This window comes from Ranitomeya variabilis, chromosome 3 (assembly GCF_051348905.1).
Source record: "Ranitomeya variabilis isolate aRanVar5 chromosome 3, aRanVar5.hap1, whole genome shotgun sequence".
NCBI lineage: Eukaryota > Metazoa > Chordata > Amphibia > Anura > Dendrobatidae > Ranitomeya > Ranitomeya variabilis.
The window spans coordinates 755,027,646-755,099,734 of record NC_135234.1 but is presented as its reverse complement, the minus strand read 5'-3'; the positions used below and the strand labels follow the sequence as shown (position 1 = coordinate 755,099,734).

At 46.3% G+C, this 72,089-nt stretch overlaps 1 protein-coding gene across 1 annotated transcript; it reads right to left on the bottom strand.

Annotated features, from left to right (window-relative positions):
- Positions 1-33,414: 33,414 nt before the first annotated feature.
- PCF11 (PCF11 cleavage and polyadenylation factor subunit) lies at positions 33,415-51,751 on the bottom strand. Its single transcript, XM_077298657.1, has 16 exons — positions 51,415-51,751; positions 46,936-47,061; positions 44,418-44,603; positions 44,064-44,264; positions 42,736-43,781; positions 42,472-42,655; positions 41,748-42,141; positions 40,113-41,650; positions 37,912-38,014; positions 37,244-37,360; positions 36,919-37,027; positions 36,643-36,826; positions 36,361-36,516; positions 36,166-36,258; positions 34,160-34,195; positions 33,415-33,882 (listed from the first exon to the last, which is right to left on the bottom strand). Exons 1-16 carry the CDS (start codon positions 51,580-51,582, stop codon positions 33,664-33,666), a joined length of 4,860 nt encoding a protein of 1,619 aa, XP_077154772.1. The 5' UTR covers positions 51,583-51,751; the 3' UTR covers positions 33,415-33,663.
- Between the last annotated feature and the right edge of the window lie 20,338 nt (positions 51,752-72,089).

Below are 72,089 nucleotides of genomic sequence, written 5' to 3'. Positions count from 1 at the left end.
CGGATGTCATACAGAAGTAGGTCACCAGAGGACGGTGCAGTAACCATAGAAGACTACAGAGGACAGAGTATTACCGGATGTCATACAGAAGTAGGTCACCAGAGGACCCTGCAGTAACCATAGAAGACTACAGAGGACAGAGTATTACCGGATGTCATACAGAAGTAGGTCACCAGAGGACGCTGCAGTAACCATAGAAGACTACAGAGGACAGAGTATTACCGGATGTCATACAGAAGTAGGTCACCAGAGGGCGCTGCAGTAACCATAGAAGACTACAGAGGACAGAGTATTACCGGATGTCATACAGAAGTAGGTCACCAGAGGACGGTGCAGTAACCATAGAAGACTACAGTGGACAGAGTATTACCGGGTGTCATACAGAAGTAGGTCACCAGAGGACCCTGCAGTAACCATAGAAGACTACAGTGGACAGAGTATTACCGGGTGTCATACAGAAGTAGGTCACCAGAGGACGCTGCAGTAACCATAGAAGACTACAGAGGACAGAGTATTACCAGATGTCATACAGAAGTAGGTCACCAGAGGACCCTGCAGTAACCATAGAAGACTACAGTGGACGGAGTATTACCGGATGTCATACAGAAGTAGGTCACCAGAGGGCGCTGCAGTAACCATAGAAGACTACAGTGGGCAGAGTATTACCGGATGTCATACAGAAGTAGGTCACCAGAGGACGCTGCAGTAACCATAGAAGGCTACAGAGGACAGAGTATTACCGGATGTCATACAGAAGTAGGTCACCAGAGGACACTGCAGTAACCATAGAAGACTACAGTGGGCAGAGTATTACCGGATGTCATACAGAAGTAGGTCACCAGAGGACGGTGCAGTAACCATAGAAGGCTACAGTGGACAGAGTATTACCGGATGTCATACAGAAGTAGGTCACCAGAGGACCCTGCAGTAACCATAGAAGACTACAGAGGACGGAGTATTACCGGATGTCATACAGAAGTAGGTCACCAGAGGACGCTGCAGTAACCATAGAAGACTACAGTGGACAGAGTATTACCGGATGTCATACAGAAGTAGGTCACCAGAGGACGCTGCAGTAACCATAGAAGACTACAGAGGACAGAGTATTACCGGATGTCATACAGAAGTAGGTCACCAGAGGACGCTGCAGTAACCATAGAAGACTACAGAGGACAGAGTATTACCGGGTGTCATACAGAAGTAGGTCACCAGAGGACGCTGCAGTAACCATAGAAGACTACAGAGGACAGAGTATTACCGGGTGTCATACAGAAGTAGGTCACCAGAGGACGCTTCAGTAACCATAGAAGGCTACAGTGGGCAGAGTATTACCGGATGTCATACAGAATTAGGTTACCAGGGGACGCTGCTGCGGTGCAAATTATATAGGATGTCAAACTTAGAGGGTGCCACATTAGGATTGGTCATTACCGGATGCCGTACTAAATTGGTTACCAAAGGGCGCTGCCGTGGAGCAGGTTATTGCAGGATCATACTGGGTTATATTACCAAAGGGTGCTGCACAGGGACAGGCGATTATAGATTGTAACAGTGGGTTAGGTTATAAACTGGCCCTGAGAAGCACAGACCAGTATAGAATTCCACTGGGGTAGGCTCCATAGGCTAATGTATACATCTTTCTGAGTGTATCCCATTTGATATATAAAGCTATCTCAGTGTCTTCTTTCTGATGTATACAATAGTCTCTGTGTATCCTATATGATATATACATCAGTCTCAGTATATCATATTTGATATATATAGCAGTCTCAGTGTCTCCTTTGTGATGAATACAGCAGTCTCAGTGTCTCCTATGTGATGTATACAGTAGTCTCGGTGTATCCTATGTGATGTTCACCCTGCAGTATAAAGTATAAAGAGAAGTAGAGCACTCCAGAATCCGGCGGGTTTCAATCAGGATTCAACCCCTAAATATATGCAGAAAAGAATCTGGCACTCTGAAATCAAAGAAAATCTTGAAATTTATTTGGTACAATCCAGAAAGTTCAACACTGTGCATGTACTTGTGATGTGTCAGTCAGACCTTTCTCAAACATCTACAAAGTGGGCGGAGTGAGAGGATGTGCATGTTTAAGAAACGTCTGATTTACCGAAATGTGGCGCCCCAGGGTCCTGGTCGTCACAGTATCATTGCTTTCTTAACGGGAGGCAAGAAGGGATAACTGTCACCAGGTTAACACAAGCATGCAACACATTCGCACTCCAGGCCACCAGGGGGAGCTTTTGATCCTATTTACTAGGTGACTCCCTATATATATGGTAGTTTTGTAGGGAAAGGTGAGAACAGTTCTTTCCAGGAAACAGACTGGAGCAGTCTGAGGCAGAAGAGGGTTTACGGAGCTGTGTAGCCGCATTGCAGCAGTTCCTGGAAAGAGACTTACAGAAAGCTGAGTTGATCGCAGAGAGCGTGCAAGTGAGCAAAGCACAGGAGAGGATACCAGGGGGAGACCAGCCACGAGCAGGCTGCCTCCTTCTGAGGCACAGAGACCGGTAGCCGGAACACTGAGGTTGTAAGGGCCTCTACGACTTACAGCAGAGACTGGCATGACAGCTGATCTTCAAGTTACCTGTCCGCCTTAAAACCCAGGAGACACCTTTAGAGCCCGGGGCATGCTAGAGTCCCTATAAACAGACTCAAGTCACCAGTCATACGGGTTATGTCCTATCTTATACGGGGGACAGAGAGAGAGAACATCTGTGAGGACCTTATCTGAAGCCCTAGGCAGTAAGGGACTACAACACCACGGCGCTAGAGGAAGGCTTTGATTTCCACCTGGATAAGGGGACTCCTATCTTGCTTCCAAGCCGGCCGGACCCTGCCTGCCCTGTGATCTGGTGCCCTGGACTGGGGTTGCTGAAGTCTTCAGTAAACCAGGTAAAGAGACTGCAAACCTGTGTCCTCGTTCTTTACTGCACTCCTCACCATCTTCCATCTACACACCGGGAGCTCTGGGGATACACTTCACCTGTGGGAAGTTATACCATCTAGCTGCCATAACATCACCCCAGCGGACCCCTTAAAGCAGCGTCGGTCCCCACTGACCGAATACCACAGGTGGCGTCACAAACAAACTATTCCCTTTAAAGACCTTTCCCCTTTTACATGGGCACCCAGGGCCACGGACCGGGTCGCCATCGTGACATCCCCCTGTGAACACCGAACCAGGTACCGAGTACCCCACGGCCCTGGCGGGCGACTCAGAAACATCACAACTATATGCACAGCGTTGGATTTTCTGGATTGTACTAAATAAAATTTAAGATCTTTGCCAGATTGTTTTCTGCGTTTATACCGCAATTAAGTGTTTCCTATGTGATATATATACAGCAATCTCTGTGTCTCCTATGTGATATATCCAGCAGTCTCAGTGTATCCTATGCAATGTATACACAGCAGTCTCAGTGTCTCCTATGTTTTGCATACACAGTTTTGATGTGTCCTTTGTGGTGTATACAGAAAAGTACCAGGGCCCAATTCATCAACACTTTCATGTGAGAAATTTGGAGTAAAAGTTTTGAAAAGCAGAAAATGTTGGTGCAAGGCTGATTTTTTCACCAGTTTCTCCCTGCTCCAACAAAATCGGCACAGCTGGGGCAGCACAGAGGCGTGGTGGGGGCATGGTACCACAGTTTATCTGACTCGTGACTGGAGTGAGATTTATGGTGCAGCACACTTGTCAAATGGTCCAGATTCCTAAAGAAGTGAGCACTTTTTGATGAATCGGGCTCTCAGTGTATCCTATGTGATGTATTTACACCAGCCCCAATGTTTCCTATGTGATGTATAAACAGCAGTATTAGTGTATCCTATATGATGTATTTACAGCAGTCTCAGTGACCCCTAAGTGATGTATACAGCAGTATTAATGTATCTTATTTAATTTATATACAGCAATCGCAGTGTATCCCATGTGATGTATATAGAGCAATATTAATGTATCCTATGTGATGTGTATACAGCAGTCTCAATGTGTCATATGTGATGTATATAGCAGTATTAGTCTATCCCATGTGATGTATATAAAACTGTCTCAGTGTATCCTATGTGATGTATATACATCAGTCTCCTATGTGATGTATATACAGCAGTCTCAGTGTTTCCTATGTGATGTACTGTATATACAGCAGTCTGTGTCTCCTATGTGATGCATTTGCAGCGGTCTGTGTTTCCTATAGATATATACAGCAGTATTAATGTATCCTATGTGATGTATATACAACAGCCTCAGTGTATCCTATGTGATGTATACAGCAGTATTAGTGTATCCTATTTGATGTATACACACAGCAGCCTCAGGGTATGATATATGAGGAATACAGCAGTTTCAGTGTATATATATATATATATATATATATATATATATATATATATATATATATATATACACACACAGTATATATATATATATATTGTAGGGATTGGCTCAGGTGAGCAATGGTAGGGCCGCAGTAATGAGGCAACACACAGGCTTCCAGTCCAAACTTCAGTGGTTTATTGTCACTTTAAACAGTCCGAGACAGAAAGTAAGAGAAAAAAAAAAAAACATACTCCAGCTTGGAGAACCACTGGTCTCAGACTCACCCTTACACGGGACGGGCTTAACTAAGCAGCTGCCAGGTCAGCAGGTTCCGCCAGGTGCCATTCCCAGGGTTGCTAACAGTCATATCACCAACCTTTGTGACATGTGTGGGAGAGAAAACAGTTCAGGCTCCTTCCAGCCTAGTTCCATCCCCAGAATAACATGTGCCAAACAAAAGAAACTCCATTACATAGTCTATAGCCACACCCACAGGTGAGGTACCATCACATGGGCTGATCACGTGATCGTGACATTACTGCAGGTCCTCAACCTTAGGAAAATAACAGGCCAAAACTATCCTGCTGGGAGAAATATATCTTCCGTCCAGCACTACACCTTTTACTGCACCACATATCTCCCCCCTTTGTTCAACCCTATGGGGGTGGACACATGACATACAGTGAACTCTGGACAGGGCATCTGCATTCCCCTGTAGTCTGCCTGCCCGATGTTCTACTGAAAATTTAAAATTTTGCAGGGACAGAAACCATCTGGTAACTCATGCATTTCTTTCCTTAGCTTGACTCATCCATGTAAGAGGGGAATGATCTGTCACCAAGCGAAACTTTCTCCCCAGCAAATAATAGCGAAGAGACTCAAGTGCCCACTTAATGGCCAGTCACTCTCTCTCCACAATACTGTACCTGCTTTCAGCTGGGGTAAGCTTTCGGCTCAGAAAACTAACGGGATGCTCTTCTCCGTTAATTTCTTGAGACAACACGGCGCCAAGACCTACCTCAGAGGCATCGGTTTGCACGATGAACTCTCTTTTGAAATCAGGTGTAATCAGAACAGGTGTACCACACAGTACTGATTTTAACTTTACAAAGGCCTCTTCTAACTGATCATTCCATTGGACCATCACAGACTTCCTCCCTTTCAAGCAGTCTGTTAAACACGCGGACAATGTTGCAAAGTTGGGAACAAATCGCCTGTAATATCCCAGTAAGCCTAAAAAGGCTTTTACCTGCTTTGTTGTGAGGGGACGGGGCCAGTTCTGTATTGCCTCCACTTTGTTTATTTGAGGCTTAAGGACCCCTCTCCCAATGACATAACCCAAGTACCGAGCTTCCTCCAACCCTATGGAACACTTCTTGGGATTGGCTGTTAGCCCTGCTTGTCGGAGTGAATCAATCACCGCCTGTACCTTGGGTAAATGACTTTCCCAGTCTGCACTGTACACAATAATTTCATCCAGATAGGCTGAGGCATAACGGCAATGGGGACGGAGAACAATATCCATTAGCCGTTGGAACGTCGCCGGCGCGCCATGCAAACCAAAAGGTAACACCTTATACTGAGAGAGCCCTTCGGGCGTTACAAAGGCCGTTTTTTCCTTAGCTGCCTTTGTCAGGGGCACCTGCCAATACCCTTTTGTAAGGTCAAGGGTTGTAAAATACCGTGCCTGCCCAAACCGTTCTATCAATTCATCCACCCGTGGCATGGGGTAAGCATCAAATTTTGAAACTTCATTAAGTTTCCTGAAGTCAGTACAGAATCTTAGGGTCCCATCAGGATTAGGTATTAGGACTATTGGACTGGCCCAGTCACTTTGCGACTCTTCTATGACCCCTAATTGTAACATATTTTCCACCTCCCGGGATATGGCTTGTCGCCGAGCCTCAGGCACCCGATTTGGCTTTAATCGGACTTTGGCCTGTGGCTCCGTAACAATGTCATGTTGGATTATGGAGGTACGTCCAGGGAGTTCAGAAAAAACGTCCGTATTTCGGCTAACAAACTCCCGGACCTCCTGAACCTGTTTAGGAGACAACGTATCTGGTATTTTGACTGCAGACCAGGCTTCTTCTGACTCACTCAGAGGTAACGGAGCCTTCTCTACAGAAAATGCAGGCAGCGGGCTATCCCCCCACCCCCCCACCCCACCCCACCCAAGGTGGTCTCTGTCTTTCCACAATTTAAGCAAGTTAACATGATAAACCTGCTCTAGCTTCCTACGGCCAGGTTGGTGTACCTTATAGTCTACCGGTCCCGCCTTCTCCATAATCTCATAGGGCCCCTGCCACCTTGCTAGAAATTTGCTATCCACTGTGGGCACAAGTACCACCACGCGATCCCCAGGACTAAAGGTTCTTACCCGAGCCTCCCGGTTATAGACCCGACTGAGACTGTTGGGCTGCCTCCATATGTTCCCGTACCAATGGTAGGACTGACTCCATCCTTTCCTTCATTTTTGCAACATGCTCTATTACACTCTTGTGGGGGGTTGGTTGGTTCTCCCAAGCCTCCTTGGCTATATCAAGTAAGCCCCGGGGATGTCGGCCATACAATAATTCAAAGGGCGAGAACCCCGTAGATGCCTGTGGCACCTTCCGTACTGCAAACAACAAATATGAGAGTAAAAGATCCCAATCCTTCCCATCTTTAGAAACAGTTTTTTTTTAGCATGCTCTTTAGCGTTTTGTTGAATCTTTCTACCAGCCCATCTGGGGGTGATAAACTGAGGTGCGCAACTGTTTGACATTTAACAAGCGGCAGAGCTCTTTCATTATTTTTGACATAAAGGGGGTTCCTTGGTCTGTTAAAATCTCTTGCGGAATCCCCACCCTAGAAAACATACCCATGAGTTCTTTTGCTATGAGCTTAGCTGACGTATGGCGCAGCGGAACAGCCTCAGGATAGCGGGTGGCATGATCTAGAACTACTAGGATGTGTTGGTGCCCCCTTGCTGACTTATTGACAGGACCGACCAGATCCATTGCCACTCTTTCGAAAGGCACCTCTATAATAGGTAAAGGCACTAAAGGACTCCGAATGTGTGGCTGGGGACTGGTTACCTGGCACACAGGACAAGAATTACAATACCGTTTAACCTCTTCATGGACCCCCAACCAGTAAAACCGCTGCAAAATTCGGTCTAGGGTTTTCTTTTGGCCCAAATGCCCTCCGAGTACATGCGCATGCGCTAGGTCCATTACCAGTTTACGATAGGCCTGAGGTACCAATAATTGTTCTACCATTTCCCCACGTACTTTCTCAACTCGATACAACAGGTCTCGGTTTAGCTCAAAGCATGGCAATTTGGTGGCTGCCCCAGGTTGTTGGGGTTCCCCATTAATAAACAGAACATTTTCCCTGGCCCGAGTCAAAGTAGGGTCTCGGAGTTGCGCTGTACCAAAATTATCGCTCGATACATTTAAATCTACCAATTCAGGTCCTGGCGGTAAGTCTTCCACATCCCTGGCCAACACTTCTATGGGAGAATTTTCCCCCTCCTCCACCGAAGGGGAGGTCACCCCTACCGCCAACTCTTCTTCCTCTGGGCTACCAGGTTCATGCCCCAGTTCTGGAGAATGTAGCCTGGTTGTCACCGGTGTCGGCAGTTGTCCACTGGGTGAGACAACTGTGGGCCACAGTACAGAAAATAAAGGAAAATCTCTACCAAGTATCACTTCATAATGTAAGCTAACCACAACCTCCACCTCGTGGCACCGCCTCCCCGCTGGCGTGTTTATCACCACTAGGGCGGTGGGATAGTCTTTTAAGTCCCCATGTATACATAACACACTCGCTGGACTGAACCAGACTGGCTCGTACTAGGGTCACGAGACTCCCTGAGTCCAGTAGGGCCACAGCTGGGGTACCCTCCACATCCACCTTACACAAATGTCCCATATTAGATCCCTCCTGGATACCTGTAGCGCAAATCAGTTCGGCATAATGGGATTGGCGATACCCAAAGTTTGTCTCCATGGGCTCAGTCAGGTGGGGGCAATCAGCTCTCAAATGGCCAGGCTCCTGGCACCGCCAGCAGACTATGGGGCCTCTTTCTACTCCAGATAAGTCTTGAGTGGCCTTCCTGGGCTCTGCTTGTCGAGCTAGGGGTGGAGATTTAGGGAACCTTCCGGACACCTTCCGGGGAGTTCCTCCCTGGAGCTCTTTGGTGGCCCCATATCGCTCTATCAGATCCATCATCTGGAGCGCATTAGTAGGGGACGCCTGCCCGACCCATGATTGGAGGGAGCGGGGCAATCCCCTCCAAAATTTATCAGTCACTATGCGGTCCAGTATGGCCACGGGAGACAGAACCTCAGGCTGCAACCACTTCTGAAATAAGTGCAACAGGTCATAATATTGGGAGCGAGCTGGCTTGGAGGGGTTAAACTCCCACTGATGTACCCGCTGGGCCCAGACCAACACATTTACCCCAAGACGTGCCAGTATCTCACCCTTGACGACTGCGTAGTCCTCCCTCTGTTCAGGGGATAGATCTTGATAGGCCTGCAAACATCCTGGAGCCAGAAATGGAGCAATGACTTCTGCCCATTGGTCCCGGGGTAGTCTCTCCCGCTCAGCTACTCCCTCAAACATCTCCAAGTACGTCTCGACGTCATCAGATTTCTCCATTTTGGGGATCGCTGTACGAACCGCTTTCCGGACATCATGGATTCCCCGTGAAGTTTCTCTTGTCTGCGATGCCGTGATATGCTGTATCAACAGCTGGTTGGTTTCCTGCTGCTGCTGCTGCGTAGCCTGCTGCTGTTGTCGCATAGCATCCACAAGCACTTTTATTGTGGCCTCCATTTCTGCAGAGTTCCCCGACTGGGTCTGCGCCACTACTTTCACCCAGGACATAAGCTGGAGTAAAAATATGCAAAAATAGCCTGGCCTCACTGCGTATGCCCGCATTTGAGCACCAAATGTAGGGATTGGCTCAGGTGAGCAATGGTAGGGCCGCAGTAATGAGGCAACACACAGGCTTCCAGTCCAAACTTCAGTGGTTTATTGTCACTTTAAACAGTCCGAGACAGAAAGTAAGAGAAAAAAAAAAAAAAACATACTCCAGCTTGGAGAACCACTGGTCTCAGACTCACCCTTACACGGGACGGGCTTAACTAAGCAGCTGCCAGGTCAGCAGGTTCCGCCAGGTGCCATTCCCAGGGTTGCTAACAGTCATATCACGAACCTTTGTGACATGTGTGGGAGAGAAAACAGTTCAGGCTCCTTCCAGCCTAGTTCCATCCCCAGAATAACATGTGCCAAACAAAAGAAACTCCATTACATAGTCTATAGCCACACCCACAGGTGAGGTATCCATCACATGAGCTGATAACATGACCGTGACATCACTGCAGGTCCTCAACCTTAGGAAAATAACAGGCCAAAACTATCCTGCTGGGAGAAATATATCTTCCGTCCAGCACTACACCTTTTACTGCACCACAATATATATATATATTGCACAGTACCACTTCTAGTGTCCTGATGGCGGAGAGGCAATATTGGACTTGTTGAAGGTCAGTATTGCGGTGACTGATATTTTCTTTATTTGTTATAACCAATGGGAAAATACAAATTAATCTTGGACAAACTATTTAAAGGGTTTTTCTATCCCCTTTTTCTATCAGATAGGGTATAACTTCTCAATTGCTGGGGGTCTGACCGCTGGGGCCCTCACCGATTCCGAGAACTCTGCCTCTGCAGAGTCCTGTGTGAATGGAGATGTGGTTGGTCATTTACACGGACTCTTCACAGCCCTGGTTCTCAGAATTGGTGGGGGTCCCAGCTGATCCCCCAGTGATCTGGAGGTTATAGGGGATAACTTACAAACTTGAGACATCCCCTTTAAGACAGTACGGGGACAGAGCATGACCAAGTGCAGTAAAAAATGGGGTTTAGCTATTAAGGGTGCACAGGTAGCTGCTGCACCCGGGCCCTGGTGCCTTAAAGGATCTGATGCCCCTCCGTCACGTAAGGCGCTAGCATTATAAGTGGCTCATGGTGGGTGACAGGTTTTGCCCCCTCGAATGCCGCACTCCGGGATCTATGTCTATCAAGAGTTTAAGAATGCATCCGTGTGAGGATTGGGTATTGGTATAATGCAGCAAGCCCGAGGTTCTCGCTCTCCTCGGAGGAATGTCGTGGATTTTTGATGACTTGCTGCGCGGTGGAGCCACAAATCCTCCGGCAAACAAAAAAAAAAAGCTCCATAAAACAAACACTGATTAAATAAACAAGTGCATCAAAGCGGGATGGGAAGAAGGAAAGCGCTTCATAGCGCAAAGCCTCAGCAAACAGCTCTAGAGCTAGACGTATTCTGCCCCCCGGAGGTCATATGGAAAATTACAAGCAGAAATCAAGCACCAGATAAGGAGATCAGCAGGATCCTCGCTGCACGCGGTAATATCAAACAAGTGGTTTCCTGACGAATTTCATAGACATTTTTCAGGAAAAAAAAAATTTCAGATCTAGTCCTGCTCGCATAGCTGAGGATTTGTTACAACGTGTTAGTCAATGACATTACTTTCTGAGATGAACAGAAAATTAGTGCATTTCAATGGAGCAAAGGAAGCCATTAATTATGTTACACAGGGGCCCAAGAGGTAATGGGGCCCACTACCACCTCCAAAACTGCAAGGAGCTTCTGTCATAGTGTAATAGGGTGCAGGGTTGCGTATGTCACCACGGAACAGACAGACCAACTGTTGAAGGGGATTTATTAACAGGGGTAAAATTCTCCTCGCAGGGAGTAAACGGGGTTAATAGAGTCAAGTAAAACAGTAAACAGTTAAGCGGAATCAAAGGGTTAACGAGTGTTCTTGTAACTTATCAGCCCAGGGAGGTCCTGACTGGAGGGTCCTTTTCCAATGTGGATACAGTCACCAGCAGGGCTTGAGATCCTGAAGTCTCTTCTGGATCTCCTGGAAGGTCCGGGGTTAAGTCTCTCTGCAATCTGTTCTTCGCAAAGTGAAAGTGAAACCAGGAAATAGCACAGTCTCCGTCCTGCTGCAAGAGCCTCTGTGCACCAGGCTGACAGTGTCCCTGTATTAACGCTGTCACACACACTCTGGGTAGTTACTTATCACACTCAGGGATTCTTTGCTTGTCACTGCGGTCACCAGGGATTCTTTGCTTGTCACTGCGGTCACCAGGGCTGCACAGTCACTGTCTCTGATTCTGGAGGCTTCCAAATCTACACCCTCACATCCAGCCGTCACTCTGGTGGGTATCTCAGCCTCAGTGCCCTCACGGGGAGCACTACTTTTAGGGGAGCATGGCGTTGCAGCCTGCCCTCTCTTTGGCGCGCTGCTTTCTCTCTGCTCTCCCGCTCTTTTCTGACCACACCTCTCTTTTCCCAGCAGTCCCCTGGTCCCCTCTGTCCAGGGCAGAAAGTCTTCCCCCCAGCAACCCAGCTGTCTGACTAAGTGGTTCCAGGCAAGGAGCAGGGAAAGCAACCTCCTTACATTCCCCCTCTCTTAAAGCTCGCCATTCCACGGGCGAGGACTCTTCGTGCTTCTCTTTGTTCTTTGGAGGGGAGTCAGATACCTGCGATTCTCGCATCTTCTTCTGCCTTTCTTCTTCTACATACTCCCGGACTAAATGGTCTAGGAGCTGCTCATCAGTCAGGTTGAGATACGCCTTCTCTGCTTCATCAACTACTGCTGTCTTCTTCTTTTTCTTCTTCTTCTTCTTAGCTTTGCCGCTAGCAGATGTCTGCGTAGATGATTCTTCTTCCTCCTTGTCGTTATCGGAAACTTTAGGGACTTCTTGTTCGGGCTCCTCAGTTTGGGGGCTTAGTACAAGCAATTCTTCTCCATGGCTCCCCCTCTCTTTGACAGGAGCATTCTCGTCGAAGCTTGAGTCAGATGGATTAGGACCATGCAGGCCGGCCTCTTTGTCATCTGCGCCGGACTCTGCGGGCATCATTTCCCAGGGCTTCTCAGCCACACGCCCTGTCTCACACAGCTGCTCCATTTCCCTTGTCCGATCAGGAACTGGTGAGCTGACAGCCAACACATTCTTCACCTCAGGGGACGCCATCAGTGGTTCCTCCTTCTCATCGGCTCGGACGCTGAAAACGAGTGTCGCAGGAACACTTGGCACTTTCTCTCCTTCTTCAGGAACTCGTGCTGGACAGGGTAATAAAGCACTTTGGTGGTCTTCTCGAGTGAACGTCACTTTCTTTCCTCCGGACTGAGTCTCACCAACAAAACCTTCAGACCCAGGCGGTAGATCCACCAGGTTCGCCTTTACACGTTGGGACAGCACAGTCATTTCACCAGAGATGCTTGACACCTTCTCCACCTCTCCTTGACGTCCGACATTGTGGTACTGTCTTGTCCTAGGTGGAACTCTTCTCTTCCAGCCGTACCATTCCCTCCAGGGGGGACGTTCCTTCCAGTTAGCAGGACCCTCAGAGGGGTGAGCGGATCTCTGCCACCGCTCTTCTCGGGTAGGGCAATTTCTGGACATGTGTCCCACCTTTCTGCACGTCCAGCACTCACGTCTGCGTCTGTCTGGAGGGCGCTTCAGTCTGGATCGTCGACCTCGGCAGGGGACATCTTTCATCTGCAGTTGCTCTTCACCCCAGGATACGGAGTTACACTCTGGGGCCACCACCGAAGCCACCTTCATGCTGCGCACCTCTCCTCTATCTCTTTCTGGTGGCTTCCACACGTTACCTCGGGGTATGCCGCTGGTCCCCAAAACGGCAGTAAGGGCTTTCCCCAGACTCTCAATCTCCGCCCAGATTCTTCTTATCTTCAGCTGGGAATCTCGGGTCCACATCGCGTCCTCTTCATTTTGACTGGGTGCTCCGCAGTTGTAGCATCTAGGCAGTCTTCTTCGCCGAGCAGCACTAGTCTCACTTTGGGGGGCGGTCTCTCTTTCTCGCACCGGAGGGCTGTACTCTGCAGCAGGGATCTTCTTATATTCAGCCACCTCCTTCTTCAAGTCTTCTACCCATTGACGGGCTGTTACCTCCCTGCTCCATACCTTTCCCACTGGCACTACCACCCCTTGCTCTTGCTCGCGTGTGCGTGCCTCACTCCCGACCTCAGAGAAAGTCATGTCTGGCTTTACACGCATGCGCTCTCGCAGGGCCTGTTTCATCAATACATCTCGCAAGCCTGTCACCAGTTGGTCTCGCAGTACAACGTCAATTGGCCCCACACCTATGCCGTCCTTCCGTATAATGGCAGTCTGAAGCTCCTGCAGTGCGTTCATATATTGCGTCACGGTCTCCCCCTCTCTTTGTACCCGGCGGAACAGTCGTATACACAGCTCCCTTACGTCAGTGGGGTCCCCATGCGTCTCCTCAAGTATACGTAATACTTTGCCCAGGGTATCTCTCGCCTGGGGGGGTCTGAGCATAACAGAGTCCCGTGCATCCCCCTCTAGGGCCATCACAGCTATTTCCGGTGTCATAGGATGCATCCGCATCATCCCTTGGATGCGCTCCGTCCAACCCCACAACATGACATTACTCCCTGAAAATTTTGGCAAGTTAGCTAACATGGCTCCCAGGGAGATGCTAGACCTGGGGCCTCCCTCAACTGCTTGGTCTGCCCCTTCCGTGCTACCGTGTGACATCCTGCCGACTACGCCAAGTGTAATAGAGTGCAGGGTTGCGTATGTCACCACGGAACAGACAGACTAACTGTTGAAGGGGATTTATTAACAGGGGTAAAATTCTCCTCGCAGGGAGTAAACGGGGTTAATAGAGTCAAGTAAAACAGTAAACAGTTAAGCGGAATCAAAGGGTTAACGAGTGTTCTTGTAACTTATCAGCCCAGGGAGGTCCTGACTGGAGGGTCCTTTTCCAATGTGGATACAGTCACCAGCAGGGCTTGAGATCCTGAAGTCTCTTCTGGATCTCCTGGAAGGTCCGGGGTTAAGTCTCTCTGCAATCTGTTCTTCGCAAAGTGAAAGTGAAACCAGGAAATAGCACAGTCTCCGTCGTTGCTGCAAGAGCCTCTATGCACCAGGCTGACAGTGTCCCTGTATTAACGCTGTCACAAACACTCTGGGTAGTTACTTATCACACTCAGGGATTCTTTGCTTGTCACTGCGGTCACCAGGGATTCTTTGCTTGTCACTGCGGTCACCAGAGCTGCACAGTCACTGTCTCTGATTCTGGAGGCTTCCAAATCTACACCCTCACATCCAGCCGTCACTCTGGTGGGTATCTCAGCCTCAGTGCCCTCATGGGGAGCACTACTTTTAGGGGAGCGTGGCGTTGCAGCCTGCCCTCTCTTTGGCGCGCTGCCTTCTCTCTGCTCTCCCGCTCTTTTCTGACCACACCTCTCTTTTCCCAGCAGTCCCCTGGTCCCCTCTGTCCAGGGCAGAAAGTCTTCCCCCCAGCAACCCAGCTGTCTGACTAAGTGGTTCCAGGCAAGGAGCAGGGAAAGCAACCTCCTTACAATAGCAGAAATATTGGACTGCAAAGGGCCCATATACTGTTCTTGCACAGGGGGCCTTTTCTGTCTGTGTCTGACCCTGCATGGATTCTTAAAGGGAATTTGTAAACAGGTTTTTGCTATGTAATCTGAGAGCAGCACAATATAGGGGCAGAGACCCTGATTCCAGCGATGTGTCACTTACTAGTTTTGCTCTTTCAATACAATCAGTGTTTTATCAGCAGGAGATTATCACTACAAGATTAGTTATCTCGTGCCGCCTGGTCCAGCCAAGCCTTGAATACTTAGGAGACTTTATTAATGTTTGGGGCCACATTAACAATGTCCCCTGTTGTGAATTTGTTCTTGGGCTCCCTCTGGTGGCCTTTAACGATATGGCTTCTTGGCTGGGTTCAGCTGTTTGATTTCCTGCTAAGCGGGGCCTATTTAATTCAGCTGGACCTTCACTTGTTGCCTGCTGTCGGTGTATTCAGTCCTGATTTTGAGCTCTCCTGAATATTCCTTGTGACCAGTCTCCTGCTAGGAGAAGCTAAGTTTGCTTGTTCATTTTCTCATTATTTCCTTGAAAACGTTTCTCAGTATATGTTGAGTTCAGTCCAGCTTGCTTTATGTGATTTTTCACTTGCTGGTTAGTTCTGGGGTGCAGAGTGCGCCCCTCACATCGTGAGTCGGTGTGGGGGTTCTTGTATTCTCTGCGTGGCTTACTTTTGATAGTTTTTGTACTGACCGCACAGACACCTATCTATTTTCTGCCTATCTAGTGTTAGCGGGCCTCATTTGCTTAACCTGTTTCATCTCTACGTTTGTGTTTTCCCCTTAACTCACCGTTATTATTTGTGGGGGGCTATCTAAATCTTTGGGGATATTTCTCTGAGGCAAGTGAGGTCTTTGCTTTCTCTCTAGGGGTAGTCAGTTTCTCAGGCTGTGACGAGGCGTCTAGGTTTTCAGGTAACGCTCCACGGCTGCCTTTAGTGTGTTTGGATAGGATCAGGTTTGCGGTCAGTATAGCTTCCACATTCCCAGAACTTGTCCTTATATTCAGGTTATATGTGTCAGGTCAGTTTGAGATCCTACCACCGGATCATAACAGTACAGCAGGCCCACAAAGTGTTAATGCAGAAGAAGAGGGAGAAGAGAAATCCTAAGGTCATTTTTTTTTTTTTTTCAGAGTCTGTCTTCTAGTGTGGATCATCTCACTGCAAGGGTACAGGGCATTCAGGATTATGTAGTCCGCAGTCCTATGTCAGAGCCTAAGATACCTATTCCTGAGCTGTTCTCTGGAGATAGATCTAGGTTTTTGAACTTTAAGAATAATTGTAAGTTATTCCTTTCTCTGAGACCTCACTCATCTGGTGACTCTGTTCAGCAAGTTAAAATTGTTATTTCTTTGTTACGTGGTGACCCTCAAGATTGGGCATTCTCTCTGGCGCCAGGAGATCCTGCACTGCTAAATGTTGATGCGTTTTTTCTGGCGCTTGGAGTGCTTTATGAGGAACCAAATCTGGTAGACCAAGCAGAGAAGGTTTTGCTGGCTCTCTCTCAGGGTCAGGATGAAGCAGAGGTTTACTGCCAGAAGTTTAGGAAGTGGTCAGTGCTCACTCAGTGGAATGAGTGCGCCCTGGCGGCGATTTTCAGAAAGGGTCTTTCTGAAGCCCTTAAAGATGTTATGGTGGGGTTCCCCACGCCTGTGGGTCTGAATGAGTCAATGTCTTTGGCCATTCAGATTGATCGGCGTTTGCGGGAGCGCAAACCTGTGCACCATCTGGCGGTATTTTCTGAGCAGAAACCTGAGCCTATGCAATGCGACAGGATTCTGACCAGAGTTGAACGGCAAAACCACAGACGTCAGAACGGGTTGTGCTTTTACTGTGGTGATTCTGCTCATGTTATCTCAGATTGTTCTAAGCGCACAAAAAACTTCGCTAAGTCTGTCACCATTGGTACTGTACAACCTAAATTCATTTTGTCTGTTACTTTGATTTGCTCTCTGTCATCCTACTCAGTTATGGCTTTTGTGGATTCAGGTGCTGCCCTGAATTTGATGGATTTGTCATTTGCCAGGCGCTGTGGTTTTATCTTGGAGCCTTTACAAATCCCTATCGCACTAAAGGGAATTGATGCTACACCATTAGCCAAGAATAAACCTCTGTACTGGACTCAATTGACCATGTGCATGGCTCCTGCACATCAGGAGGTGATTCGCTTTCTGGTGCTACATAATTTGCATGATGTTGTCGTGTTGGGTCTGCCATGGCTGCAGGCTCATAATCCAGTCCTGGATTGGAAAGCAATGTCTGTGTCAAGTTGGGGTCCCTGAATTTTTGTCGGACTACCAGGATGTATTTGATGAGCCCAAATCCAGTGCCCTACCTCCTCATAGGGATTGTGATTGTGCCATAAATCTGATTCCTGGTAGTAAGTTCCCTAAGGGACGACTTTTTAATTTATCTGTACCAGAACATGCCGCTATGCGGAGTTATATAAAGGAGTCCTTGGAGAAGGGACATATTCGCCCGTCCTCATCCCCTTTGGGTGTGGGGTTCTTTTTTGTGGCCAAGAAGGATGGTTCTCTGAGACCCTGTATAGATTATCGCCTTCTAAATAACATCACGGTCAAATTTCAGTACCCCTTGCCACTGTTGTCCGATCTGTTTGCCCGGATTAGGGGGGCCAGTTGGTTCACCAAGATAGATCTTCGAGGAGCGTATAATCTTGTGCGCATAAAGCAGGGCGATGAATGGAAAACAGCATTTAATACGCCCGAAGGCCATTTTGAGTACTTGGTGATGCCTTTTGGGCTTTCTAATGCCCCCTCTGTGTTTCAGTCCTTCATGCACGACATCTTCCGAGAGTATCTGGATAGATTTATGATTGTGTACCTGGATGATATTTTGGTCTTTTCTGATGATTGGGAGTCTCATGTGAAGCAGGTCAGGATGGTATTTCAGGTCCTGCGTGCCAATGCCTTGTTTGTGAAGGGCTCTAAATGTCTCTTCAGAGTCCAGAAGGTTTCCTTTTTGGGCTTTATTTTTTCTCCTTCTACTATTGAGATGGATCCAGTCAAGGTCCAGGCTATTCATGACTGGACTCAAACTACATCTGTGAAGAGTCTTCAGAAGTTCTTGGGTTTTGCTAATTTTTACCGTCGCTTCATCACTAATTTTTCTAGTGTGGTTAAGCCTTTGACAGATTTGACCAAGAAGGGTTCTGATGTGACGAATTGGTCTCCTGCGGCCGTGGAGGCCTTTCAGGAGCTGAAACGTCGGTTTTCTTCGGCTCCTGTCTTGCGCCAGCCCGATGTCTCTCTTCCCTTTCAGGTCGAGGTTGATGCTTCTGAGATTGGAGCAGGGGCTGTCTTGTCGCAGAAAAGCTCTGATAGCTCTGTGATGAGACCATGTGCTTTCTTTTCAAGAAAGTTTTCGCCTGCCGAGCGGAATTATGATGTTGGTAATCGAGAGTTGTTGGCAATGAAGTGGGCATTTGAGGAGTGGCGACATTGCCCTGAGGGAGCCAAGCATCGTGTGGTGGTCTTGACGGATCACAAGAATTTGACTTATCTCGAGTCTGCCAAACGGTTGAATCCGAGACAGGCTCGATGGTCGCTGTTTTTCTCTCATTTCAATTTCGTGGTTTCATATCTTCCGGGTTCGAAAAACGTGAAGGCTGATGCCCTTTCTAGGAGTTTTGTACCTGACTCCCCGGAAGTTTCTGAACCGACTGGTGTCCTCAAAGAGGGGGTGATTTTGTCTGCCATATCTCCTGATCTGCGACGGGTGTTGCAGGAGTTTTAGGCCAATAGACCTGACCGTTGTCCACCGGAGAGACTGTTTGTTCCGGACAGATGGACCAGTAGAGTTATTTCCGAGGTGCATTCTTCGGTGTTGGTGGGTCATCCTGGGATTTTTGGTACCAGGGATTTGGTGGCGAGGTCCTTTTGGTGGCCTTCCTTGTCGCGGGATGTGCGTTCCTTTGTGCAGTCCTGTGGGATTTGTGCTCGGGCCAAGCCTTCCTGTTCTCGTGCCAGTGGATTGCTTTTGCCCTTGCCTGTCCCGAAGAGGCCTTGAACGCATATTTCTATGGATTTTATTTCGGTTCTTCCTGTCTCTCAGAGGATGTCTGTCATCTGGGTGGTTTGTGATCGTTTTTCTAAAATGGTCCATTTAGTACCCTTGCCTAAGCTGCCTTCCTCCTCCGATTTGGTGCCACTGTTTTTTCAGAATGTGATTCGTTTACATGGTATTCCGGAGAACATTGTGTCTGACAGAGGATCCCAGTTTTGTGTCCAGATTTTGGCGGTCCTTTTGTGCTAAGATGGGCATTGAATTGTCTTTTTCGTCGGCCTTCCATCCTCAGACGAATGGTCAAACCGAACGAACTAATCAGACCTTGGAAACTTATTTGAGATGTTTTGTTTCTGCTGATCAGGATGATTGGGTGACCTTTTTGCCATTGGCTGAGTTCGCCCTCAATAATCGGGCTAGTTCTGCTACTTTGGTTTCACCTTTCTTTTGCAATTCTGGTTTTCATCCTCGTTTTTCCTCGGGTCAGGTTGAGCCTTCTGACTCTCCTGGGGTGGATTCTGTGGTGGATAGGTTGCAGCAGATTTGGAACCATGTGGTGGACAATTTGACCTTGTCCCAAGAGAAGGCTCAGCGCTTTGCTAACCGCCGTCGCTGTGTGGGTCCCCGACTTCGTGTGGGGGATTTGGTATGGTTGTCTTCTCGTTATGTCCCGATGAAGGTTTCCTCTCCTAAGTTCAAGCCTCGTTTCATCGGTCCTTATAAGATTTTGGAAATCCTCAACCCTGTGTCATTTCGTTTGGACCTCCCTACATCGTTTGCCATTCATAATGTGTTCCATAGGTCATTGTTGCGGAGATATGTGGTGCCTGTGGTCCCTTCTGTTGATCCTCCTGCTCCGGTCTTGGTCGAGGGGGAGTTGGAGTATGTGGTGGAGAAGATCTTGGATTCTCGTATTTCGAGACGGAAGCTTCAGTACTTGGTTAAGTGGAAGGGCTATGGTCAGGAGGATAATTCCTGGGTTGTCGCCTCCGATGTCCATGCGGCCGATTTGGTTCGTGCCTTTCATTTGGCTCGTCCTGATCGGCCTGGGAGCCCTGGTGAGGGTTCGGTGACCCCTCCTTAAGGGGGGGGGTACTGTTGTGAATTTGTTCTTGGGCTCCCTCTGGTGGCCTTTAGCGATATGGCTTCTTGGCTGGGTTCAGCTGTTTGATTTCCTGCTAAGCGGGGCCTATTTAATTCAGCTGGACCTTCACTTGTTGCCTGCTGTCGGTGTATTCAGTCCTGATTTTGAGCTCTCCTGAATATTCCTTGTGACCAGTCTCCTGCTAGGAGAAGCTAAGTTTGCTTGTTCATTTTCTCATTATTTCCTTGAAAACGTTTCTCAGTATATGTTGAGTTCAGTCCAGCTTGCTTTATGTGATTTTTCGCTTGCTGGTTAGTTCTGGGGTGCAGAGTGCGCCCCTCACATCGTGAGTCGGTGTGGGGGTTCTTGTATTCTCTGCGTGGTTTATTTTTGATAGTTTTGTACTGACCGCACAGACACCTATCTATTTTCTGCCTATCTAGTGTTAGCGGGCCTCATTTGCTTAACCTGTTTCATCTCTACGTTTGTGTTTTCCCCTTAACTCACCGTTATTATTTGTGGGGGGCTATCTAAATCTTTGGGGATATTTCTCTGAGGCAAGTGAGGTCTTTGCTTTCTCTCTAGGGGTAGTCAGTTTCTCAGGCTGTGACGAGGCGTCTAGGTTTTCAGGTAACGCTCCACGGCTGCCTTTAGTGTGTGTGGATAGGATCAGGATTGCGGTCAGTATAGTTCCCACATCCCCAGAACTTGTCCGTAAATTCAGGTTATATGTGTCACGTCAGTTTGAGATCCTACCACCAGATCATAACAGTCCCCACTGTGGCCCCATACATTAACAATACCCCCTTATGGTTTCATACATTAATAATTTATGGGGCCCCGATTTTTGACATTCCAGCTGTGTAAAGAAACTGGGGAGCATACACGCAGTTCACTGTGCATTGTCAGGGATGAATATATCTATCTATCTATTATCTATCCATCTATCTATATATCTACTAGATGGTGGCCCGATTCTAACGCATCAGGTATTCTAGAATATGCATGTCCACGTAGTATATTGCCCAGTGACGTAGTATATTGCCCAGTCATGTAGTATATTGCCCAGTCACGTAGTATATTGCCCAGTCACGTAGTATATTGCCCAGTGACATAGTATATTGCCCAGTGACGTAGTGTATTGCCCAGTGACGTAGTATATTTCCCAGTGACGTAGTATATTGGCCAGTTACGTAGTATATTGCCCAGTGACATAGTATATTGCCCAGTCACGTAGTATATTGCCCAGTGACGTAGTATATTGCCCAGTTACGTAGTATATTGCCCAGTCACGTAGTATATTGCCCAGTGACGTAGCATATTGCCCAGTGATGTAGTATATTGCCCAGTGACATAGTATATTGCCCAGTGACGTAGTGTATTGCCCAGTGACGTAGTATATTGCCCAGTCACGTAGTATATTGCCCAGTCACGTAGTATATTGCCCAGTGACGTAGTATATTGCCCAGTCATGTAGTATATTGCCCAGTGACGTAGTATATTGCCCAGTCACGTAGTATATTGCCCAGCCACGTAGTATATTGCCCAGTGACGTAGTATATTGCCCAGTGACGTAGTATACAGCACAAAGCCACGTAGTATATTGCCCAGCCACGTAGTATATTGCCCAGCCACGTAGTATATTGCCCAGTGACGTAGTATATTGCCCAGTGACGTAGTATATTGCCCAGTGACATAGTATATTGCCCAGTGACGTAGTATACAGCACAGAGCCACGTAGTATATTGCCCAGTGACATAGTATATTGCCCAGTGACGTAGTATATTGCCCAGCCACGTAGTATATTGCCCAGTGACGTAGTATACTGCCCAGTGACGTAGTGTATTGCCCAGTGACGTAGTATATTGCCCAGTCACGTAGTATATTGCCCAGTGACGTAGTATATTGCCCAGTGACATAGTATATTGCCCAGTGACGTAGTATACTGCCCAGTGACGTAGTGTATTGCCCAGTGACGTAGTATATTGCCCAGCCACGTAGTATATTGCCCAGTGACGTAGTATACTGCCCAGTGACGTAGTGTATTGCCCAGTGACGTAGTATATTGCCCAGTCACGTAGTATATTGCCCAGTGACGTAGTATATTGCCCAGTCACGTAGTATATTGCCCAGTGACGTAGTATACAGCACAGAGCCACGTAGTATATTGCACAGCGACGTAGTATATTGCCCAGTCACGTAGTATATTGCCCAGTGACATAGTATATTTCCCAGTGACGTAGTATACTGCCCAGTGACGTAGTGTATTGCCCAGTGACGTAGTGTATTGCCCAGTGACGTAGTATATTGCCCAGTCACGTAGTATATTGCCCAGTGACGTAGTATATTGCCCAGTCACGTAGTATATTGCCCAGTTACGTAGTATGTTGCCCAGCCACATGTCACAGGTTAAAAAAATAAAAAATAAACATATACTCACCTTCCGAGGAGCCCCTTGTAGCTCTGTCACCTGTGTTCGGTTCAGGCGGCAGCTTCCGGTCCGAGGGTGTGATGACGTCGTGGTCACATGACCGTGACGTCATGGCAGGTTCTTCTCACGCACCAACCTTAGCACCGGAACCTGCCGCTTACATGGACCGGTCACCGGAGCGTCGGAAAGGCGGCGGAAGGTGAGTATATAATGATTTGTTATTTATTTATTTTTTTAATTATTTTTAACATTAGATGTTTTTACTATTGATGCTGCATAGGCTGCCTCAATAGTAAAAACTTGGTCACACTGGGTTAATAGCGGCGGTAACGGAGTGAGTTACCCGCAGCATAACGCGGTCCATTACCGCTGGCATTAACCCTGTGTGAGCGGTGACTGCGGGGAGTATGGAGCGGCCGCCCGGCACTGACTGCAGGGGAGTAGGGAGGGACTAATTGGACTGTGCCCGTCGCTGATTGGTCGCGGCAGCCATGACAGGCAGCTGGCAAGACCAATCAGTGAATGAATATCCGTGACGGAAGTTGCCGTCAGAAAGGCGGAAGTACCCCTTAGACAATTATATATATAGATCTATCTATTTATCTATCTATTATCTATCATCTATCTATCATCTATCTCTATCAAACTACATATCTATTATCTATCTATCTATCTATCTATCATCTATCTATTAATCTTTCTAATATCAATCTATTATCTATCTATTATCTATCTAGTATCTATCATATATCTAATATCTATTATCAATCTGTTATCTATCTATTATCTTTCTATTATCTATCATCTATTTATTGTCAATATAATATCTATTATCTATCTATCTATTATCAATCATCTATTATTTATCTATCTCCTATCTATATATCTCCTATCTAGCTATTTATCTATTATGTATTTATCTATTATCTATTTATCTATCGCCTACCATCTATTTAATATCTAGTAGCTATCTATTAACTACCTATCCTATATCTATCTGTTTATCTATCTATTATCTATCTATCTATTATCTATCTACTATCTATCTATCTATCTATCTATCTATCTATCTATCTATCTATCTCCTATATAGCTATTATCTATCTTATCTATTTATCTATCTATTATCTACTATATATTAGCTATTATCTGTCTATCTATTTATTATCTATTATCTATTTCATTCTAAGTGTTCTGGATGTGAATTTACTGTACTCAGCTGATGAAATGTCATAGTTCTATAGCACCTATAGACATTGGCAAATCCAATTTACATGGCAATACGCAGCATGGTACGATTTTTTCCCTCAATATAATTATAGCTCAGGATAAACTCAGATGAGTCGGCCTTATTGAATAACCAATATCACATGTTACCACCAGATAGTGACCGAATAATACCACATACAGGGGAGATATACCACAACATCGTGACCCGACTGCATATTACCACCACATAGTGACCGAATAATACCACATGCAAGGAACAAATACCACCACACCATGACCAGACCACTTAGGGATCGAATAATACCAGAGTGAAAAATACTGCCACACCAAGACCAGATCATATATTACAATATAGTGACCAAATATTACAATACTCATCATTAATAACAAAAAACACAATACAAACAACACTATTGCCACCATTTACATTATACACAGGAGCTCTGTAGTGTCAGTGTACAGCTAATACAGAGATCACCAGTGACATTATACACAGGAGCTCTGTATATAGCATATACTGTACAGGGATCACCAGTGACATTGTTGAGGGAGGATCTAAAGTGATCCTTCACAGTTAACCCAGTGATTTCCAAATTAATATACAAGGTGTTGCCGGCAACTGAAAATGACCAGACGGAGACGTGTGTCTCTGTTTGGGGGGGATCAAGCTGATCTCTCTAGCCCCCGTTTAATGAGTATGAGTTTTCATAGTCATAGAAATTATACTTCAACTAATCAGCATAAGAACACGCTCACAGTTCTTAGCCTATAAGAATGCAGGAACAATCTGTGCGTCAAAGCTTCATAGAACAATACACCCTCAGTCTCATGTTCTGTTTAGATTGCAACAATCAAGGTCTCATCAAGGTCTCATAACAGCTGTAAACTTTAGCCTACTAACAAAATTTATATCAAAACAACAAAATGGAGTCGAAAAGCACAAAATGGAGATTCTTAATTTCTTCCTTCACAACATTATACACAGGAACTCTGTATATAGTGTATAGTGTACAGGTAATACAGTGATCACCAGTGATACTATGCACAGGAGCTCTGTATATAGTGTCAGTGCACAGGTAATACAGTGATCACCAGTGACATTATACACAGGAGCTTTATATATAGTGTCAGTGTACAGGTAATACAGCGATCACCAGTGACATTATACACAGGAGCTTTATATATAGTGTCAGTGTACAGGTAATACAGCGATCACCAGTGACATTATACACAGGAGCTTTATATATAGTGTCAGTGTACAGGTAATACAGTGATCACCAGTGACATTATACACAGGAGCTGTGTATATAGTGTCAGTGCACGGGTAATACAGAGATCATCAGTGACATTATACACAAGCTCTATATATAGTGTCAGTGTACGTGTAATACAGAGATCATCAGTGACATTATACACAGGAGCTCTGTATATAGTGTCTGTGTACAGGTACTACAGTGATCACCAGTGTTATTATACACAGAAGCTCTGTATATAGTGTCAGAGTACAGGTAATACAGTGATCACTGGTGACATTATACACAGGAGCTCTGTATATAGTGTCAGCGTACAAGTAATACAGTGATCACCAGTGACATTATACACAGGAGCTCTGTATGTAGTGTAAGTATATAGGTAATACAGGCATGATCACCGGTGACATTATACACAGGAACTCTGTATAGTCTCAGTGTACAGGTAATACAGTGATCATTGGTGACATTATACACAGGAGCTCTGTATATAGTGTTAGTGTACAGGTAATACAGTGATCACCAGTGACATTATACACAGGAGCTCTGTATATAGTGTTAATGTGTGCAGGTAATACAGGGATGATCACCGGTGACATTATACACAGGAGCTCTGTATATAGTGTCAGTGTACAGTTAATGCAATGACTCACAGGTAGTATACTATAGGAAGTGTATATTAAATCCGCGCTGCCGCAATAATGATGAGGTTTCAGTTGATAGTAGTTAAAACAGTGGTTTATTCAACACGTTTCAGGGCTCCTATGGCCTTCTTCAGGAATTACCACATACAACATATGTTAATGGGCGGCACGGTGGCTCAGTGGTTAGCACTGCAGCCTTGCAGCGCTGGAGTCCTGGGTTCAAATCCCACCAAGGACAACATCTGCAAAGAGTATGTATGTTCTCTCCGTGTTTGCGTGGGTTTCCTCCCACATTCCAAAGACATACTGATAGGGATTCTAGATTGTGAGCCCCAATGGGGACAGCGATGATAATGTCTGTAAAGCGCTGTGGAATATGTTAGCGCTATATAAACATAAAGATTATTATAAAGATTATATCAACTGGAACCTCATCATTATTGTGGCAGCGTGGATTAAATCCACAATTCCTATAGTATACTGCTTCATATGGTTAGGTGACCGGACTGTGGATCTGCGGCAGCCGAAATCTTTACATGCCTGCTTTCAGTTTCACCAGGTGAGCGACTTTCTTGGCGATTCCTCTATTCTACCCTATTTGCACTTTGTGTCTCCTTTTTCCTTTCAAATATCAATGACTCACAGGTGACATATCTAGTTTAAGTCCTTCATCTTCACTTTTCAGCTTCATCTGGCACAGACCGCCATCACTTCTGCCAGTCAGGACTTGTCTTTGCAAAAAAATAAGTTATCAATAGCTAATCACTTCTAGAGCAAAATCCCCGACTTATACACTACACCAGGTGAAGAAAGGAAGCGACAGTGCCGCCCTGCACAGTAGCAGGACCTGTATTTTGTCCCCCCATGGAAAACAGTTATCTATAAAGAAAATTATATGAAAGTAGTAATGTCTCCTAATTTGCCACTACAGTAATTATGTCCCCCACTTGCCACCATAAACTAATGTATGTTCCTCATTTTGGCCTCCATTCAGTAATAAAGTCCCTCAATTTGGCCCCTTTAATTGTCTCCCATCCTGGGACCCTATGTTCACCATCCAGGCACCCCATGTTCTGGGCCCCCTAGGCCCCTTGTTACGGGCCTCATATATATATTCCCCTTGTCCTAAGGCCCATATATACTCCCCTAGTCCTGGGCCCCATATGCGTTCCCCTTGTCCTGGACCCCATATATAATCCCCTTGTCCTGGGCCCAATATACACTCCCCTTTTCCAGGGCCCCATATATACTTCCCTTTTACTCGGCCCCATATACACTACCCTTCTACTTGGCCCGCATTTCACCGCATCCACAGAAGGAAGGCTTACCTGCCTGCACTCCCGGTACCATGCGGCGTCCCCTTGATTCAGGTCCGGCGCGGTCGTGTTGAAATGGCCGCCAACCTATCACAGACTGGCGGCTGACTTCAGTGCACAATATCGCAGGCGGCTCACTATCATGCGACGGGCGCACTGACATCAGCAGCCGGCTGCCACGTTAACTATTGCGGTGCAGACTTTCTGCACTGCAATACATTTCAACTGAGTCTGCTTCCTTGAACGCACATTCAGTTGAAATCAGTGGGCCCCCCTACATCCTGGCTTAGCTCCTGAATCTATCCTGAGTCTGTACCCTTCCCCCACCCAGGGAAGAGGAGAGAAGTAGTGTTCCGTAATATAACAACCAGGCTAACAAGGTAATATAAACAGGCATAAGGAAAAATACCAATCATGCAAATATACTCCCATAAACAACAGAGATAAACACCGGGGAGTGGAGGATGGGGTTAAACCAAAGTAGGAGAAGGGGAATTATCACACACCCAAAACCAAGCAACAGTCACAGATAAATCCACCAAACGCCTTCTCCAATGATAACCAACAACAAACTTCAGCCATGCAGCATAAGCTAGCTCTGACAATGAGTACTAGCCAGGACCCAGTTTACATAGGAGATGGGAGTGGCTAACAGTGAACAGCTGAGAGTTTTAATGCAGGAAAGCTTCCAGGAGCTCTCAACTGAACAGACTAACCCCTGCACTGCTAAAAGAAACCTGCACCATTTAAAAAGAAGGTGAAGTGCTTAGCCCCTGCCACTAATTTGGTAAACACCCGAGGGTCTACTGATAAGCTGAAGGGAAAAGCCTTTTATTGGGAAAATTTTATTTCCCCTTTTATGGAGGCCGCTACCGAGGGACCTTTGAGTCTTTGTGAATAGGGACATGGTAATATGCATCGCTGAGATCCAGAACCTTCATGAAGCAGTTGGGAAACAATATTTTGATGGCTGACTTTATAGATTCCATCTTGAACTCCTGTGTTTTTAAATACCCGTTCAACTTTTTTAAAGTTTATAATTGTCCGGTATGACCCATCTGGTTTGTTTACCAGGAACAATGGGGAGTAGAATCCTTCCCTCCTTTCTCGAGGTGGAACCTCCTGGAGAACATCTTTGCTCACTAGGTCCAAAACCTTGCACTCCAGGGCCTCTTGTTCCTTTGGAGAGGATCGAAGGGGAGTCATGACAAAGTTCTGGGTATCCTCAGGCATGACCCGATTAGATTTAATATCCAGGGGCTGTTTGAAATTTGTTCCCAGGCTGGAAGGAAATGGGATAGTTTGCCCCCCACCTGGGAAAGTCCATCACTTTGAAGGCTTCTTATCACGAGAAGAGATTTCAAAGAGGAATCCCTTGTCTTTCTTCCGTCATCCTATCTACTCTGCTCTTTCGGGGGCCTTTCCTATTCCAAAAGGACCGTTTAAAGGTGGGAGTGGCCAGGTTAGGGAACCCCTTTTTCTTATCCCCTGCCTTCTGGTGGAGGTCACCCAATGTTCCTCCAAATAAAAACTTTCCTTCAGAGGGGATCGAGCATAATTTTAATTTGGTTTGCAGGTCTCCGGCCAGCATTTGATCCAAAGTGCCCTGCGGGCTGCATTTGAGAGCTCCAGACTTGGATTCTAGTCTAACCGAGTTGGCTGATGAATCTGCCAAAAAAAGCTGCTGCCCCCCCATATTAAGGGAATGGACTTTAGTACTTCATCTTTGGGCACCCCATCCTGGAGCTGTTTCTCTAGTTGATCCACCCAGATCATCAGGGATCTAGAGGTGCAGGTTGCTGCTATAGCAGGACTGAGATTATCCGCAATGTCTGAGTAGAATGGCTGTTGGAACGTCAGCTCCGCTTGCTTGTGGAATCATGTCTTTTAGGCTGCTGTTTCTGCTGCCTCTGGCGCAGCTGCTGCTGTGGTTCGCTATCCTCCATTCTACTGGGGACAGCTGGTTGCAGGGGGCGTCTCACCACGCCTTCCATATGGACCAGCAGTCCTCAAAACTACTTCTGGTTTCACCCCGGAAGTTCCTCCTCATCGCATGACTTCATCAGAACACCCGGAAGCCCTGCACTGGAATATGATGCAGCGGCTGTGCTTCTCAACCTGCAAGACCCATAAGTCCCAGAGGTGGTGGCTTCAGGACACCACACCAGCCGCGGCAGAGGCCTCCCCGCTGCCTGTACCGGTCTGGCCCATCTTCATCCTGATCTTCTATCTTCAGGTACATCTAACTGAAGGTTCCCCTACAGGGACAGGAAACCAACTAATAAGAGGAAGAGGTACCGCCCTTTAAGCTGTAGGCTTCCTGTCCCTGAAGGGCGGATCCCATCTCTCCGTGGTGTTGTCATGGGTGAAAGGAGGAAGAAATAAAAAAAAATTGTTTGTTGATAGGAACATAAAGTTCAAAGGGTTTTTGGTCCCACAATTGCAACTTATCACCTAAATGATAAAGGAGAAGTATCTGTTAGGATTCCCAGCTAAGAACGGGGTCATTTTGGAATGGATCGCCAGTTGTACGTACGTACCAACGCTGCACGTCTGAAACTGATGACACATTAGCACTGTACGCTGCCATCTTGATTACTCCAATAGACAATTACATGAGTTGCAGTACATGTGCATCACCATTTCTCAATGCAAATTGATTGCTCAAGATCCCAGTAGTCGGATACTCATCAATCCTGTGCAAGTTGAAATTGTGGGACAACCCCTTTAAGACACTGCAGACTCTAGTGCAGCAGTATAACCAAGGGCACTTCTCCCCTAAAATTAAGACAACATCTGCAGCCCGGCATGTGAAACACAAGCCTTCCTCCAACACTTCCACACCAGGATTCAAGAGGCATTGCTGATGTGCCAGGCTGTACACAAGATCTGGCAAAGGGCAGTCACAGTTGTGTCCGCCTCCCACCTGTATATATACGGGCTGCAATTGCGCATGCGCCGCTTACCGGCATAACACAGGTCAACAAAAAAAAAATTTTTTTTCTGGTGTCCAAAATATTTTAATGAATTTGGGGTATTTTTGGGGTGCTGATTCTGAATATGCTATCAGTTTTGCCAGATTGGCTCAAGTTTTTGAGATTTTTGGTATCTTATTTATAGCACTTGTTGGTAAATGCGACGCATCATCTCATTAATTTCTTTGGATTAGTACTTGAACTGAGCAGTTCTCAATATAGTTTTGTGTTAATTAGTGTTCTAAAAGTTTGTTCATAGCTTGATTTTTGCACTAACTTTATGTTGTTGTCTGTTTTCCAGTGAAAAGCATGAACTCATCAAGAAGAAGTTGTCTTAACGATCCAGACTCATTCTGTTACATTTGTGGTGAATACACACTGCCAAAACATAGAAGAAACATAACAGACTTCGTAAAAAAAGTGTATTTTGCCTATTTTGGGGTTTTGCTTGGGGACCAAGACAAGTTTTGGGCACCACACATAGTGTGCAAAGCATGTATCGAATTATTACGAAAATGGAGCAAAGGACAAAGAAAAAGCTTCAAATTTGGTGTTCCAATGGTGTGGAGAGAACAAAAAATCATCATGATGACTGTTATTTCTGTGCAGTGCAAGTGCAAGGATTCAATAAGCATAAGAAACGAAAATGGGAGTAACATGGAATCTGCAAGAAGGCCTGTCCCTCATTGTGAAGATGTGCCTGTACCTGTGTTTACCATAAATAACAGTCATCATGATGATTTTTTGGCTCTCTCCACACCATTGGAACACCAAATTTGAAGCTTTTTCTTTGTCCTTTGCTCCATTTTCGTAATAATTCGATACATGCTTTGCACACTATGTGTGGTGCCCAAAACTTGTCTTGGTCCCCAAGCATAACCCCAAAATAGGCAAAATACACTTTTTTTACGAAGTCTGTTATGTTTCTTCTAGGTTTTGGCAGTGTGTATTCACCACAAATGTAACAGAATGAGTCTGGATCGTTAAGACAACTTCTTCTTGATGAGTTCATGCTTTTCACTGGAAAACAGACAACAACATAAAGTTAGTGCAAAAATCAAGCTATGAACAAACTTTTAGAACACTAATTAACACAAAACTATATTGAGAACTGCTCAGTTCAAGTACTAATCCAAAGAAATTAATGAGATGATGCGTCGCATTTACCAACAAGTGCTATAAATAAGATACCAAAAATCTCAAAAACTTGAGCCAATCTGGCAAAACTGATGACATATTCAGAATCAGCACCCCAAAAATACCCTAAATTCGATGAAATATCTTTGGCACCAAAAATGCTGTTGACCAGTGTAATAGACAGGCACTATACTAACCCCTGTTGAGAAAGCTTACCGCGAAACGCGCGTCCGGGGCAATCGGGTGGAGTGTGGTCAGGTTCCCTCTGATTTATGGGTAAGTGTGCACAATTGATAGCGCAAATATGCGCTGTATGGTCACTATCTTGGGAATAGACTGATGTGTTATTGATGCTCTGTTGAGCAGTTTTCTGTTCCCTTGACCTATTGATATAGATCTATACTGTGTACATCGTTTAGGGATGATTTCCTGCTAAACCACATACCACCTGACGTACCGTCATGTTCTCCGTATTTCACTTTCCTGTTTGGTATATACTGCATACAGCAGATATACATATGTATTTGTGTTATTTAATAAACTTCTGTACTTCTTTTTAATCATGTTGTTTTGGACTGTTTTACTCCATTTTTTTTGTTTCACTCCCACCTGTATATGTTGGAAGCTCCAGAATAACCCCTCTAAAGCAAATCTATCAAAGGCTTTTACAATATAAACAGCATAAATTATATAGATTTCTTAAGCCTGATAAAGCTGGTGTATTTACTTTGATAGTCCATATCAGAATGGCATGATATTAAAAGTAGTTCAAATGTACTCAGCCTTCACCCACCTAGCCTGACAACTGCAGCTTATACTGAGCACTGCGAGATCTCTGCAGCAGCAGGGAAGTGGGACAGTGAGGAACTGTCAATTAGGCAGAAGCAGGGAGGGGGATAGTGAGGAGCCATCAGGCTGAGGGTAGAGATTCAGCAGAAGCAGGAAGGGGGATAGTGAGGAGCCATCAGGCTGAGGGTAGAGATTCAGCAGAAGCAGGAAGGGGGATAGTGAGTCAGCAGAAGCAGGGAGGGGGGTAGTGAGGAGCCATCAGGCTGAGGGTAGAGATTCAGCAGAAGCAGGAAGGGGGATAGTGAGGAGCCATCAGGCTGAGGGTAGAGATTCAGCAGAAGCAGGAAGGGGGATAGTGAGGAGCCATCAGGCTGAGGGTAGAGATTCAGCACAAGCAGGGAGGGGGATAGTGAGTCAGCAGAAGCAGGGAGGGGGATAGTGAGGAGCCATCAGGCTGAGGGTAGAGATTCAGCACAAGCAGGGAGGGGGATAGTGAGGATAGTGAGTCAGCAGAAGCAGGGAGGGGATAGTGAGGAGCTTTCAGGCTGTGAGGGTAGAGATTCAGCAGAAGCAGGGAGGAGGATAGTGAGGAGCCATCAGGCTATGAGGGTAGAGATTCAGCAGAAGCAGGGAGGATAGTGAGGAGCCATCAGGCTGTGAGAGTAGAGATTCAGCAGCAGCAGGGAGGAGGATAGTGAGGAGCATTCAGGATGTGAGGGTAGACATTAAGCAGAAGCAGGGAGGGGGATAGTGAGGAGCCATCAGGCTGTGAGGGTAGAGATTCAGCAGAAGCAGGGAGGGGGATAGTGAGGAGCATTCAGGATGTGAGGGTAGACATTAAGCAGAAGCAGGGAGGGGGATAGTGAGGAGCTATGAGGCTGTGAGGGTAGATATTCAGCAGAAGCAGGGAGGGGGATAGTGAGGAGCTATAAGGCTGGGGGAGCAGAAGTTTATCAGAAACAGCTGGAAGGAGGGGTGGTAGTGAGGAGCTGTCAATCAGGGAGAAAGGGTAGAGATTTAGCAGAAAAAGCAGCAGGGAGGATAAACACCAAAATGCAGTCACTCAATTGACAAACTTTCTTAAAGGATTACTCAGCTAATTCTGACATGAATTATCTAAAGTAATATACCAGCCCCAGCAGGTCTAAGATATATTTAGTAATATGTGCAATTTTGCTTAGTGAAATGTGGTGACAGATTTACTATTAAGAAATCAGTTGTATACTCCCTGTCCTCTATAGGACCCCACGTAGAATTTCCCCCATCCCCAAAACAAAAAACTGCAAGACAATCAATTTCATTCTAATCGTTTTTATTAGTAATTAAATGAGAACATATCATTTGTACTGAAAGCATTCAAGAACCTGAACACTGAAAATAAAGCGAACGGCCGGAGAGATCTAGCTTGGGTATACCTACACGCTTCTTGCCTGGTGCAGACTTTAGTCTTCTACTTAAATTAAAGTTTCCGTTCCCTCATTTACCTGTGCAGGTTTTTTTTTTTACTCGTCCAGTTTCCCAGTTATAAATAAAAGTTGCACTATAAACCAACAACACAGGGGAAAAAACAAACAAAAAAAACCACACTGCCTATAACTTAGCATAGAGAAAAAAAAAATACTGCAATTTACTAAACCCATCTAAGAAAAAAAATAATTACATTTCCAACCAAAATGAGAGCAAATGTTATTATTAGTTTTACCTCTGAATGGTGTGCATAAACATTACACTCCATGTATAGCAAAAATAATTTTATTTATAATTTACAGTCAGGTGAAAATCATACAATACCTCTTTTTTACAGTCTGCACATATTTACAGAATGGGCTATTTTCTTCTTCTTTTACACACATGAAACTGTGCAGGCAGCATAAGAAAAAAATCAAATACAAAAATGTATTCAGTAACCAAATAGGTATCCAGGGCCCGGGCCCCAGTTCTTAGACGGCATTTTTTCCTCTTCTCTCAGTAAACGGCGCAGACTTTTACACCGGCTCGGCCGCTTCGGTTTTGGTCTCCGTCAGGAGCGGTATGGATTGGGAGCACTGAGAAGATGAGTTGTCGGCAGTGGGCTCTTCCTTCACTCTGACTGTGGGGTCGGAAGTGTCGGCCACTTCCTCTTTAACAAGTCTCAACATCGCATTCAGTGGGTTTTCTAGAAGTGTTTTACTAGGGGACGGTGAGCAATCTAAAAAGGAGGATGTCTGAAAGAAGAGGGGGGGAATGAGTAAATGCTGAGAAGTAAAATCTTGTCATTGCAAAGATATAAAGACAAATGTATAGGCGGCTATATGGCAAGCTTTGGCCTTTCCCCCAAGAAAGTGTTACTAGGTGGCGCTGTTCAGAAAAGGATCGCTACCAGTTACCTTTATGGTGTTTTTTTTTTTCCTGCAGTATGGAAAGTTACTGTGAAAAAGCAAAAGTTACTTACAAGACTCAATACATCACGCCAGCACAATGGAGTCACTACACAGTACTTACATTTTTATAGTCTTCGTAGCAGGATGGATGGAAAATCTGAGAAAAGGAAACAAAAACATGTTAATCTAAAAGAAGAACCAGAAAAAAAAACCCTAGGTGCAAACTACTACTGATTAGATGGATATAGATATTAGATAAGATTAGATATTTCCCCATTTCCACAAACCATGACTGAATTGTTTATGTACATAGCCATGTGAGAACTTATTTTTGTGGCATGGCAAATATCAGTTTTGAATGACATTGTTCTCCCTGCCATAAATGGTGCTAAAAAGAAAAAAGTAAAAATATTTTTAGTGCCGTGAAGAAACACGATTCCACGGTATTCATAGTGACTTTTTTTGCAAAACCTGTCAATTTTTCTTTCGATAAACCTCATGCAAGTAGTTACTTATGACAATTGATCACTTTGGAGACCAGTCTCTTAAAAGAACTATAATAGGCTTGTGCACACGCTGCGGATTCCATTGTGGAATTTTCAGCAGCGGATTTGATAAATCCGCAGTGCAAAACTGCTGCGGTTTTTACTGCGGATTTATCGCGGTTTCTATTGCGGATTCCTCTCCAGGTTTTCACCTGCAGATTTCTATTGGAGCAGGTGTAAACCCGCAGCGGAATCCGCACAAAGAATTGACATGCTGTGTAATATAAACCGCTGCGTTTCCGGATGTTTTTTTCCGCAGCATGTGCACCGCGGATTTCGTTTCCCATAGGTTTACATTGTACTGTAAACTCATGGGAAACTGCTGCGGACAAGCACCTGCGGAAACGCTGCGGTTCCGCAGCAAAATCCGCATCGTGTGCACATACCCAAAAATGTATTACCAAAAAAAAAAAAAAAAAAAACGTGAAACGTGTAAACCCACCCCCCTTTTGATCTATTGAAAGTAAAATGAAATACACATTACGATTTTTGGCAGCCACAACATTGCAAAAAAAAAGCAATAAGGAAATCAAAACACTGTATCTAGTGCAAAATGGCATCAGTGAAAAGGTCAGCACAAACAAAAAAAAAAAAAAAAAAAATGCTACGGTTTTAAGAAAATGGCAAAAAAAAAAAAAAATCTTACAAAGTTTGAAATTTTTTCATATTCAAATCGAACCTGTCAGCCGGATTGTGCGCAGTAAACTACAGTGTCAGGTTGGAGCGGTTACACTGACTAAAATGTCAGGCAGCCGTTGGGGGCTTTATTTGGTGCTGTGGCCTCATCTTAATCCTTGTGGGCTTAAATGTCAGATCATTGAATCTTCAGTGACCTGTCTATTTTAAGTACTGCGCTTTCGAAGCTTATATTGTGGTCTGAACAAAAAAATAAATTAACTCCAGCAAAATGGCGGATTCCTTCATATTTTAATCAGTATAACGGCGCCAACCTGACAGTGTCTGTAGTTTACTTGGCAAATTCCTGCTGACGGGTTCACTTTAAAAAAAAAAAGAAAAGAAAGAATCGATACATTACATGTTTGGTATCAGCGTACTTGTACTGGAGAATCATACTGCCAGGTCAGTTTTACCATATAGTGAATATAGTCAATAAAAAAAAAAAAAAAAAAACCAAAAAAACCAAGATTGTGGAATTGCACTGTCACCGCACTTGGATTCCCCCCCCCCCCCCCCCCAGTTTCTGGTACACTGTATGGTAAAATCAATGTGTCACTCAAAAGTACAACTCATCCTGCAAAATAAAAAGACCTCATATAGCTATATTGATGGAAAAGTAATAAAAGTTATGGCTCTGGGAAGGGAGCAAAAACAAATTTAAAACGGAAAATCGCAAGGTGGTGAAGTGGTTAAGAAACGCTCTTAGTTCATTGACTAGTGGGCTTACATTACGCCTCCTTGGTAGCCTCAGTCACTAGACTCCTGCTGATTGGGGTCACCAGTGTCCATGTGGGTCATCTCATAGGAGCGAGCTATTCTCCCATTCAGGTGCGCAGAGCCGTAACGCTGCAGCCAACGCATACAGCGGCGATAGTAATGGACCTGCTATCAAAGCAGAGCTTACCTTTTCGCTGACACACATGGCGTTCTTCAGATGCCACTCCTCCTCCTCCTCATCCCAATACTGCTCAAACTGCTCTTTACAAATGTCACAAATCTGCAAGGAAAAAAGGAAAAAAAGGAAAATGGATGACTCCAGCCCTTTGTAAACCCAGGTGACATTAAGAAAATAAAATAAGTGGTCAATACAATCAGATACCTCATCCGCTCCGGCGGGCCCGGCCGGCACACTCTGAAATTCCTTCTCCTTCGCTGCCTCCTGAGTTTTTAATATAACCTCCTCGTGTACTTTTTCGAAGAAATGACTTTTCGCTCTTTCTTCCAAATCAGCAAATTCCTCAAATTCTATCCAATCCTAAAATGAAAAAACAAGTACGAAAAAAATTAAAAAAAATATAAAATGTTCGCTTTCAGTTTTGCAATAGATTTTCTGCAGCGTTTAAGAGCTTCACGAGCCTCGATGTATCAGATCAGTACTCACCTTTAGGCTGTAGTACCATCTGCGGTGCGTTATCTTCCTGCTGACATCCTTCTCCGTTCTGTTTTGTCGGTAATGCCAGTCCAAATGATCGGCATACACATCGGTCTGAGACTTGGTAAACCTCATCCCACACGAGTAGCACTGGATGCCGGTGTACAGGCGGACTATTGTACTCTCATAGCGGCTACAGGGAGACAACAGAGAGGGGGATTGTAAACTTGGGACATAACTTCACCTTTTACTTGAGGACAAATTTTGAGAGAACTTTTTACTCACTGTTTCAGATCTTCCATAGAAAAGCCAGTGAGGTCGGGAACATCCTGATCCTCCAATGGCTCCTCTTCTTCCTCCTCTTGAGTAGATTGAGTCGCTGCTTCTGTCGCTTCTAGAAAACAATGAGGATGAGAATGTTGCACGAGGTGCCGAGATTTCCCCACATGGACTCTAGGTCCATTATAACCATTTTAATAATGTCCAATCTGTGAACCATCCAATACCCGGAGACAAAATCCAGGGCCTGGCAAAGGTCACAACAAAATAAGCAGCTTTGATTAGGCGTGAACACACATGCTAGAGCCAATGTCCCATGACATTTACTTACGGGAAGAGGAGCTTTCAGTCTGAGACGCTTTTAGTATTCCCGTGGAAAGCAGCTTGGAAAATAGTTCGTTAACATCGAGCTGACCCAAGTGATTTTCTGGATTTGAAAATGTAGGTCCTAAAAAAAAAAAAAAAAAAAAAAGGCAAAACAATAAGCGATGGACACCGTGAAGAGTCTGTACTGCAGTGGTCACTACATCACAAGCAGGAGGATTACAAGAAGGTATCAGATGTCGCTTCTGATGGGAAAAACAGCAGGCTTCATGAAAACGCCAGAACACAGCCTATTTTAAAGGGATTTTCCTCATATAACATTGTGATTGGTGGTGGCTAGCCCATCCATTATTAAGAAAGTGAGGGGCTGAGATGTCGACTAACAGCTGCAGATCATTAAAAGGTTATTCCCAAAATAATTGGTTCCAAAGCCCTTAGCTGCCAAGATTGGTGGTCAAAACCCAGCAGTCAAATCCCGGATGATCAGTACTGTATTCCCTATCCAGTGGATAAGCTTCCATTAGAGGGTCAGCCCATACCAGGGAGTCTGACGGCAGATCCCAACATGGCAGTACTATATAAGATGGGAATACCCCTGCAACATCCAGACTACTGATACGTAAAAATCATCTCATCCCCTGAAATGTGAGGAAACCATATTTGGGGGGAACGTACCCGGCTGGTTGGGAGCAAACACTCCGGTGTTGGTCATTTGTGCTGAGGGTAGAGGTTCTTGGGTAAATGGTGGAGGTTGAGCCATAGTGTCCATAGGCTGAAACTAGAACAGAATGAAAAAAAGAAAGTTATTACAAGCAGCGCGCTTCCCTTGTAACATGTCATTTACTCCTCAGTCCTCGTCAGGTGTAAATTATAGGTAATTAACTCTTATTTCCAGTGCCGGGCATTTACAGGTCATCATAAAATCCCCCGATGAAAAGTGCCTGTATAATGTGAACTCGATCTGAGGTAGTGATGAGCGAACATACTCATGCTGGGATAAGGTGTTATCCTCCATGCTCGGGTGCTGACAGTGTCTTCGGCATGCTCGAAAAATATGTTCGAGTCCCAATGGCTATATGTCTTGTGGCTGTACGACAGCCGTAACACATGCAGGGATTGCCTATATTAGGCCGTAAGACTCGAACAAATTACTAGAGCACGCCCAAAATACCGAGTGTGTCCCCAAATGAAGCAGGAAACTTGGATAACACCTTATCAAGCACGTTTGCTTGTCACGACAGCAGAGTCAAAAGTAAAGAATCAAAGACGGATCAAATATGCAATCATCATATCAAAAGGCGTTTAAGGAGATTGTGATAGTAGAGGGCAAGACTGTGAACAACGGGATCTTTTTGGAACACAACTGTGGTTGGCGGGTATGGGAGTTACCGATCCACTTACTGTCTATGGCAGTGTTCCCCAACTCCGGTCCTCAAGAGCCACCAACAGGTCACGCTTTCAGGATTTCCTTAGTATTGCACAGGTGATAACTGCATCACCTTCGCAGGTAATAATTCCATCACCTGTGAAATACTAAGGAAATCCTGAAAACACGACCTGTTGGTGGCTCTTGAGGACTGGAGTTGGGGAACACTGGTCTACGGGATTGCTGATGTCAGCGATGGTCTGTTATTAGAGCAGTAAAGCATATGCCACACCACTTCGTTCAAACCCAAGATTTAGGACCCCCATTCTGACAACTGGTGGGGAAGGGGACCCCATTGTCGCATGTCCTGTCTAATGACTGTTACATACGGAGTGGATCGGTGTGAATTGTCTATGTCGAGTACTCTTGAGCTTTTCTAGGATTGCATATCTGTACGATTAGGGTACCGTCACACAGTACCATTTACATCGCTACGACGGCACGATTCGTGCCGTCGCAGCGTCGTATGATTATCGCTCCAGCGTCGTAGACTGCGGTCACACGGTGCAATCACGGCGCTGGAGCGATGCCGAAGTCCCCAGGTAACCAGGGTAAACATCGGGTTACTAAGCGCAGGGCCGCGCTTAGTAACCCGATGTTTACCGTGGTTACCAGCGTAAAAGTAAAAAAAAAAAAAACCGTACATGCTCACCATCTGATGTCCGTCAGGTCCCTTGCCGTCTGCTTCCTGCTCTGACTGAGATCCAGCCATACAGTGAGAGCAGAGCGCAGCGGCGACGTCACCGCTGTGATCTGCTCTCACTTTCCGGCCGGCAGACAGTCAGAGCAGGAAGCGGACGGCAAGGGACCTGATGGACATCAGATGGTGAGCATGTACGGTTTGGTTTTTTTTTTACTTTTACGCTGGTAACCACGGTAAACATCGGGTTACTAAGCGCGGCCCTGCGCTTAGTAACCCGATGTTTACCGTGGTTACCAGCGAACGCATCGCTGGATCACTGTCACACACAACGATCCAGCGATGACAGCGGGAGATCCAGCGACGAAAGAAAGTTTCAAACGATGTGCTACGACGTACGATTCTCAGCTGGGTGCCTGATCGCAGTAGCGTGTCAGACACTGCGAGATCGTAACGATATCGCTAGAACGTCACGAATCGTGCCGTCGTAGCGATAAAAATGCCACTGTGTGATGGTACCCTTAGGAAGGACGTAATCGATCCTAAAACTGCAGGGGTCATGTAACAATGAGGAGTTCAAACCTCACACACCAGACTGATCTCTTGTGGCTGGGACACTTTCACTTTATAAGATGACTACACACCTTTAATTTTACAATGAGCCAATAACATAAAATCGTACTAACAGTCGTGAAATGCTACCACCAGCCCGGAGATTTATACCAAGTCCTTATGTTTTGCTGGTGACCGTGCTACATTAACAGAACCTTCAGTTTTCTTCAAGTAAAAACACCAAAGTATATCACTCACCTGTGGATTAGGCTGAAGATTTCCGACAGGCATATTAAAGTGTCCAAATGCAGGCCCTTGTGGATTTTTATCATCAAAGTAAGGTCCAGCTGGTCTTGGAAGCTGATTAGGAAATCCCTGCACCCCAGGGGCAGGTGGACCAGAAAATCCAGGGCCCTGAGGCACATCGAACCTTTGTTCCGGTCTTTGAAATTGCCCAGGAAACACATTTTGACGCTCGAATGGAACATTCTGCCCAAACGGTGGAACATTTTGTCCGATGGATGTAGGTAAGTTATCAAACCGTGGCCCTGGATGTACGCCGGGCACATCAAATCGCGGCTGTGGATTCGGACACTCAAATCGTTTAGGCATCAGTCCATCAAATCGTGGCTGCATTTGCATTGGTCCATCAAATCTTGGAGGGGTCTGGTGCCCGGGTGGACCATCAAATCTTTGACAAGGCTGCCCAGGGATGACATCGAATCTTTGCACGTGGAGTGGTTGGTTCTCAAATCTATGGACTTGTGGATTATCAAACCTTGGTACGTTCTGTCCCATTGGTCTATCAAATCGCATTAAAGGTTGTGGACTTGGGTCAAACCTTGCACCTAGAGGGCCATCAAACCTTGGACCTGGTAGCCCATCAAACCTGGGACCATCAAACCTGGGACCATCAAACCTGGGACCATCAAACCTTGGCCTGGGAAGCCCATCAAACCTGGCATTTGGAGCAGTATCAAACCTTGGACCAGGAGGCCCATCAAAGTGCATAGGTTGACTGGTCATAGTGTCAAATCGCACTGGTTGATCAAACCGCACCGATGTGCATTGAGGACCCTCAAACCTCGGCTGTAGTAATGGTTGGGAAGGTACATCAAATCTTTGAGGCCCTAATCCACCGTCAAATCTCTGAGGTGCTAATCCACCATCAAACCTCTGAGGACCTTCGAACCTTTGATGGCCCTCAAAATTCTGTGGTCCGGTTCCATTATCAAACCTTTGTGGGCCTAACCCGCCTTCGAACCTTACAGCCCCCACAGGCTGCATGCCATCAAATCGTGATGGTGCCACTAGTGGACCATCAAAACCACCCGTTTGTCTACTCTGTGGTCCTTCAAATCTCTGTGGACCTTGTAGGACATCCATCATTTGGTTGCCAATTGGGGGATTAGGAACCATCTGGTTCTGTCCTTCAAATCTTTGAACGAGTTGGTTAACAGGTTGCACAGTCAAATTATCAAATCTTGGAGTGTCAACTAATTCGGTGTTGAAAAGAGGGTCCGCTCGGAGACATGATGTGTCCTCAAACAGCGTGCAGGGCTTTGCAGGAGAATCCAATCTTACATTGGTGTGATCTTCGAATCCTTTGCCGACAGGGCCAGATAATAGGGCTGGGGTCTCTATCAATGGTGTCCTCTCATCGAGCAGGCCAACATGTTGTATGCTGTCCTTTCCAATTCGTGCTTTATCGTCTGCAAAGGTCTGATCGGCTTCATTATATCGGGGTCTCTTGGGATAGGTTTCATTGTATGATGACCTCTGTTCTTCTCTTAAACCTTCAGCAATGGAAAAAAAAATGCAATATGAGGACAAAGGAACTAAAACGGGCCAGAAAAGCAACGCCGACCATGAAAAATGTCAGAGAAAACCCACCTGTAGAAAGCTCACTCTGATCATCGAGTCTCCTGTGAAAATCATGTACTAGCTCGTCCGTGTGAGGTCTTGTTTCCGGTGACATAGCCCTTTGGATCAATTCCTCAAGCTCGCTTTGTCTGGCGTCCACATCCATTTCATCCATATCGAGGAAGCCTTCCATGAAGGGCTGAACCTGTGTTCTTCGAAGCTTTGCTTTGTGCTCGTAATAATTCAACTCGGCATTGGACAGGAGCGGCTGCTTTCGTCCGCCACCCTTGGCATCATCTGTGGGACTATCCCATGCGCTGTATCTTTGCTTCTCTTCTTGGTATAGGAAGAGTTGGCGAATCTGATGAGCCACCACGAGGAACTCATCCTGAGTGATCTCCCCCAATGTCAGACGCTCGTTGGCCTGCAATATAGAAAAATAGTAAAAACTTAGCGTGACAAACTTAACTAGATGCGATCATTTATATCACGTTACCCACTAGGTGCAAGGAATTGCCAGAAAGTATGAACTAAAAACGTTCAGACCCCAAATGACAGGCAAAATTCTCCTAAACACACTGGTTTTCTTCTTAGGTTCTCCTTTATGACACCATACAATAACTTACATGAACACCACACTGCGCACACACAGTATGTCATATGCTGCCCCTTCTCCCCAAATTTCCCAGCTTTAATGCAGAATCTTACATCTACTCTCACTAGATATTCCACGTTTTTAATCTTAGCCATTTACCCTTTCCAGCAATTCGCCCTTGCTGGCACTTGTTAATTCCTTCGGGATTTTTAGATCGGCATCGACGCTGAGCCACGACTGTAGCTTTGGCGTCCGGGGTGAGAGAACGCTCTTGTTTGACCAGCTGTCTCGATGTCTTGCTGGTGTGCTTCTGTTACCCTGATGGTGATCTCTGCTTTGTGAGCTGCAATGAAGATGTGGGATTAGTCATGGAAGACACTTTTCCGCCCCATTATCTAGTAAGGCGACCTGTACATTACTTACGTCTTGCTGTCTTCCCAGCCGGGCCTCCATCTCTTGCTGGTTTTTGCTTCTTGCCAGTTCTCCACATTCTCTTTTGGCTCAGAGCTGGACCTGATCGACGTCTGAGTGTCTGGATCCTGCGATCTTTCCTCCGAGCTTTTCTTTGGCCTCCTGCTATCTCGGGCATCTATCTTTGGGATTCTTTTACTTCGCTCATCTCGTGTGCTAGGTGCAAACTCTTCCGAATGAGACTGTTTCCCGCCAGGTTGGCGCACTTTGCCAATTTTTAGGAGCGAAGGAATTGGGGACAGGCTTCTTTGCCTTCTTTTGACCGGCGATCTCCTCTCTCGCCTCTTGGGTGACAGCACTAGTGATCGAGTTTTTGGGGAGCGCGATCGTGATCTCTTCCTCCCGGGTGCTCTGCTTGGTTTTGTAGTGGGCTTGTCACCGTCATTCAGGCTCGGCTCACTTTTCTGTATGCCGTTTGCAATCTTGCTCCGGTTTCCTGACTGGCGATGATCAGACGATTTGTGATCCTCTTTTTTGTCAGTGCTTCGCCTTTTTTCCTTTATTTCTTCGGGTTTCTCATCGGCTTTGTCCCGGAGGTGCTTGCGTAGTCTTGGGTCTCGCTTACTCGTGTCAGAGTCGGTCGATTTCGAGTCCTTTGAATGCGATACTTTAGCTTTCATAGGAGAAGGTGACTTCGATTTACCTTTATGGTCTGTATATGCACTTTCCCTTTTGGGCAATTTATCGCTCGTCTTGCTCTTTTCTTGCTTTGTCGAGCTTACTTTCTCGGCAGCTGCAGGTTTCGCTGGTTTAGGCTCAGGGGGATGTAGGATTGCTTTGACTTCTTTTTTAGATCCTTGATCCTTAGAATGTGTTGAATGCTGACTATTTCGGTTAAGTCGAGGGTCTCTGGTTGGCACGGCAGGCTTCTCCACGGGCTGAGGAGGAACTGATGCTTTTCCTTTGTCACTATGAGTGGAGGTGGGCAGCGAGGCCTTCAGAGACAGGTGAGGAATCTCTGGCTTCGGAAGTACTGAGACAGAACTTGAACTGCTGGCCTAGATACAAAAAAACACAACTGTGAACATTTCCATACCTCCATTGCAGATTACACTACATCCCAAGCTGATCGGGCAGGACAGAAGTAGTCTTTTTAGATTCTAATAACCGTACATGCAGGTATTTCGAGTGTCGCCTGCATGAGGCCAAGCCTCCGTAACAGATATTGATATATACACTAAGTATTATATCCCCACACACAATTTATCATGTAATCTGTGCAACTGGATGCTGACCAAACTGGAATCCAGTGTCTAAGCTGGGTTAAACCCCTCACTCACCAGCTGCGCCTTTGTTTGCTCCAATTCCAGTTCCAGCTTCTTTTGCTGCAGTTCTAACAACTGTTTCTGCTTCATCAGCAGCTGTTGCCGAATGACCTGCTCCTGCGACAGCGCCGGCTTCTGCACCTCCACAGGTTTCACAGGTGGGACACGAGGTGCCGGTTTTGAAGTTGAGATGGCAGTTTTAGGGGCTTCATCAGACTATTGATTGAAAAAAAAAAAAATGTTTCAAAAATATATAGGATATGAGCAAAACACTACCAGTGGGATAGAAAAAAATTATTCTAATTTTTCTGGCAGACAAAAGGAAAAAAAACAAAAAACAAACAACGTAAATGCATTTCCTGGACTTACTTTGTTAAGGAATTTGGGGTTCACATGGATGCTGGGCGAATTGATATTTGGAGGTAAAGGTTTGATGGGCCACGCTGGGTCCACTTGCTGGACCCGTACATCGAGTGCATACAGTTTTTTGGAGGGAAATATTTCATCCCATGTGGACCTTAATTTGTATAAACTTTTCCTAGTGTTTTCATCCACCTAGAAACAAGAGAAACATTGTGTATTGACCGTGCACTGGACAAACCGCAGCAGATTCACTTTCAGGGCTCATTCAGACGGCTGTGGATCTCGGGCCGCAATGTATGGACAGGTTACGGCTTTCCCGAACCAAACCGTGACCACTCTGCATTAGTGGTCCGGGATCGGATCAATTTGCACAGGCGTCTGCATAAGCCCTTACACGTATTTTACTGTCTGGTACTGCATCGTTTTTGCCTGGTGTATTTCCACCTATTCTCCCAAATATGCGGTTTGCATTATTTTTTTATGTGTATTTTGGAGCAGAGTTTTACTCCTAAATCCTTTTATATAAAACCCCCTGTTAAAATCTACAAACATTTTACATAAGATGATTCAGGCTGAAAACTGTATATACTCTTGTTTCTGGCACCTCCGTTCCCGAGATATTGCCCCCCTCTTTCCTGCATGTAAACTATTCCTCTGCCAATCTGGCACGTTTATCAACTCTTCTGTGCCACGCCCAGTTGGCTAAAAGGACTAGATTTACATAAAAGGAAGAGGGATTAACATCTCAGGAATGGAGAGGCGCAGAAACTGAAAGAACATTCAGGAGAACATAGAAAAATATTTAGAATTGAGAGTCCTCAGTGGTTGATACCTTTTAATGGCTAACTGAAAAGATGGATTATTTTCAGTTAGCCATTAAAAGGAATCAACCACTGAGGACCCTCAATTCTAAATATTTTACTATCTACTGGCTAACACGGTACAAGGATATATCTTTTCTGTATCAGGATAATACAGGCAATTTACACCAGATTAAAGAAAATACATACATAATGATGGCAAATGCCAGAAGAAAAAAAAAACCCCGACAATGCCTGAAGAAAGATATAAATGGCTGGTCCCATGTTACAAAGTTACTGTCAAGTTCTAATTCACTCAAGGCTAGATTAGGATACTTCCTTCACCAACACTATAAGTGAGTTAGCCAGGTGGGCAGATGGGCGAACCCCTTAACACAGAAGGACCCGTCCGCTCTACTGCAAGGTTTATATTAGCAAATATCAGCACTTCCAAGGATTTTGCTCCTAAAACAGACCACTCAGGTGTTTGTTTTTTTTATTGCCCCATTTGTTAGCAATCAGTAATGTGTGTAAGGAGTGTGTTTTAATACTTACCATTCGCTGTCCTCTGCCGTTTCCTGCGCTGCTCCGCTCCTCTCCTTCACCTGTGACCACAGCTCTGGCTTGCCTCATCATCCAGCCTTGTTTTAGGCCTCAAACTTACATAGAGAAAGTGACGTCTAGTTCACACAAGTCACTCTGAGCCGACAGGTCACAACTGTGGTCACTTGATGCAGTGGACCGGAGTGAAGCTGGAAACGGCTGCAGACCGCAATTGGTCACCATTTTAATGCACTCAGTGATTGATAAAGGGCAAAAAAAAAAAAAAACGCTGTGGGGCTTTAACTCCCAAGTTTAAAGGAGTTGTCTGGTCTTTTGTATGCAGCCTACCAAATTGTCACAATGCCTGCAAATTGCATATTTGCGGTCTCCAGGCCAGCCGCTCTCATCGCAGACATCGAGAGAATATTGACTGCATGGTGTGGAATCAGACTTCGTAAAAGACTTGACAACCCCTTTAATGAGTATAGTTATAATTTACCTTGGCAATAAATGTCAGCTGATAGACCCCCTGTCCAATCCCAGCTTAAACTATAGGGACACACTTGTCAGGGAAGGCCCTAGCTGGAAAAGGAACCATTAACAAAATTACTACCCACAGATGGGTGCTCCTGAATATTGTCTGTTTAAATCACACTGAAAATGCAATTATCAATGTTGGCAGCTATAAAATGGAAACAGTAACACCCAGTTGCCTAATTACTCCTATATCTTTCCCCAAAAACAGATATTGGAAGCACAAGTATACACTAAAACAGACATCAGGAAAGCGGAAGGGTCCTCTAAAAAGGTTGTAAAAAATTAAATTACAACCCTCCCAGTAAATGGCGCCACTGTCGTCCATGAGCCATTCCTCATTGTAGCCTGGCTTCACCACAATATTAAACCACAGTCTCACAGACAAACAACAGAACTCAGTCGAGGGTCTCAAGAGAGGCCTGGATGTCTTCCTGGAGCGTAACAGACAACAGTGGGGCCGTTTCAGGGTTGGGGGGGCCACAATAACAGCATAGAAAATACATTTCATGATTACATTAAAGTGACCAGAACTACAAAACTCCCCACCGCTCTCCAGCCCCCCTACAACACAAGGTATGCAGTCCCCCCTTTATGTGACAAGAACAGAGGTAGAGTGAACATGAGAAAGAATAATGAATCTATACCTTTTCAAACACATTAACAAACGTGGAAACTATGTTTTTAGCAAACGCTGTTTGATAGTTTCCTCCGACATTTTTAACAATGGAGTCCATGAGATACATGACTGGAAGCTTCTCTGTACTAGGCGCCTAGATAAAAGAAAACTGGTAAGTTTAGTAGGACATAAACCATTACCCCATGTCAGATCCCATCTGTATACAAACCAAGGATTAGATATACGTTACGTCCCATACATTACTAGAGGACGGGAGGCTGGAGATTATACATTAGTGTTACCATCACGTCATTGCAGCCATTGCTTTCTATGACATCCATTTTTTTTTTCTAAATTATTATTTTGTGTTAACAGTTCAGTTATCAAGCAGCGCTTGTTTCAGGAAATCCATGGCCGGATAGCATTGCTCTCCACATTTGCGTGCGTCCATCTGGCAACAGCTGAAGATACACTTAGTAATAGCAGAGTAAAGCTGCATCTTCCAGAGCATAGTCCAGATGTGTACTCGTCCAATGTGATCGGTAGCTCTCCTCCCAGACATGTGTCACCTGTTACATCAGTCACATTAGTCACCAGGACGTGCTTAGCAGGTTCCTCCAGTCGTCCTGCTCCCACCAGAGGAACAGCAGCACAGTCCAGTCCACATTTAGGTTTATATCTGTGCGTCCATTGTTGTGTAAATGTGTTTTAATAGCAAGCAACTGATCCGAGAGGAAAGCAAGCAACGTAGAAAAAAGAAAAAAAAAAGGGGACTGCCCAGAATAAGAAAAAACATGGCTGCCCTTTTTGGCAAAAATCCGCACCATACCCGTTTACAGCCTGTGTATAAAGCAGAGAAAAGCAGCCATGTTTCTCTAATCATGTATGACCCCTTTAAAGGGCTTCACCTCCACCGCAGCAGGTAAATGACCTGGTCTCTCCCAGTCACATATTCCCTGAAACCGTCCACGAGACACCAGGTCATGTACACAGGTGGGGGCAGGATCTGCACTTTAACATCTGTGTTAATAACTATAAAGGGCAATCATTAACCCGCCCTTCCGTAGCACAAAAAAAATGAATGTAATCTACAAAAAGGAGAAAATATGGCCGAACCCTGAACGTGACATTACATAATGGCAGAAGGTTATCGACTAATGTCCAGTAACCTGACCCCCACCCAGATATATAATTTACCTACAAAGAGAAACCTTATGGCCTCAGTAACAGAAAATAATGTAAAGAGTCAGCATGGCAACAACTTGTCTCATATAACCATCTGGATAGCTAAAGAGAAGACCCCCCCTCCTGCCATTATCACACCAACTTCTGCCCCAGCCCCCGCCGGCAGCAGCAGGTATCTTGTGAATGGAACACACAGCGTACAATAGAAAACAATGGTAAATAAAAAAGACAAATACATATTTGATACATTTTATTTGCAGTTTGCAGCATACCAGTCACACACGGTAAAGCCATTTATTGAATAGATCGGTGAACTCATACTCAACATGTGGTTAAAGCATGTGGGGTGGGGGAGGGGAGGACCCTGGCAGCGCCGCTGACAGCTACAACGTGACTATCGATGACGCGGGCACCCAGAAGGCTGACTCACTACATATCATACAAAACCTTATCACTACCAGAGATGGGGGAGGGGGAATATACTTCAACTACAGGGAATATACCTCAGCTACCCGTAATACTACATGGCATAAACGTGTGGCCTCATCCAATGTCAGTCTACAGATCATTAAGGGGGAGTAGGGGGTCTACAGTTGTTTGCAAATAAGTTACTGTTTACTGCATAATGAAAAGTTCGGCATCTGATCTGATGCTTAACGTGGAAATTTCTAGCTCTCTGCTTGCTGTCAGTGAATAGGAACACAGGTTACATCTGGTAGCAAAAAAAAAAAATACATCACAGACCTAACCCAAACTACAGTTGTACCCCAGGGGAAAAAAAAGCCACCATACAGCCCAAAATATTGATCAGTAGGCGGTCCTGGTGGAGAGACTCGCTGAAAGGACAAGGCAGAAGTGCTCAACTAATACACAAGCTATCGCATGGTGGTGCAAAGGTTCAATAGAGACCGAAAGAGTGGGGGGTCCAAGTTCTGGGGGTCTTCTGCTTGGGGCCTCACCAATCAACAGGGCTTTAAAAGGGTGATGACATCAGAGGCTTTTTAAAAATTTAGTTACACTTAAAAGAGATTTTCCCAAGATCAAGTTATCCCTCCGCCACAGCGGTCCAGTCTCCAGTTATCAAGCGAAAGTATGAGGGGTGCACATATGTGGCCTCCGCCGAATTCATTGTCTATGGGACTGTTTGAGAAGGTGAAGCACAGCACTTGGCTACTGTCTCAAACGGGCAGCGTTAGGGACGGGTACCCCTTGTTGTGGTGGGATGGCTTTTACTTTTTATTTATCGAAATCATTTAAACTAATAACCCGATATTATTTACATGTACTCTCACTGTTTATTACAGGGCATCAGCTCATTTTGTTTTCAGCTCTGGTTTGGGTGGACCGCTGAACACATTGTCTATGGGACTGTTTGAGAAGGTGGAGCACAGCACTTGGCCACTCAAATGGGCAGTTAGGGTCGGGTACACCTTGTTTTGGTGGGATGGCTTTCACTTTATTATCTAAATCATTTAAATCTAGAACCCGAGGATGTTATCTACATCTACTCTCACTGCTTATTTACTTATTACAGGGTATTAGCTCATTTCGTTTTCAGCTTTGGTTCGGGTGGACAGCTCTGCCCTATTTAGGTCAGGGTACTACAGGGCCCATTCTCAGGATCGGAGCCGGTCCCTCGGGTCGGCCGATTTGGGGAAAACAAAAATAAAGCTTAGCAAACAGTTCTCAGAGTTTGTTACATTTGTATCCAGTCTGGATACTTCTCCAGGCAACAATGTGTCTGTCTGAGGATCATCTAGACAAGATACCATAGTAGCAAACTCAGCTGGGACAACTATTCGGTCAGGATAGGCTTTGGCCCTCCAGACTGTCCCCATCCTATGGCAGAAAGCAGAGAAGCTGAAAAGTATTGTACAACAAAATTACACCAAAAAGATGAAGAACTTTTCACTTTAGATTACGGGGTTGTCGGGCATTTACGTTCCCAAGAATTCCACAAACCAGTAGGAAGCAGATGGCAGTAACACGTAAATTTTAACACCCCTGTCCTCTACCTGCACTACAGCCAGTGTACAGCGAGGCTCTGGGGTGGCCAGTATGGATTCCTTAGGAGTCCGGTTACACACGTCTGACATTCAAGGCTCCAGTGCGGCCCGGCTGCCGTCTCCTGACCCGAACCCCACAGCCCTGTATGAGGCTGCAGACCAGGGAGCCTGGATACCAGGAGACCCCTCCGGATTCGGGCCTCGAATGTCAGGCACGGGCTGTACCCATTCATATTACCAGTTTTTGGCCTAGTTCCCTACAGATTTGGGGCACTGTAGACTCATTACTAAATGGCGGACGACCCCTGGGAGCTTATTTACAAAAAACTGGAGTGTCCCTTTTGAAAGGCGGTCGGATGCTTTCTGGTAAAAAGTTTCAAAAAAAGTCATCAGCAGTTTTGTTCTCTAAACCCCCCCTTCCCCTTGACGGTGGTCTTCTCTGGATCTCTCGCAGTCAAAATGGCGACTATCACGTGATTTACTCATGAGACCGCGGAAGATTCTGCTGCCTCATGGACAATTATAGCCCAGCTGTGTAGCCTGCTCCTTCCTCCCTCGGACACCAACATGGAGGCCTTTCAGCACTTACTGGACCCAAAACGTCTCGTGAGGCCAAAAGTACAAAAGTCACAAAGGCCTGGTAAATCATGTGACCTACATGCACCCCAGGAGGCGGTCACATGAGTAAATCACATGACTGCCGCCATTTTGACTGCACCAGACTCAGAGACCTCCATTGTCCTGTGCAGCAGGGAAAGGGGGTCATTAAAAAACTATATATATATATATATATATATATATATATATATATATATATATATATTCAGTTGATGACATTTTCAATAACCTTGCTAGTAAATGGCTGACCCCTTTAAGGGCAACATTTAAAGGGAATGTCTGTGAAGACCTTTAAGGCTTCCATGGAATAGGACCGTGCGGAGCGGCGGCCATTGCTGGGATGGGACATGGACGGCCTCTCCCTGTACTATGGCGAATACAAGCAGAAGATCTGACTCTACAGAGGTAAAAAAAGAAGCTAAGACCAAGGGGGGGTGGGATGTGGACCCTCTACCTGCCCCTCTAAAATGTGATCCCTTTAAGCCGCCATTTTGGAAGCCCCCCGTGAGCCAAGAAGGGAACATAAGGGGTCGATGCGGGGTCCTGACCTTAATATGGGGGCAGCGAGAGAAGGAGAGCGGAGGTAAAGATGGCCGACACGTCAGAAAGCGAGGCCGGGCGCCATATTGGATGGTGAAATCAGGGCAGGGACAGAGAAGGGGACACGGAAGAGAAGAAAATGCTTTAGTCATAAAAACCTTAGCGATTTGCGCTTCGATAAGAGTGACGATGTCCCGGGCGAACTGCACGTTCTCCTCGGCGAGGATGGTCAGCATGTTGATGTGCGGCTTGCTGTTGAAAGTCAGGTCCTCCAGGGAGGACTGGTAATCCCGGCAGGCGTCCTCTCGGGCTTCGTCGGCCGCCATGGATGACAGTAGTGAGGCAGTGTGTTCCCCACCCCGGGAGTCCCTACAATGAGGCGGGTGAGAGATCACAGCATGGTGCGACACAGAGACGGCGGCGGCCGCCGGGACTGCTCCGCTCCGCGACTGGCGACGTTTTCTAACAAAATGGCGTCGGTCACCGCCAGTCAGGAAAAAAAAAACTACCACAGGGCAGCGACAACCCTCACTGCCGCGTGTGATTGGTCGGAGGGAGACGTTACGCAACGAATAGGCGTTTACCGGGCACGCCCACTTTGGTGACATCACGCGTTATGGTTTAAGATTGGTTGCTATGAGAGTTTATTTTGCATAGTAACCGGATAGGGGGAAAGCGCTGAGTGCGGGCCTGGATATGTGTCAGCGCCTGCGCAGTCTCCTCCCGAAATGCAGACCTACAGGACCACCATAAACATTCATAGACCCCCCAACTGAATACAGACTCCAGACAGACCCCCTCTATGTAGTCAGACCTCAGGCCAGACCCCTAAATAAACGCAGACCTCAGGCCAGACCCCTAAATAAACGCAGACCTCAGGCCAGACCCCTAAATAAACACAGACCTCCTAAATAAACACAGACCTCAGACCAGACCCCTAAAGAAACACAGACCTCCTAAATAAACACAGACCTCAGACCAGACTCCTAAATAAACGCAGACCTCATGCCAGACCCCTAAATAAACGCAGACCTCAGACCAGACCCCTAAAGAAACACAGACCTCCTAAATAAACACAGACCTCAGACCAGACCCCTAAAGAAACACAGACCTCCTAAATAAACGCAGACCTCAGACCAGACTCCTAAATAAACGCAGACCTCATGCCAGACCCCTAAATAAACGCAGACCTCAGACCAGACCCCTAAATAAACGCAGCTCTGAGACCAGACCCCTAAATAAACGCAGACCTCAGATCAGACCCCTAAATAAACGCAGCTCTGAGACCGGACCCCTAAATAAACGCAGACCTCAGACCAGACCCCTAAATAAATGCAGACCTCATTCCAGACCCCTAAATAAACACAGACCTCAGACCAGACCCTTAAATAAACTCACACCTCAGACCAGACCCCTAAATAAACGCAGCTCTGAGACCAGACCCCTAAATAAACGCAGACCTCAGACCAGACCCCTAAATAAACGCAGACCTCATTCCAGACCCCTAAATAAACGCAGACCTCAGACCAGACTGCTAAATAAACGCAGACCTCAGACCAGACCCCTAAACACAGACCTCATTCCAGACCCCTAAATAAACGCAGACCTCAGGCCAGACCCCTAAATAAACGCATACCTCAGACCAGACCCCTAAATAAACGCAGACCTCAGAACAGACCCCTAAATAAATGCAGACCTCATTCCAGACCCCTAAATAAACACAGACCTCAGACCAGACCCTTAAATAAACTCACACCTCAGACCAGACCCCTAAATAAACGCAGCTCTGAGACCAGACCCCTAAATAAACGCAGACCTCAGACCAGACCCCTAAATAAACGCAGACCTCATTCCAGACCCCTAAATAAACGCAGACCTCAGACCAGACTGCTAAATAAACGCAGACCTCAGACCAGACCCCTAAACACAGACCTCATTCCAGACCCCTAAATAAACGCAGACCTCAGGCCAGACCCCTAAATAAACGCATACCTCAGACCAGACCCCTAAATAAACGCAGACCTCAGACCAGACTCCTAAATAAATGCAGACCTCAGACCAGACCCCTAAATAAACGCAGACATCAGACCTCTAAATAAACACAGACCTCAGGCCAGACCCCTAAATAAACACAGACCTCAGGCCAGACCCCTAAATAAACGCATACCTCAGACCAGACCCCTAAATAAACGCAGACCTCAGACCAGACCTCAAAATAAGCATAGACCTCAGACCAGACCTCTAAATAAACGCAGACCTCAGACCAGACCTCAAAATAAGCGCAGACCTCAGGCCAGACCCCTAAATAAACACAGACCTCAGACCAGACTCCTAAATAAATGCACAGGCCAGACCCCTAAATAAACGCATACCTCAGACCAGACCCCTAAATAAATGCAGACCTCCGACCAGACTCCTAAATAAACGCAGCTCTGAGACCAGACCCCTAAATAAACAGACCTCAGACCAGACCCCCTATATAAATACAGACCTCAGACCAGACTCCTAAATAAATGCAGATCTGAGACCAGATCCCTAAATAAATGTAGACCTCAGGCCAGATCCCTAAATAAACGCATACCTCAGACCAGACCCCTAAATAAACGCAGACCTCAGAGCAGACCCCCAAATAAACAGACCTCAGAGCAGACCCCCTAAATAAATGCAGACCTCAGACAAGAACCCTAAATGAACACAGACACTAGACCAGACCCCTAAATAAATGCAGACCTCAGACCAGACCCCTAAATAAATGCAAACCTCAGACCAGACCCCTAAATAAACTAAGACCAGACCCGTAAACCTCAGAGCAGACCCCATAAATAAACACAGACCTCAAACTAGACCCCTAAATAAATGCAGACCTCAGAGCAGACCCCATAAATAAACACAGACCTCAAACTAGACCCCTAAATAAATGCAGACCTCAGAGCAGACCCCATAAATAAACACAGACCTCAGACTAGACCCCTAAATAAATGCAGACCTCAGAGCAGACCACCTAAATAAATGCAGACCTCAGACAACAACCCTAAATGAACACAGACACCAGACCAGACCCCTAAATAAATGCAGACCTCAGACCAGACCTCTAAATAAAAGTAAACCTTGGACCAGACCCCTAAATAAACTCAGACCAGACCCCTAAATAAATGCAGATCTCAGAGCAGACCCCTAAATAAATGCAGACCTCTGACTAGACCCCCTAAATACAGACCTCAAACCAGACACCCTTTAAATAAACGCAAACTTCAGACCAGACCCGTAAATAAACACAGACCTCAGACCAGACCCCCTATAGCTGTTTTACTTTTCTTTTCACAGGCATTTTTTTCTCCCTGGTTCTTTTTCTTTTAGCACTACCCCCCCCCCCCCACACACACACATACACAGTTAAAAATAAAGTACTTGACACAAGCACCATATTTCATTAAAAAAAATGTCCCTCTCGTCACGTTCGTCCCAACAGTGCTATTCAGTGGAGGAGGCATATACTTTCCTTGCCTCAGACACTAATAGCGAGGGAGAGGAGCTCACATTTCTTTATTTCTCAGATTCTTCATCCTCTTCCTCATTTTCCTCCTCAGGTCCTGCGGAACCATCACGCAGACGTCCCAGGACCTCCCCGAAAATTACGAGCCACTCATTCCTGATTTTGTGGCAGAAACAGAAATCAGGTTTGACACCATCGGCCTCACAGAAATAGACTTTTTCAAAGCCTTTTTCTCTGAGGATTTTGTTAACCTCATGGTGGGCCAAACTAATCTATATGCTCGGCAATTTTTGGCGCAAAACCCCAGTTCATCATTTTCTAACTGGTTTCCTGTAGACGCAGTTGAAATGATGCAGTTTTTGGGCCTGGCCCTTCATATGGGGATCCTGAAGAAGCCAGAACTTCGGCAATATTGGAGTGTTGATATTTTATATAACACTCCACTGTTCCGAATGGTCATGGCCCAGATGCGTTTTGAGGCCATCCATAAATTCCTGCATTACACCGATAATGCACAGTGTCCACCAAGAGATGACCCCAACTTTGACCGTCTGTTCAAAGTTCAGCCGATCATCGAACACTTCAACAAAAAGTTTGCTGAAGTGTATGTGCCCCAAAGGGACATCTGCATGGATATGTCCTTGGTTCATTTTTAGAGAAGGCTCAGATTTCGTCAGTACCTGGGTGGCGCCTCAGGGTCCTGGTCGTCACAGTAGCATTGCTTTCCTCACGGGGAGAGTGATGTTACGTTTGGAAGCGATGAAGGACAACTCTTATCAGGTAACCACAATGTACACAACATGTTCACACTAGTGCAGGCCACAAGGGGGAGCTTTTGATCCTATTTCATAGGTGACTCCCCTATATATTGTGGTTTGGAGGGAAAGTGAGAGTAGTTCGTGCCAGGCAGCAGACTAGAGCAGTCTAAGGGTACCGTTACACTAAACGATTTACCAACGATCACGACCAGCGATACGACCTGGCCGTGATCGTTGGTAAGTCGTTGTGTGGTCGCTGGAGAGCTGTCACACAGACAGCTCTCCAGCGACCAACGATGCCGAAGTCCCCGGGTAACCAGGGTAAACATCGGGTTACTAAGCGCAGGGCCGCGCTTAGTAATCCGATGTTTACCCTGGTTACCATTGTAAATGTAAAAAAAACAAAAACACTACATACTCACATTCCGGTGACTGTCACGTCCCTCGCCGTCAGCTTCCCGCACTGACTGTGTCAGTGCCGGCCGTAAAGCACAGCACAGCGGTGACGTCACCGCTGTGCTCTGCTTTTACTTTACTGCCGGCGCTCACAGTCAGTGCGGGAAGCTGACGGCGAGGGACGTGACAGTCACCAGAATGTGAGTATGTAGTGTTTTTGTTTTTTTTACATTTACAATGGTAACCAGGGTAAACATCGGGTTACTAAGCGCGGCCCTGCGCTTAGTAACCCGATGTTTACCCTGGTTACAAGCGAACGCATCGCTGGATCGATGTCACACACGCTGATCCAGCGATGACAGCGGGTGATCCAGCGACGAAATAAAGTTTCAAACGATCTGCTACGACGTACGATTCTCAGCGGGGTCCCTGATCGCAGTAGCGTATCAGACACAGCGAGATCGTATGTATATCGCTGGAACGTCACGGATCGTGCCGTCGTAGCGACCAAAGTGCCACTGTGAGACGGTACCCTAAGGCAGGAAGAGAGCAGTCCACTGGACTGAAGGGGCCGTTAAGCCAGAAAGTGCTGAAGCTCCTGGACAGAGATTATACCAACAGCAGAACATCATTGAGTGAGTGTGCAGGAGAGCGAAGCACATGAGAGGAAATATCAGGGGAGACCAGCTACGAGCAGGCTGCCTCCCTCTGAGGCGCAGATAACCGGTAGCCGGAACACCGAGGTTGTAAGGACTCTACGACTTACATTAGAGACCGGCAGGACAGCTGAACTGCAAGTTACCTGTCCGCCTTAAAACCCAGGAGGCACGGTGACACCTACAGAGCCTGGGGCGTGCTAGAGTCCCTGTAAAAAGGCTCGTCACCAGTCATAAGGGTTATGTCCTATCCTATATGGGGGACAGAGAGAGAGAACATCTGCGAGGACCTTATATGAAGCCATAGGCAGTAAGGGACTACAACACCACCGCACTAGAGGAAGGCTTTTAACTCCCACCTGGTAAAGCGGGACTTTGGATTTGCTTCCAAGCCGGCCGGACCCTGCCTGCCCTGTGATCTGGTACCCTGGACTGTGGCTGCCTGAAGTCTTCAGTAAACCAGGTAAAGAGACTGCAAACCTGTGTCCTCCTTCTTTACTGCGCCATTCACCATCTTCCATCTCCACACCGGGAGCCCTGGGGACATACTTCACCTGTGGGAAGGTATACCATCTAGCTGCCATAACATCACCCCAGATGACCCCTTAAAGCAGCGTCGGTCCCCACTGACCGAATACCACAGGTGGAGTCACGAACATAAACTTTATTCAATTTCCCCTTTTACATGGGCGCCCAGGGCCACGGACTGGGTCGCCACCGTGACATCCCCCTGTGAACACCAGACCCGGTACCGGGTACCCCACGGCCTTGGCGGGAGACTCATCTTGGCGTCACGAACAGGATGGACTGACCCTGAGAATCGGGTCATGTGCGCCTAAAAGACTTGTGCTGAGAGACTGTACATTGTGAATTGCCGCCATTACTGCCGCCATTACAGCGCCACGAGGAGCGCCAGAGAAGGGTGTGACAGCATGGGAGGAGATTACCAGTGCGGCGCGAACAGTGATGAACGCCCCCTTTACATGTTATTACATGACGAGGATGTGCCCGTCTGCCGAAGAGGCCCGCCTCCTGATCTGCTATGGCGGGAACAAGGGGGAGAAGAAGCCCTGCCCCCGGAAGACAGAGCAGCAGCGTGCACGTGTGGCTGCAGACCCGGGGGAGAGGATGGCGACCAGTAGTCACCCGGAGCGTGGGGAAGCAGCCGAACAGAACCCGGACTCACCGTTGTGTTGTGGATTCTGTTTGTGGGCTCCCTCTGGTGGTTACTGCTGGTACTGGGTGACTTTGGTGGGTTGCGGCCTTTGGTTTCCACCTGTCCATCAGTGGCTGGGTGTTTCCTATTTTACCTGGCCTTTCTGTCATTCCCTTGCCGGCTATCAATGTATTCAGATGTGCTCTGTTTGGTTCCTGCCTACCTGCTCCCAGATCTTTCAGGATAAGCTAAGTGCTGATTTTCAGTTGTTTGGTTTTTTGTCCAGCTTGCTTATTATGTCTCTATGCTAGCTGGTAGCTCTAGTGGACTGAGGTTCTCCCCATGTGCCATGAGTTGGCACATGGGTTCTTGTAATCTCAGGATGGTTTTTTGATTAGGGTTTTTTTGCTGACCGCTCAGACCCCTTTTGTATCGTTCTGCTTTCTAGTTTACAGCGGGCCTCAATTTGCTGAACCTATATATATCATCTCTATGTGTGTGCCTTCCTCTCATTTCACCGTCAATACATGTGGGGGGCAACTATACCTTTTGGGGTTCATTCCTCTGGAGGCAAGTGAGGTCTTATTTTCTCTGCAGTACTAGTTAGCTCTTAGGCTGGTGCGTGGCGTCTAGAACCAACGTAGGCACGCTCCCTGGCTATCTCTAGTTGCGTTTGTCAGGCGTAGGGCAGCGGTCAGCCCAGGTTCCATCACCCTAGAGCTCGTCCGATATTTTGTATTACTTTGCTTGTCCCTTGCTATCCCTAGCCATTGGGATTCATGACAGTATAGCCGGCCCACAAAGTGTTAATTGTTTGGGCTGAAGCAGGAGAAAAAGAAGTGTTTAAGGGAAATTTTTTTTTTTTTGTTGTGTTTTATTTTTTTATTTTTTTTTATTTTTTTTTTCCTTCAGAGTTTTGCTGCCCAGCCCTTAATTGCTGTCTAGCTGCTTCTGACCTCCTCTTAACCCTTGAATGGCTCTGATATTAGCTGTTTAACATGGATGTCCAGAGTTTGGCTTCCAGCCTGAGTAATCTCGCGGCAAAAGTTCAAAACATACAGGATTTTGTTGTTCACACTCCCATGTCTGAACCTAGAATTCCTATTCCAGAGTTCTTTTCTGGAGATAGATCTACCTTCCTGAATTTCAGGAACAATTGTAAATTGTTTCTTTCTTTAAAATCTCGCTCCTCTGGAGACCCTGCTCAACAGGTCAAGATTGTAATATCTTTCCTGCGGGGCGACCCTCAGAATTGGGCATTTGCATTGGCACCAGGGGATCCTGCATTGCTCAATGTGGATGCGTTTTTTCTGGCATTGGGATTGCTCTATGAGGAACCTAACCTAGAGATTCAGGCTGAAAAGGCTTTGTTAGCCCTCTCTCAGGGGCATGATGAAGCGGAAATATATTGTCAAAAATTTCGGAAATGGTCGGTGCTTACTCAGTGGAATGAGTGCGCCCTGGCTGCAAACTTCAGAAATGGTCTTTCCGAGGCCATTAAGGATATTATGGTGGGGTTCCCTACGCCTACAGGTCTGAATGAGTCGATGGCTATGGCCATTCAGATTGATCGGCGTTTACGGGAGCGCAAACCTGTGAACCAGTTGGCGGTGTCTTCTGAACAGGCACCTGAGACTATGCAATGTGATAGAATTCAGTCCAGAAGTGAACGGCAAAATTATAGGCGGAAAAATGGATTGTGTTTTTATTGTGGTGATTCAGCTCATGTTATATCAGCATGCTCTAAACGCACTAAAAGGGTTGATAAATCTTTTGCCATTGGTACTCTGCAGCCTAAGTTCATTTTGTCTGTGACTCTGATTTTTTCACTGTCTTCCATTTCCGTCGATGCCTATGTGGATTCAGGCGCTGCCCTGAGTCTTATGGATTGGTCATTTGCTAAACGCTGCGGTTTTAGTCTGGAGCCTCTGGAAGTTCCTATCCCTCTGAAGGGAATTGACTCTACACCATTGGCTATGAATAAGCCGCAGTATTGGACACAAGTGACCATGCGCATGACTCCCGTTCATCAGGAGGTGATTCGCTTCCTTGTACTGTATAATTTACATGATGTACTAGTGCTTGGTCTGCCATGGTTACAAACTCATAATCCTGTCCTGGACTGGAAAACAATGTCTGTGTTAAGCTGGGGATGTCAGGGGGTTCATGATTATGCACCTCCGATTTCAATCGCTTCATCTACTCCTTCTGAGATCCCTGCGTTTTTGTCTGACTATAGGGATGTTTTTGAGGAGCCTAAGCTCAATTCGCTCCCTCCTCATAGAGAGTGTGACTGTGCTATAGAATTGATTCCTGGCAGTAAGTTCCCTAAGGGTCGTCTATTTAATCTGTCACTGCCAGAGCATACTGCTATGCGGAATTATATTAAGGAGTCCTTGGAAAAGGGACATATTCGTCCATCTTCGTCCCCTCTGGGAGCAGGTTTTTTTTTCGTGGCAAAAAAAGATGGTTCCCTGAGGCCTTGTATAGATTATCGCCTTCTGAATAAGATTACAGTCAAATATCAGTATCCACTGCCATTATTGACTGATTTGTTTGCTCGCATTAAGGGGTGTCATGATCTCCATGGCCAGAGAACTAGCATAAGCCTCTATAGGAACAAGCTCTTGGAAGATGTAACTGTACTGACCATGAACTAAACCTACCGCATCATCTAGAAGTAGCCAGGTAGCATGTCCTACTTTTTATCCCTATATGCCCAGCGCCGGCCGGAGAACTAAATAATGCTAGCAGAGGGAAATATAAGACCTGACTCACCTCTAGAGAAATGCCCAAAAGGAGACAGAAGCCCCCCACATATATTGGCGGTGATATAAGATGAAACAACAAACGCAGCAGGAAAATAGTTTTAGCAAATTTGAGGTCCGCTTTCTAGATAGCAGAAGACAGAAAGCATACTTTCATGGTCAGTAGAAAACCCTAACAAAACACATCCAGAAATTACTTTAGGACTCTGGCATTAACTCATAATACCAGAGTGGCAATTCCTGATCAACAAGAGCTTTCCAGACACAGTAACGAAACTGCAGCTGTGAACTGGAACCAAAATACAAAAACAAAACATGGACGAATGTCCAACTTATCTAGTAGATGTCTGGGAGCAGGAACAAGCACAGAGAGGCTTCTGATAACATTGTTGACCGGCAAGCATCTAACAGAGAAGCCAGGTTATATAGCGACACCCAGATCTAATCAGAACAGGTGAACAGGGAAGATGATGTCACAAGTTCAATTCCACCAGTAGCCACCGGGGGAGCCCAGAATCCAAATTCACAACAGTACCCCCCCCTCAAGGAGGGGGCACCGAACCCTCACCAGAACCACCAGGGCGATCAGGATGGGCCCTATGAAAGGCACGAACCAGATCAGAGGCATGAACATCAGATGCAGTGACCCAAGAATTATCCTCCTGGCCGTATCCCTTCCACTTGACCAGATACTGGAGTCTCCGTCTGGAAACACGGGAATCTAGGATTTTTTCCACAACGTACTCCAACTCACCCTCAACCAACACCGGAGCAGGAGGCTCAACGGAAGGCACAACCGGTGCCTCATACCTGCGCAATAACGACCGATGAAAAACGTTATGAATAGAAAAGGATGCAGGGAGGTCCAAACGGAAGGAAACAGGGTTAAGAATCTCCAATATTTTATACGGACCGATGAACCGAGGCTTAAACTTAGGAGATGAGACCCTCATAGGGACAAAACGAGAAGACAACCACACCAAATCTCCAACACAAAGCCGAGGACCAACACGACGGTGACGGTTGGCAAAAAGCTGAGTCTTCTCCTGGGACAACTTTAAATTGTCCATCACCTGCCCCCAGATATGATGCAATCTCTCCACCACCGCATCCACTCCAGGACAATCCGAGGATTCCATCTGACCGGAGGAAAATCGAGGATGGAACCCCGAATTACAGAAAAACGGGGAAACCAAGGTGGCAGAGCTGGCCCGATTATTGAGGGCGAACTCCGCCAATGGCAAAAAAGCAACCCAATCATCCTGGTCAGCAGACACAAAACACCTCAGATATGTCTCCAGGGTCTGATTAGTCCGCTCGGTCTGGCCATTAGTCTGAGGGTGAAAAGCAGACGAAAAAGACAAATCTATGCCCATCCTAGCACAAAATGCCCGCCAAAATCTAGACACAAATTGGGTTCCTCTGTCAGAAACGATATTCTCAGGAATACCATGCAAACGAACAACATTTTGAAAAAACAGGGGCACCAACTCGGAAGAAGAAGGCAATTTGGGCAGGGGAACCAAATGAACCATCTTAGAAAAACGGTCACACACCACCCAGATGACAGACATCTTCTGAGAAACAGGCAGATCTGAAATAAAATCCATCGAGATGTGTGTCCAAGGCCTCTTAGGAATAGGCAAGGGCAACAATAATCCACTAGCCCGAGAACAACAAGGCTTGGCCCGAGCACAAACGTCACAAGACTGCACAAAGCCTCGCACATCTCGTGACAGGGAAGGCCACCAGAAGGATCTTGCCACCAAATCCCTGGTACCAAAAATTCCAGGATGACCTGCCAACGCAGAAGAATGCACCTCAGAGATGACTTCACTGGTCCAATCATCAGGAACAAACAGCCTATCAGGCGGACAACGATCCGGTCTATCCGCCTGAAACTCCTGCAAGGCCCGCCGCAGGTCTGGAGAAACGGCTGACAAAATAACTCCATCCTTAAGGATACCTGTGGGCTCAGAGTTGCCGGGTGAATCAGGCTCAAAACTCCTAGAAAGGGCATCCGCCTTAACATTCTTAGAACCTGGTAGGTACGATACCACAAAATTAAACCGAGAAAAAAATAATGACCAGCGCGCCTGTCTAGGATTCAGGCGCCTGGCGGTCTCAAGATAAATCAAATTTTTGTGGTCAGTCAATACCACCACCTGATGTCTGGCCCCCTCGAGCCAATGGCGCCACTCCTCAAACGCCCACTTCATGGCCAAAAGCTCCCGATTCCCAACATCATAATTCCGCTCAGCGGGCGAAAATTTACGGGAAAAGAAGGCACAAGGCCTCATCACGGCGCAGTCAGAACTTTTCTGCGACAACACTGCCCCAGCTCCGATCTCAGAAGCGTCGACCTCAACCTGAAAAGGAAGAGTCACATCAGGCTGACGCAACACAGGGGCAGAAGAAAAACGGCGCTTAAGCTCCTGAAAGGCCTCCACAGCATCAGGGGACCAATTAGCAACATCAGCACCCTGTCTAGTCAAATCGGTCAATGGCTTAACGACATCCGAAAAACCAGAAATAAATCGACGATAAAAGTTGGCAAAGCCCAAAAATTTCTGAAGACTTTTAAGAGAAGAGGGCTGCGTCCAATCACAAATAGCTTGAACCTTGACAGGATCCATCTCAATGGAAGAGGGAGAAAAAATATATCCCAAAAAGGAAATTCTCTGAACCCCAAAAACGCACTTAGAACCCTTGACACACAGAGAATTAGACCGCAAAACCTGAAAAACCCTCTTAACTTGCCGGACATGAGAGTCCCAGTCATCCGAAAAAATCAGAATATCATCCAGATACACTATCATAAATTTATCCAAAAAATCGCGGAAAATATCATGCATAAAGGACTGGAAGACTGAAGGGGCATTAGAAAGACCAAAAGGCATCACTAAATACTCAAAGTGGCCCTCGGGCGTATTAAATGCGGTTTTCCACTCATCCCCCTGCCTGATCCGCACCAAATTATACGCCCCACGGAGATCAATCTTAGAGAACCACTTGGCCCCCTTTATGCGAGCAAACAAATCAGTCAGCAACGGCAATGGGTATTGATATTTAACCGTGATTTTATTCAAAAGCCGATAATCAATACATGGTCTCAAAGAGCCGTCTTTTTTTGACACAAAGAAAAAACCGGCTCCTAAGGGAGATGACGATGGACGAATATGTCCCTTTTCCAAGGACTCCTTTATATATTCTCGCATAGCAGCATGTTCAGGCACAGACAGATTAAATAAACGACCCTTTGGGTATTTACTACCCGGAATTAAATCTATAGCACAATCGCACTCACGGTGCGGAGGTAGTGAACCCAGCTTGGGTTCTTCAAAGACGTCACGATAATCAGACAGGAACTCAGGGATTTCAGAGGGAATAGATGATGAAATGGACACCAAAGGTACGTCCCCATGAGTCCCCTTACATCCCCAGTTCAACACAGACATAGCTCTCCAGTCAAGGACTGGGTTGTGAGACTGCAGCCATGGCAATCCCAGCACCAAATCCTCATGTAGATTATACAGCACTAGAAAACGAATAGTCTCCTGGTGATCCGGATTAATACACATAGTCACTTGTGTCCAGTATTGTGGTTTATTATTAGCCAATGGGGTGGAGTCAATCCCCTTCAGAGGAATAAGAGTTTCCAAAGGCTCTAAATCATACCCACAATGATTGGCAAAGGACCAATCCATAAGACTCAAAGCGGCGCCAGAGTCGATATAGGCGTCAGTAGTAATAGATGACAAAGAACAAATCAGGGTCACAGACAAAATAAATTTAGACTGTAAAGTGCCAATGGAAACAGATTTATCAAGCTTTTTAGTACGCTTAGAGCACGCTGATATAACATGAGTAGAATCCCCACAATAGAAACACAACCCATTTTTCCGTCTAAAATTCTGCCGCTCGCTTCTGGACAGAATTCTATCACACTGCATGCTTTCTGGCGTCTTCTCAGTGGACACCGCCAGATGGTGCACAGGTTTGCGCTCCCGCAGACGCCTATCGATCTGAATGGCCATTGTCATGGACTCATTCAGACCCGCAGGCACAGGGAACCCCACCATAACATCCTTAATGGCATCAGAGAGACCCTCTCTGAAAGTAGCCGCCAAGGCACACTCATTCCACTGAGTAAGCACAGACCATTTACGGAATCTTTGGCAGTAAATTTCAGCTTCATCTTGCCCCTGCGATAGGGACATCAAAGTTTTTTCTGCCTGAAGTTCCAAATGAGGTTCCTCATACAGCAAGCCCAAGGCCAAAAAAAACGCATCCACATTGCGCAACGCAGGATCCCCTGGTGCCAATGCAAAAGCCCAGTCTTGAGGGTCGCCGCGGAGCAAGGAAATCACAATCCCAACCTGCTGTGCAGAGTCTCCAGCAGAACGAGATTTCAGGGACAAAAATAGCTTACAATTATTTCTAAAATTCTGAAAGCTAGATCTATTCCCTGAGAAGAATTCCGGCAAAGGAATTCTCGGCTCAGATACCGGAGCATGAATAATAAAATCTTGCAAATTTTGTACTTTCGTGGTGAGATTATTCAAACCTGCAGTTACACTCTGAAGATCCATTATTAACAGGTGAACACAAAGCCATTCAAAGATTATAAGGAGAGAGAAAAAAAAGAAAGACTGCAGCATAGACAGACTGGCAAGTGATCCAATTACGAGCACAGAGGAAAAAAAAAAAAAAAAAAACTCTCAGCAGACTTCTTATTTCTCTCCTTTCTCAGCCAAGGATTTTAACCCTTTAGTAGGCCGGTCAAACTGTCATGATCTCCATGGCCAGAGAACTAGCATAAGCCTCTATAGGAACAAGCTCTTGGAAGATGTAACTGTACTGACCATGAACTAAACCTACCGCATCATCTAGAAGTAGCCAGGTAGCATGTCCTACTTTTTATCCCTATATGCCCAGCGCCGGCCGGAGAACTAAATAATGCTAGCAGAGGGAAATATAAGACCTGACTCACCTCTAGAGAAATGCCCAAAAGGAGACAGAAGCCCCCCACATATATTGGCGGTGATATGAGATGAAACAACAAACGCAGCAGGAAAATAGTTTTAGCAAATTTGAGGTCCGCTTTCTAGATAGCAGAAGACAGAAAGCATACTTTCATGGTCAGTAGAAAACCCTAACAAAACACATCCAGAAATTACTTTAGGACTCTGGCATTAACTCATAATACCAGAGTGGCAATTCCTGATCAACAAGAGCTTTCCAGACACAGTAACGAAACTGCAGCTGTGAACTGGAACCAAAATACAAAAACAAAACATGGACGAATGTCCAACTTATCTAGTAGATGTCTGGGAGCAGGAACAAGCACAGAGAGGCTTCTGATAACATTGTTGACCGGCAAGCATCTAACAGAGAAGCCAGGTTATATAGCGACACCCAGATCTAATCAGAACAGGTGAACAGGGAAGATGATGTCACAAGTTCAATTCCACCAGTAGCCACCGGGGGAGCCCAGAATCCAAATTCACAACAAAGGGGGCTAGGTGGTTCACTAAGATAGATCTTCGCGGTGCGTATAATCTGGTGCGGATAAAACAGGGTGACGAGTGGAAAACCGCATTTAATACGCCTGAGGGCCATTTTGAGTATTTGGTAATGCCTTTTGGACTCTCCAATGCTCCGTCAGTCTTTCAGTCCTTTATGCACAATATTTTCCGTGAATATCTGGATAAGTTTATGATTGTGTATTTGGATGATATTTTGGTGTTTTCTGATGACTGGGAGTCTCATGTTTTACAGGTCAGGAAGGTGTTTCAGGTTCTGCGGGCCAATTCTCTGTTTGTGAAGGGCTCAAAGTGTCTCTTCGGAGTCCAGAAGATTTCTTTTTTGGGGTACATTTTTTCTCCTTCTACTATTGAGATGGATCCCGTCAAGGTTCAGGCGATTTGTGACTGGACACAACCTACATCTGTTAAGAGCCTTCAGAAGTTCTTGGGGTTTGCTAATTTTTATCGTCGGTTCATTGCTAATTTTTCCAGTATTGTTAAACCTTTGACTGATTTGACTAAAAAGGGTGCTGATGTTGCTGATTGGTCTCCTGCGGCCGTGGAGGCCTTTCAGGAACTTAAGCGCCGGTTTTCTTCTGCTCCTGTGTTGTGTCAACCAGATGTTTCACTTCCTTTTCAGGTTGAGGTTGATGCTTCCGAGATTGGAGCGGGGGCGGTTTTGTCACAGAGAAGTTCTAATGGCTCGGTGATGAAGCCATGTGCATTCTTCTCTAGAAAATTCTCGCCCGCCGAGCGCAATTATGATGTGGGTAATCGGGAGCTTTTGGCCATGAAGTGGGCATTTGAGGAGTGGCGTCATTGGCTTGAGGGTGCTAAACATCGTGTGGTGGTCTTGACTGATCACAAGAATCTCATTTACCTTGAGTCTGCCAGGCGTTTGAATCCTAGACAGGCTCGTTGGTCGTTGTTTTTTTCTCGTTTCAATTTCGTGGTTTCATACCTGCCAGGTTCAAAGAATGTGAAGGCAGATGCTCTTTCCAGGAGTTTTGTGCCTGACTCTCCTGGAGACTCTGGGCCTACTGGTATCCTTAGAGATGGGGTAATATTGTCCGCCGTATCCCCAGACTTGCGACGTGCATTGCAGGAGTTTCAGGTGGATAAACCGGATCGTTGTCCACCAGAAAGACTGTTTGTTCCGGATGATTGGACCAGTAGAGTCATCTCCGAGGTCCATTCTTCTGTGTTGGCTGGTCATCCTGGAATATTTGGTACTAGAGACTTGGTGGCCAGGTCTTTTTGGTGGCCTTCCTTGTCTAGGGATGTGCGTACCTTTGTGCAGTCTTGTGAAGTGTGTGCTCGAGCTAAGCCTTGCTGTTCTCGGGCCAGTGGGTTGTTGTTATCCTTGCCCATCCCGAAGAGGCCTTGGACGCACATTTCCATGGATTTTATTTCTGATCTCCCGGTTTCACAGAAAATGTCCGTTATCTGGGTGGTGTGTGACCGCTTTTCTAAGATGGTTCTCTGGTTGGTGCCCTTGCCTAAGTTGCCTTCCTCCTCTGAGTTGGTTCCTTTATTTTTTCAGAACGTGGTTCGTTTGCATGGGATTCCGGAGAATATCGTTTCTGACAGGGGATCCCAGTTTGTGTCTAGATTTTGGCGGACGTTTTGTGCCAAGATGGGCATTGATTTGTCTTTCTCGTCTGCATTCCATCCTCAGACGAATGGCCAGACGGAGCGAACTAATCAGACCTTGGAAACTTATTTGAGGTGTTTTGTTTCTGCTGATCAAGATGACTGGGTTGCTTTTTTGCCGCTGGCCGAATTTGCTCTTAATAATCGGGCTAGTTCTGCCATGTTGGTCTCTCCTTTTTTTTGTAATTCGGGGTTTCATCCTCGTTTTTCCTCTGGTCAGGTGGAGTCTTCGGATTGTCCTGGAGTGGACATGGTGGTGGACAGGCTACATCAGATTTGGAATCAGGTGGTGGACAATTTGAAGTTATCTCAGGAGAAGACTCAGCAGTTTGCTAATCGCCGTCGCCGCGTGGGTCCCCGACTTCTTGTTGGGGACTTGGTGTGGTTGTCTTCTCGTTTTGTCCCTATGAAGGTCTCTTCTCCTAAGTTCAAGCCTCGGTTCATCGGTCCTTATAGGATCTCGGAGATTCTTAACCCTGTATCTTTTCGTTTGGATCTCCCAGCATCGTTTGCTATTCATAATGTGTTCCATCGGTCGTTGTTGCGGAGGTATGAGGTGCCCGTTGTTCCTTCGGTTGAGCCTCCTGCTCCGGTGCTGGTGGAGGGAGAATTGGAGTATGTTGTTGAGAAGATCTTGGATTCTCGTGTTTCCAGACGCAAACTCCAGTATTTGGTTAAGTGGAAGGGTTATGGTCAGGAGGATAATTCCTGGGTGGTCGCCTCCGATGTTCATGCGACTGATTTGGTCCGCGCCTTCCATAGAGCTCACCCTGGGGGTTCTCGTGAGGGTTCGGTGACCCCTCCTCAAGGGGGGGGTACTGTTGTGGATTCTGTTTGTGGGCTCCCTCTGGTGGTTACTGCTGGTACTGGGTGACTTTGGTGGGTTGCGGCCTTTGGTTTCCACCTGTCCATCAGTGGCTGGGTGTTTCCTATTTTACCTGGCCTTTCTGTCATTCCCTTGCCGGCTATCAATGTATTCAGATGTGCTCTGTTTGGTTCCTGCCTACCTGCTCCCAGATCTTTCAGGATAAGCTAAGTGCTGATTTTCAGTTGTTTGGTTTTTTGTCCAGCTTGCTTATTATGTCTCTATGCTAGCTGGTAGCTCTAGTGGACTGAGGTTCTCCCCATGTGCCATGAGTTGGCACATGGGTTCTTGTAATCTCAGGATGGTTTTTTGATTAGGGTTTTTTTGCTGACCGCTCAGACCCCTTTTGTATCGTTCTGCTTTCTAGTTTACAGCGGGCCTCAATTTGCTGAACCTATATATATCATCTCTATGTGTGTGCCTTCCTCTCATTTCACCGTCAATACATGTGGGGGGCAACTATACCTTTTGGGGTTCATTCCTCTGGAGGCAAGTGAGGTCTTATTTTCTCTGCAGTACTAGTTAGCTCTTAGGCTGGTGCGTGGCGTCTAGAACCAACGTAGGCACGCTCCCTGGCTATCTCTAGTTGCGTTTGTCAGGCGTAGGGCAGCGGTCAGCCCAGGTTCCATCACCCTAGAGCTCGTCCGATATTTTGTATTACTTTGCTTGTCCCTTGCTATCCCTAGCCATTGGGATTCATGACACCGTTGCCAGAGAATCCGGACTTCCTGGAAGCGCAGGTGGAGGAGCTGAGCCGCCAGCTCCTGGATGCCGAGCTGACTGCAGTGAAGAAATGGAAAGCAGCCCTGTGCAGGAAGATCGTGCTGGAGGAGCCGCAGCAGCAGCCAACGTCAGCAGCCTCACCAGCGGAAGCGGACCGACACCGGTGGAACCACATCAGACGCAGGTGTAGGAGACGACCCTGCCCCGGTGACCGACCCCGCTCCCGTGACTGCTCCTGCCCCAGCCAGTAACCATGCCCCAGCGACTGCTCCTGCCTCAGCTACCGACTCCCGCGACCGCCCCTTCTCCAGCTGAAGGCCCTGCTTTAGTGACTACTACCGCCGCTACCGACGAGACACTGGTAGGCCCACTCCCCGCTCCATCAGCCCCCCGACCTGGTTGGGGTCACTATAACGTCCCTTGGGATCAGGAATCCGGGATGGAGAGGCACCTGAGCGCTCCAATAACACCCATCGGCACCCCACTGGAGGTGAGCACAGAGGGGGTAGTCTTCCAATGGGACAATCCGGGAGCAGTAATGATCGGCTTCCCTGGGGAGGCCCAGCCAGAGGGTTCCCATATGGAAGTTCTCACTTGGTGGAGTACAGCCAGCATCTAGAGCAAAAATTGAGGACGATGAGGAGTACCAGGCCAGGCGCAGAGCTTTTAGTGAAACGGATTTACACGCTAAGGCTCAGGCCTGCAAAGCCCGACAAACAAATCAGGCCCCGCTAAGGCAGGGCACAGTGGTAACCTTCAAGCTAAGGGGAGGCTGGGGGTTTATTAAAGAGCCAGGCCTGTATGCTGAGGTCTTTGTCAACAGACGAGATGTAGAATTGCACCTCTGGGAAGGACACCCGGACCGGGATCTGTATCCAGGGGATATTGTGACATACACCAGACATTTTGGTGAAAAAGGATGGTGCGCCTTAAATGTGACAAAGCTCAGAGACACTGCCCCAAAGCTGACCAAACCAAAGGCACCAACAGCACCACCTAGTGCCAAAGTAGCCACCACCATTACCTCTCCAACTGTGCCACCAGCATCCCAAGCCACCACAAAAACGACTGTGTGCACTATAACCACGACTGAAACAACAGCAGCGGCGACCTCCCCAATCATCACGCGCACCCAGGCTACGCAAACCCTTATTGCAGGACATGATTTGACTGTGCACCAAGACCAAACCCATGACATTTATCTGGCACCAGGTGTAACTTTGGATCCAGATCTTCCCAGGCCAGGAAGTATTCAGCGCCAAGTCTTACCTTGGAGACGGCCAAAGTAAATAAAAAGAAAGAATGTGACTGTAAATAGTTGGAGGTTAATCCATCCTTGCTGAAAGTTTAAAATGACTGCTACAATTTAAAAGTTTTGATAAACCTGAGCAGGTTTCCATTTAACCCCTTCACCCCCGAAGCTTTTCCCGTTTTTTCGTTTTCGTTTTTCACTCCCCTCCTTCCCAGAGCCATAACTTTTTTATTTTTCTGTCAATATGGCCATGTGAGGGCTTATTTATTGCAGGATGAGATGTACTTTTGAACGATACCATTGGTTTTACCATGCCGTGTAACAGAAAATGGGAAAAAAAAATCCAAGTGCGATGAAATTGCAAAAAAAGTGCAATCTCACACTTGTTTTTTGTTTGGCTTTTTTGCTAGGTTCACCAAATGCTAAAACTAACCTGCCATGATTCTCCAGGTCATTACGAGTTCATGGACACCAAACATGTCTAGGTTCTCTTTTATCTAAGTGGTAAAAATAGTTTACAAAGTTTGCTAAAAGAAAAAAAAAAATTGCGCCATTTTCCGATACCCATAGCGTCTCCATTTTTCATGATCTGGGGTTGGGTGGGGGCTTATTTTTTGCGTGCGGAGCTGGCGTTTTTAATGATACCATATTGGTGCAGATACGATCTTTTGATCGCCCGTTATTGCATTTTAATGCAATGTTGAGACGACCAAAAAAACGTAATTTTGGCGTTTTGATTTTTTTTCTCGCTATGCCATTTAGCGATCAGGTTAATCCTTTGTTTTTATTGATAGATCGGGCGATTCTGAACACGGCGATATCAAATATGTGTAGGTTTGATTTTTTTTTAATGTTTTATTTTGATTGGGGCGAAAGGGGGGTGATTTGAACTTTTATATATTTTTATTTTTTTTATATTTTTAAACACTTTTTTTTTCATTTTGGTATGCTTCAATAGCCTCCACAGGAGGCTAGAAGCATGCACAACTCGATCGCCTCTGCTACATAGAGGTGAAGCACAGATCACCTCTATGTAGCAGAAATGCAGGGTTGCTTTGAACGCCGACCACAGGGTGGCGCTCAAAGCAATCGCCATCAACAACCATAGAGGTCTCAAAGAGACCTCTGGTTGTTATGGCAATGCACCGATGACCCCGATCATGTGACGGGGGTGAGCGGTGCGAGTAATTCCGGCCGCGCGGCCGGAAGCGCTAGTTAAATGTCGCTGTCTGCGCTTGACAGCGGCATTTAACTAGTTAATGGGCGCGGGTGGATCGCGATTCCGCTCGCGCTCATTGCGCGCACGTGTAAGCTGTACAAAACAGCTGACATGTAGCGGCTTTGAGGTGGGCTCACCGCCGGAGCCCACCTCAAAGCGGGGGTTCTGCCAGCTGACGTACTATTCCGTCAGCTGGCAGAAAGGGGTTAAAGGGGTCCTCGGTTTAAAGAGATCATTCGGTTAAAGAGCATTCGAATCATGGACGGTGAATGGTTAACAAACTTTCTTATAGTTTGCACCATCTTAAAGGTGCTTTCTACTGGTTTTACAAAGAAGCTTTAAAGAGATTGTTTCTAATATTGCTAT

Coding starts and splice junctions, on each gene's coding strand:
- PCF11 (XM_077298657.1), bottom strand. CDS start 51,582: ATGGCGGCCGACGAAGCCCGAGAGGACGCCTGCCGGGATTACCAGTCC. Junction 37,028..37,243: donor GACTGAAAGCTCCTCTTCCC/GTAAGTAAATGT, acceptor ATTGTTTTCTAG/AAGCGACAGAAGCAGCGACT. Junction 36,827..36,918: donor TCTATGGAAGATCTGAAACA/GTGAGTAAAAAG, acceptor GTCTCCCTGTAG/CCGCTATGAGAGTACAATAG.